The sequence below is a fragment of the Miscanthus floridulus genome, chromosome 8 (genome assembly GCF_019320115.1).
Source record: "Miscanthus floridulus cultivar M001 chromosome 8, ASM1932011v1, whole genome shotgun sequence".
Classification (NCBI taxonomy): Eukaryota; Viridiplantae; Streptophyta; class Magnoliopsida; order Poales; family Poaceae; genus Miscanthus; species Miscanthus floridulus.
The window spans coordinates 51,545,229-51,617,317 of NC_089587.1; the positions used below are offsets into that span (position 1 = coordinate 51,545,229).

At 44.3% G+C, this 72,089-nt stretch overlaps 3 protein-coding genes, 1 long non-coding RNA gene and 2 pseudogenes across 4 annotated transcripts; 2 read left to right on the forward strand and 4 right to left on the reverse strand.

The window, feature by feature from the left end:
• Positions 1–2,503: 2,503 nt before the first annotated feature.
• LOC136476369 (uncharacterized) lies at positions 2,504–6,574 on the reverse strand. Its single transcript, XM_066474186.1, has 4 exons — positions 6,480–6,574; positions 4,678–5,495; positions 4,176–4,522; positions 2,504–3,506 (listed from the first exon to the last, which is right to left on the reverse strand). The coding sequence occupies exons 2-4, from the start codon at positions 5,452–5,454 to the stop codon at positions 2,816–2,818; spliced, it is 1,815 nt and encodes a 604-aa protein (XP_066330283.1). The 5' UTR covers positions 5,455–5,495; positions 6,480–6,574; the 3' UTR covers positions 2,504–2,815.
• Positions 6,575–7,849: 1,275 nt separating this feature from the next.
• LOC136476371 (putative F-box/LRR-repeat protein 22) lies at positions 7,850–10,983 on the reverse strand (annotated as a pseudogene).
• A 13,216-nt stretch (positions 10,984–24,199) lies between these two features.
• Positions 24,200–26,330, reverse strand: LOC136472003 (F-box protein SKIP19-like). The gene is made up of 2 exons (XM_066469749.1): positions 25,874–26,330; positions 24,200–25,788 (listed from the first exon to the last, which is right to left on the reverse strand). Exon 2 carries the CDS (start codon positions 25,766–25,768, stop codon positions 24,971–24,973), a length of 798 nt encoding a protein of 265 aa, XP_066325846.1. The 5' UTR covers positions 25,769–25,788; positions 25,874–26,330; the 3' UTR covers positions 24,200–24,970.
• Positions 26,331–42,910: 16,580 nt separating this feature from the next.
• Positions 42,911–54,133, forward strand: LOC136469056 (cinnamoyl-CoA reductase 1-like; annotated as a pseudogene).
• LOC136472004 (uncharacterized) lies at positions 49,517–51,608 on the forward strand. The gene is made up of 3 exons (XR_010762193.1): positions 49,517–50,123; positions 50,255–50,709; positions 51,507–51,608. It is a non-coding gene; the product is annotated as an uncharacterized lncRNA (long non-coding RNA).
• An 11,790-nt stretch (positions 54,134–65,923) lies between the features above and the next one.
• Positions 65,924–67,522, reverse strand: LOC136472005 (probable purine permease 11). The gene is made up of 2 exons (XM_066469751.1): positions 67,394–67,522; positions 65,924–67,211 (listed from the first exon to the last, which is right to left on the reverse strand). Exons 1-2 carry the CDS (start codon positions 67,437–67,439, stop codon positions 66,037–66,039), a joined length of 1,221 nt encoding a protein of 406 aa, XP_066325848.1. The 5' UTR covers positions 67,440–67,522; the 3' UTR covers positions 65,924–66,036.
• Between the last annotated feature and the right edge of the window lie 4,567 nt (positions 67,523–72,089).

Here is a 72,089-nt window from a genome sequence, read left to right on the forward strand (position 1 = left end):
TGAATTTTTGAAAAATCATAGTAAATCATAGAAAAATTATAAAATGAAAAATCTAATTTTATTGGACTCCACATGAGTAGATCTACACAGTGAATATATAATACGATATGCTTTAGTATAATTTTTTTTGTAGCTTTAGATTAATTGGAAAATCCAATTTTGTCTGTAATTAATTAGAATTTATCTATAACTAAGTTATACATAGTCCAATGAGTACGAAATTTTTACTATAGTTCAAGCATACAATAATTAGCGTACCATAAAATTTTCACCACAATTGGACCATAGAAGTTGCAGCTATGAATTATTCCAATTAATTACAGACAAAATTAGATTTTCCAATTAATCTAAGGCTACAGTAAAAATTTTGTACTAAAGCATACCGTATTATATATTCACTATGTAGATCTACTCATGTGGAGTCCAATAAAATTAGATTTTTTATTTTATGATTTTTCAAAAATTCACCGAAAATAAATTAAAAAAAAGGAATTTAAAACCACCGGCACTGTAGTAAACGCTGTTACTGTAGCAGACCCGCTGTTGCTGTAGCAAACCGCCGCTGAAAACCACCCAGGAGGTAAAATAGACGGTTTTAAAAAGTTCAGGGAATAAAACAGACGGTTTCATAGTTGGGGGGTGAAGTAAACCAAGCATGAAAGGTGGAGGGTTAAGTAGACTTTTTTACTATTTCACAACACCAGATCATAGTAGAACATAATAAGAAAAAAAAACTACGGGCATCACTACTACACAAACTTTACTGGAGGCGGGCATTTTCAGTTTTCCGCGGCGGGCAAAGCCGTCCGCCGCGGCCTAGAGGCCACGGTAAATCGTGGCTTAACCGCGGCGGGCGGCCTTGCCCGCCGCGGTTAATCGATTTACCGCGGCGGGCGGTGTAACGTGCCCGCCGCGGTAAATATACTTTTACCACGGTGGGCACGTTAGGATGCCCGCTGCGGTTAATCATTTAAAAAAAACAAAAAAAACCAGGAGCCCGTCGGCGAGCCCGTTCTCGAGCCCACTGGCGAGCCCACCGGCGACGGATCCGAGCTTCCCACGGCCGCCACCACCTCGCCAGTCGCTCGCAGGGGACCACGCCGACGCCTCCTCGCGGATCCCGCCGCGCCGTGGTGGAGGTCCCAGCGTCGTGGCCGTGGTGGATCCCGGCGTCGTGGCCGTGGTGGAGATCCACCGCCGGATCCGGTCGCTCCACCGCCAGATCCACGGAGGAGGAGGGTGCAGCCGCCAGATCCGTGGGGGAGGAGGTCGCCGCCGCCGGATCCGTGGAGGAAGAGGTTGCCGTCGCCGGATCTGGAGAGAGGAAGAGGGAGGAGTGAGGGAGATGGAGAGGAAGAGGGAGATGAACTCACTGGATTTGAAACCCTAGCCCCGCGCCGTCGTCGTTCATGGAGGATCCATGGGGGAGGAGGAGGGCGCAGCCGTCGTCGTCGTCCCGCGCGCGCCGCTGTAGGGGGCGGCGCTATGGAGGAGAGCTGCGCCGCGCGCCGCTGCCTGCATCGAGGGAGAGTAGAGGGAGAGTAGAGGGAGGCAGAGGGAGAGTGGGGGAGGCGGAGAGCTGAGAGAGAGAGTGGGGGAGGCGGGGAGCTGACAGAGAGAGAGTGGGGGAGGCGGCGACGATGGTGCGAGGGCCTCGGTTTATATTGGAGATGGCTATTGGGCCCGCACATTTTCCGCGGCGGGCATCTTAAGACGTCCGCCACGGTAAATCGATGACAGACTGATCACATATTTTTCCAAAACCATGACAGACAAAAAAAAAGAGAGGCCCTTTCATATACTCCCTTGCTCTTAAAATATAAGGGGTTTTGAGCATTCATAAATTTAACCAAAACTTTATAGAAAAAGAACAATAATATGTATTATAACGTCAAATTAGCATTGTTAGATACATTATGATTTGTAAATAGTTTTATAATTTACCTCTTTAATGCGATATATGTTAATATCTTTCTCTATAAACTTGATCAAACTTAAATGTAAATAGTTTTATAATCTACCTCTTTAATGTGGAAGCCCCCTATGAGGACAGCGACTCCAGGTCATCGATCTCATCGTCGATGGTCGTGGAGAGGAAATCAAGATCTCAAGGTGATGAATCTGTAGCATATGTCGTACCCGGCGATGCAACTGCTGATATTCTTACAGCGATTTAGATGCGTTTTGGACTAATTCCGAAGCGTTGGATCTTACGGCATGTCCAATGTTTTAGGATTAGTCGTTGAATTCAGCACGAGGACTACACTTTGACTCTAGCGTTCGAGGAAAGCCATTGGGGAAGAACGATGAAAGAATCTAGATAGAATATTATGTATTTTTTATTTCAGATTTTTTCATGTGTAATTTAAAAATGCATTGTGCTAAGATTTAATATAAGTCCCCCTTTCCTTCGAAAAAAAACTCGGTCACTACAGAAATTGAAATCATTTTGAGTTTTGATAAATGAAATTATGTTTGGAGGACCCTGTCAATATTCAAAACCATGGACCATGCATCTATTAAGGGATGTATGCCATAGTACACAGCATCAAGGATCTCCATTAACATATTCTGCAGACATATACATATACTGCCTAGTGCCTATAGGGGTATCCATGCGTGCCTGACTATTGCACTGGATGTTACAACTTACAACATAACGCAGGAGCAGGGATGGTCATTCATTCAGCTACACAAAAGAACCTTGCCTTGCCAGTATATTCATACTACAAAATATGGTGCTCATGTCCAAACTACTATGAGCGCGTACTGAGCTACACACCAGCCAGTCAAAAGTCTTGTGAGCCATGTCTGATCAGTAGTCATCCCAGTACATTTCACCATAGGAACCATCGTTGTCCATCTCTGCCTCGACACGCAGAGACTCAACCTCAGCTTCCCACAGGTCGTGCATTGTGAGCCCAGAGTCTTCTCCTTCATGCTCTCCAATGACACGAAGATCCGGGCAGCGAACATAAGTACGTTCATTAGGTAACCAGACATGCTTAAGCCTGGCGCAACGGGCTTTGAGTTCATCATTGACATCAACATGGTAGCATGCGGAGATGTCAAGGCATTCGAGGTTGGGGCACCCCTCAAGGATGGCATAGACCCCTATGTTTGTCAAGCTGTTGCCTGCCATCTGAAGAAGACGTAGCTCGTGCAAGCTTTCTGCAATGGCAAAGGCATCCCTATTTTGCCTTGCCTCCCAAGCCTCGTCAGATTCCTCTGGCTCCTCATATTCGTCCTCATCATCCTCGTCATTTTGACGATTTCCCATTCCTAACTCATGCATCATCTGATCATGATCAAACCACTGCATATGGATTCTTAGACGCTTCAGCTGCGGCCTCACACTACCAAGATATCTGAAAAGTTCTGCTGGCATTTTATGATGTGAGCACTCTATTTCCTCTAAAAGTGGACACATAGCGGCCAACCTTGCCAACGATTCGCTCCAAATAAATGTGCACCCAATGAGTCGAATGCTCTTCAATGAATTGGCCCTGCAGAGGTAAGCCCAAAAATGGATAGGAAATGAAACAAACTGAGCAATATCATGCTGTACCAATAGAGGTTACCCAACATAGAGTATGCTGTAGATTTAAATCACATAAGTACATAACACAAGTTTGCCAAGTAGCAACAGATAACATATCTCCTGATTTCCTCACTCCACACATGATTCATTTCCCTTTTATTTAATGTCTGCTGAGTGAAAGTACTGTCCAGAAATCTCTCAGCAGCACTGCATATTTTTCTTATATATATATATATATATATATATATATATATCCATAAGTTAAAACATAACCAATGCGGTCACTAGTCAAGCCTGTATCCTATTCAATTGGTAGTAGCATACTGAATTATATATCACGTAGCTGCAGGTTAACTTAGCCTAATATAACATGGTTCCTCTGAGAACCTGCAGTAAATTCACAGAAAATGTGTGGTGGGATTACTTGAGTGGTTTATGGGCAGCATATATAACTATGAAATGTACAGGAAAAAAAAGTGCATATATTTCTTTTGTCCTCATGAAGATATTCCAAGTAAGGAAATTGATCAGTGAGGATAATTACTAAATAGTGAAAAAAAATCTCTCACAGCATAGGCAATTTAATCCAAGTTCTTAAATGCAAGGACGAATTTAGCAAGGCAAGAAACAATACCTACTCACAATGTAATCCAAGAGTTCACAAGTAACAAACTTCTGAGCCCAAAATGACTCCATCTGTCCCTCAGAGCGATCTATAGCCACTTTTGCCATGTCACACATCGTATCTACACGCTTTGAGAAAACCAACTTGTGACGCGTCATGTCCACGAAGCGCCAAAGTTCAGGTGCCTTTGCAGCTGCCAACCATGAGTGGCACACAAACCCAGCGACCATTAGGATCTCAATGGTCCCAAGCTTCATGAAAATTGAGGAGAGAGCATCGAATGGAAGCTCAGACGAATCCCTCATGTCTGCCGCTGGTAAGGGGCTTGAGTCAACATCCATTGTGCAAAGTGGCACCTAAGAATGAGGGCATCATAAGTGTAAAATAAACTTTCTGAGTAAAAACTCAAAAAATGGTTGCCACCTGGAATGCACGTGACGAGATGTATTCGAGAAGCGATGATGCAATCTCCTTTTCACCAAAAAAAAACATGGTGATGCATGAAGCTTACCTGATTGTGATCAATCGTTCTAGGACTTGAACCCATGTAGTTCTGCACAGGCTTGAAATTCTCCAGGTGCAGGTTTGGCATCGCCTTGTTCGTTGTCGGTGGTGGTGCTAGCGGCAGAGCAGCAGCATTTGCCTGCAGGACAATAGGCTGCACAGAATTCGTCCTCAGCAACCCCATGCCGTTGCCCTTAACCTCTGGAGGCGGCGGCAGTAAAGGGTCAGCCGGCAACTCTGCGCCTTCTGGCTCCAGCTTGTTCAACGGACTGATATCCACCAGGAAATCAAAGACATCAGTCGTAGCCAATGCCACAGAGATATCCTTCCTTTCCAATGTCCTCCTCTTGTTTTGTTTGGTGTGATGCCATGCCCGCAGTGTTAGTTCCTGGATGAACATCTCACAAGCCTTGGCCAAAAGAACCGGTGCATCACCAGAGATCCTCTGAACATCTGCATCAGCCTTCATGATCTTTTTTATCCCTTTGAGGGGAAGACCGTTGAGATTGAACTTGGTTGTCTGATTGATCTCGGAGAGTTTGTCAGACCAGAAGGCCTGGAGTTGTTGCTGCAGGTTGGCATGCTGGACTCCCCAGACTGCAATTTGGTGCTGATCTGAGGGTTGCGGAAAGATGATTGGAGGAGCTAGCTGGAAGGCTGGAGACAGAACAGCACTCGCTGATGGTACAGATGCCAATGCTGCAGGTTGGCATGTTGGTGCAGCATAGGTTTCACCATCCGTCACACCTTCATCCATGGTACCCTGTGAGGGTTGCTCCTCCATGATGTCCCAAGATGCACTTCAGCGTGCAGCTTGCACACGATCTATAATTTAAAAAAAATAAATAAAATTGACACGCTTAGCTCAATAACATCAGGACTTCAACATTGTACAAGGAATGCTTGAAAGCGGGTAAACCCCATTTTCTCTTAATAATATCCAGAAAAAAAATGCATCAGGAAAACAAAGTTAATCCTTTGCCAAAGACACAGACCTATAGCAGCTTGTCACTAGCATAACTGCACAACCCACAGGCTCAGTGTTACCTCAGATGCATTGATGCACCGATCTAAATGGCTGTACGAGGAATTGGAGCAAGAGTAAATCACAGACGAAGTTTGCCATTTTGCACAAGTACAGAGAGCCACCTATGTAGTTTTATTCTTGACTAACACATGCACTGAATTAATAACCACAAAGACAGAAATCCATTTCCTAATAAGGAATCCCAAAAGAAATACAACAAAAAAAATTGAGCAACAAAGTTCGGCATTTTGTAACAGGTTCAAGGAATTCAACTAGAAAAGCTTTCCACTTTCGCTTCAGTTAAAATTCAGTTATTATATTTAACACATAAAAGACAAAAAAAGGCTTGTTCTTCCTCATCTCATCCCCTCTACCTCCTCCATTTTGGCCGCATCTCCTAATTTGACTTAGATTAAACACCATGATCGAAAGTAAAATAGTACTCCCTCCGTGTGAACTAATAATTAATGACATAAACATTTTTTTCTATATATCTATATAAAAACAGAGGAAGTAGTAGCCTCCAAATAAAAGCAATAAACTAGTAATAAAAACTAAATCCGACAGGACAAAAACCCCATCCGGCAAGCCCGATGTCGGAATCACGCCCGCAACCGGAAGAGAGCAAAGAAAGGGTCACGTAATCAGCGTCCCCATCACCTAATAGACGCTACCACCCAACCGCCGCCAAGAAACCCAAGACCCGGAAAGAAAAAGGTTAGGTTTTGCACGGACGTTCCAGGTAGGTAGAGACGAGGAACAGCAGCTGTCGTTCGCCGTACCTCGGAGGGAGGCCGCGGTGGTGACGGTGCGCGAGCGCGACGAGCAACAACCGCCGAATTGCAGCCCTAAAACTAGAAAGGGGGAGACTTCGTTTGGGCTTCCTTCTCACTTTTTTTTACTTATACATATATTATAAAAAGGTAAAAAGAGACGACTTCTGTCTGAGTTAGTGAGGTCAGACCAGCACGTGGATACTTGATGTTATGAGATAAATCATCTACATATTCTTACCTCCATTCTTATTAAAATTAGTTGCATTAAAAGATTAAAAGTTAGTGGGACGATATAGCTATTAGTGAGAGATGACATAGATACTTAGTGAAAGATGGTGTGGATGACTTGCATGCTGAGATAGAACGTGTAGGCCTCGTTTAGATTGCAAATTTTTGCAATCTGGACACTGTAGCACGTTTCGTTTGTATTTGACAAACTTTGTTCGATCATGGACTAACTAGGCTCAAAAGATTCGTCTCGTGATTTACAACCAAACTGTGCAATTAGTTATTTTTTTACCTACATTTAATGCTCCATGCATACGTCCAAAAATTGATGTGACGGAGAGAGAGTGAAAAAACTTAGAATTTTGAGGCAATCTAAACAAGGCCGTAGTAAGGATTAGCTTTATAAGAGATATAGATTTATTTCCCTCCTCAAAAGTTATATAAGCTAGCTTATTAGTCTAATGGTAGTATGGTAAAACTCCACCTTAGATTTCAAAAATGCTGAAATTAATGGCCGAAGGTATTTGTCATCTATGATCTGGGGTGGTATTTACCATGCTAACCTAGTAACCTTGCACCGTAAAACAGCTTATATAACGGACTGTTCAGTAAGGCTTATGCCCCAGGTTCACAAAGCCGTTTTCAGTTTCTCGTACCAAATAGGTCCTGATCAGACAACTTCTGCCTAAAAGTTGTTTTTAAGCTCATAGGCACAGTTTTCCAGGTGAAGCTGGAATAGTAGCTTCTTCTAGTTCTCTCTCCGCTATCTTTCAAGCTGTTTTACCAAATATTTATGAAAACAGAATTTATGAAAACAGATCCAGCTTTGCCGGTAAAGCTGTTTTTAGAGCCAAAGCCAACAAAAACTGATTCACTCGTGAAGCTGAGTTATACCGAACAAGTCCTAAGTTATACTAGCGGAACAAACTGTAGGGCTGGTTCTATCAAGGTGTTGGACCGGTCGATTTAATGATTCATGCCAACATATAGGATTTTCAATTATATATGCATTGTACTTTTTTAATATACCATTGTTTCTTGAACGGTAGCAAATGTAGACATGATATATCGTTGGACACCAGTTCCTCACCCAGCCACACATGGCAGATCTACAGTAATGCAGATATTGCCAACTGTCAACTGTGGAAGAAACATCTCAGGTGAAGCACTGAAAAAACATCTCAGGTGAAGCACTGAGAAATATCTATAAGTTCACATTATTACTCAATGAACACACAGAAAAGAAACAAATACGAGTCACATCAGTGATAAAGTTGCCAAGCAATGTTACAGCAAAAAGGTTTGAGATCCCAAGCGCCAGCAATACCCATGTCACATTTATTTCAGGAACATGTGAGGTCCAACGAAGAACATCAGATCTTCAAGGAATCCACATAGACCCCATCAAAGGTTGCGGTGGTAAGGACCACAATAACTCAGTAATCATCATCGTCATCATCTCTCATTAGCACGCGCATACCCTTGAGGAACATCCGATCTTCTGGGCCAAGCTCGGACTCATAGACACCGTCAAGGTAGCGCATCGGATCACACTAATCATCATAATCGTCTGAGTCCAGAATATAGTCACAACCATCACTGTCGGTGTCAAAGTCAATACCAAGCTCGGAAGGTGACCAGATTGGTCCCTCAAACTGTAAATTATAGTCATCAGTTGAATCATAGGGAAGCTTCAGAGTCTTGATTGCAGCACATTTTGCCCGTAGGGCATCGTCCATCTGGATGTTGAAGCAGTGACGGATGTCGAGGAACTCCAGGTGGGGGCAATTGTCAAGCATGGCTATCAGTCCTTCATTGGTGAAGTCATTGCCAAAGAGCTGCAGAGAGCGCAGCCCATGCATATTTGCAATCCCCAGGGCATCACCATCCTTGTTGTACTTTAACTCACTACAATCATCCTCAGAGTACTCAATGTCTCCAAAGTTGTGGAAACGGTACTTGTTAAATCTGAAATGCTTCAGCTCCGGGCATGCTTTGCCAACCTCCTCAAACACATGATTCCCACCTATATTTGTAAAGAGTGAAATCTCGAGCTCCTAAAGCAGAGGAAACTTCTTTATCTCCTCAAATTCAACGATGTCTTGACAAGCAATGAAGCGGAGACTCTTTAGGGCCGGTGCCCTGCAAAGGTAGTATTTGTTCATTAGTAACCACTAACCAATAAATACACCTTTGCTGTACAATGTACTCTGTATAACAAGCACCCATTCTTGTTGTGATAAAGTTGCGGTTATTTGCTATGAAATGAAACAGCAGTTGGAGATAACTGTAGTGAAGTACAAGATTAAACAATAACAGAGCCTTCGAAAAGAGAGGCAGAAGTATGATGTGCAAAACAATAACAAGCTACCATCCTTATCCTGATACGAAAGAGCATTAAAAAATGAGCATAAACAGGGGTTAAGTCATTTCAGAGGATAATCACATATAATGACAAGTCATAATTTGGAAGGGTTTTCTGATACCAGACTCATTTATATTTGGCATGAGAAAGAGTAGATGGACACACTAGGCTGGAAATGCAGTTACAAGTTAAATAGCAGCACCACTGCACCAGCCCATTGAGTTTGTTCCACTTGTTTCACATGGTCATCACCGGAAACATTAGAACCCAATTGCAGTTCGCTTCAAATTAAGGAGACTGTTCAATTGTATCAAAAAGTTTATAGTAGGTAAACCTACAAATTTGTTAGACCAAAGATCACCTTCAGGAAACCTCAGACCATTCCACATATAAGATGATAACACCATAAGTTTCTTCATTAATTGTAAGGATAGCACGTAATTTTTGAAAGTTACAGTTGATCTGAGGTTAGTTAAATGTTAGGCTGGGGAACATCCAATGGAGTATATAAAACACTAAACATGAAGATATCCAAAGTTGCCCATTAGATACATTTCATTCACAATCAGCAACGTATCACTAAAATATCAATGCAATGATGTAAGAATACAGTATGATATGGATTGCAGTCCAATGCTCCATGCTTTGCAGAAGACGGCACTTTATATCATCCATACAAGTAAACTAAGACATAACGTTCCTCTTATCCAATACTATATAAAGAAATTATAGTCAGTATTAGACTAAAATTCTGACAGAAAACATTCCATGCTACAACACAGAAATGGGATGCTAAAACTCCCTACAGCAAGAGCATTGCACATCATCTATAGCGTCAACCATATCTTTAGCTGTTGCGACCTAGTAATGAATCTGTAGCTTTACCTAAAAGTACAGTTCATGACGAGAAGCAGATGAATCGTGGGTGCAACTTAATATTGATTATTCGAACCGTTCATGACCAGAAGTGGATGAATTGTGGTTGCAGCTTAATATCGATTACTACAACCGCATACCGAAAGGTACAGCTCTGATATATTCAAACATCACTTGGTAGGCCAAATCAAGAAGAGGGGCATACATTACCACAAGTTTAACCGAACCAATTAGCACGAAACAAAATTTCTAAGATAGAATTTGGAGCGGGGTCGAAATCTCACTCATCGCCGAGAAGATGGAGCACATCGTCATCGGCCGCGTACTCGGCCCAGAATGCCTCGCACTGCCCCTTGGCGCGGTGGATGGCGGCCTGCGCCATCGAGTAGAGATTCACCCGGCGGTCGAGGTCCGGGTGTCCGAGCATGTTAATGCGGCGCCACAGCGCGGGTTCATCGCGCGCGGCGTGCCGCCAGGAGCGGCACACCTTCCCGGGCCCCAAGAGGATCTCGATGTGGTCGAGCTTGCGGAGGATGGCCGATATCGCGTCCAGCGGCAGCGCCGCCCAGTCCCTCGTCTCCTGGGCCTCGTCCTTCTTCCGGCAGCGACCGCGATTGCGGCGGCGGCGCCTAGAGGAGGAGGACGACGACGAGGGCGGCGGCGGCATCGGGGTCGGGGCACGAGCCTGGGGTTCGAGTGGGCTAGGGTTTGGCGGAGCCGGGCGCGGCGCGGGGGCGGGGTCGGGCTTGCGTGCGAAGACAGCGGGCGGAGGGAGCCGCGGCAACGGTCCGAGGCCCCTCGGCGGCTCGACCGCTGCCGCATCCGGGGCGGGGTGGGGCCCGCAGCGATGGCGGCGGGCGGAGGATGCCGCGGCACCCATGAAAGCCCTCTCGCGGGCCCCACCGGCTCCGGATGCGGTGCGGGCGCTGCAGGTTTGTTGCGGCGGCGGCGACGAGAGGTGGAAGGCATCGCGGTGGGGAGTTGGGAATGGGACGAGACGGGAAGAGGGTTTAGGCTAGGCTCCGTGAGTACGGCGGTGGAGACGAAATGGGAGAACGGCGGAGCCTACTCGTCAAATGATTTATGGCCTCTAAATCTAAATCTATTCGGCTAAAGTACCTTCTAAATTTTAGTAAAATCATATTTGGTTAGTTAATTAAACCTGACATGTACATATTTATAAAGATCAAAACACTCCTCATTAATGCTAACTTAGTGTCCCTGGCTTTTGGAGCCAACAGTGCCGCGCTGCTGGCTCCTGCTAGCGCCGCTGCCTCCCGCGTGCGGCCTTGCGCCAATTCCACGTCTAGCTTGCTGCTCTGCTTGGCATGCTCTGCTAGCTGCTTGGCAAACAACTTGGCTGTACGTTAGCGCCATTCCTTGCAGCTCAGCTTGACTGCTATAGAAGCTGTTTGCCGCAATGTATATTCTCATAAATAATGTTCAAATGGTTTACAAAAAAAAACTTCATTATTACAAACCATAGCGATGTTATGACCTTATAAACAAACCATTCGCTATCCAATCACGAAATTGATTCATATTTTCATCTTCGTCTCCAAAACGTGCGGTGCCTCTAGTTGCTTGAGTTGAAGTTTCTTCCTCTGTTGGTATATAGTTTTCATCTTGATCACACAAGTCAAAGAGGTCATCCATCATACCACTCTGTCTAATGAAATTGTACAGTGCCATACATGCCATTATTATTTTGCTTTGCTTTGCCATGGAAAAACTAGGTAAATCCAATAAAATTCTCCACTTCATCTTTAGGACTCCAAAAGAACTTTCTATAATATTTCTAAGTGAAGAATGTGTGTAATTGAAGAGCTTTTTTACCTCTAAGGTGCAGGCCCTTCTCTTCATTCGGGCGCATGGTATTTTGTACCTCTGTACTGTGCAAGAAACCACGTGGCTAAGCATGAAACATGTACACACTTCAATAACAAACAACTAAACAGTAGTAGTTCATACAAACTTGTAGATCAAACAAATACAACCTAACACACACCTGTAGATCAAACAGATTAGACAAATAAAGATCTGGACATCAAACAACTAAAACCTAACACATCAGATCAATGAAAAGTATGAGAATGTAGTAAAAAAACAGACATGCAGAACCATAAATAAGACATGCATAACATAGATAATAAACAGAGCAAAGTACGAATCAGATCAGAGAACAAGCTCACCTCGTGCGGGATGTCGTCGTCATCTTCTGGATCCATTCCTTCAGTTGGAGGAGCCGAGCTGGCCGAAGCAACTGTTCCACGCAGCCTAGTTGCCGGCGCGCGGGCACGGCTACTGCGGGCTCCCACCCTAGAGCGGCGCACAGCAGCGCGAGAAGCCAGGCGTTTCCCAGATCCGGTCGCTCCTGCGGTCGGCCGAGGAGGAACGAACCCTCCAGCACCGGATCTGGCACCAATGCAAAGAGGAAGCAGCCCTCTACCGCCGGGAGCGAGGTCACCTTGGAGGAGCCCTTGGTAAGAGCCCATGTAGGGGAAGCCACGTGGCGTCGCTGTTCAGATCCAACCCCTTCATGCCGCGTCGAGTGGAGGAGCCCGCACCATACGATGAAGCTTGGGAGAAGACGCCGAAGTCGCCGGCGACGGGGGGAACGACGGACCGGAGCCATTCAGATCCGTCGGAGAAGAGGACTGCGAGTAATAGTCCGGATACTTGGACCCGTGGCCGTCCATGGCGGAAGCGGTGAGCGGAGGAGCTGCTACGCCGACGGAGGGGTTGGGAGGAGCGGCGGCGGCGTGGAGCGAAGTGGTGGCGGCGACGGGGAAAGCAAAGGAGAGCGAGCGCGAGAGGGAGAGAGTGGGCGAGCTGAGAGAGTGAGGAGTGAGTGAGGGGGTACGGTGCGCATTGATGAAGGGCAAGCCCTGTCCAGACGTGGTTTTAGGAGCTTCTATTAAGGTTTGAGTGACTAGCTTCTAGTAAGGCTGTTTAGTCTCTTTTAGTAAAGGTGTTTGGCAAAAAAGTTACTAAAGGGACTAAAAGCTACTAAATTTAGGAGGTGCTAGGTGAACCAAACACCCCTAGTTTGTGTCTCATCATTCGAGAAATATAAACGGGTCTTCCATTTATATCCCTGTGTTGTATCAAAATTGTGGGTTTTTTATTTTCACAAAAAATAAAGAAATTGTGGTTTTATCACTGTCTTTTGACCTCTGTGAATTTTTTGAAGCAAACATGCACATTCTATTTATTCATTCAGAAGAGAAGAGGTACAGTCAATTCGCAAACCAAAATATCAGATACTAGGGAGGGGATCAAGCCAAACGTATGGTTGATCCGGGTCCTAATCAAGACTCAGACGCGCGAGTTCGTGAGCAAAACATGGGAGCCGCAGCAAAGCAAAACGAAATTAGCTCCCTAGCTTCTTTATAGAGGACGGATGCAGGGCTAAGATCCCGTTCATTCAACCGCAAAGCCTTCACTGTATCAAGCCAAACATGGGGAAGGATTTTAACTTTATTTGTGAATTTGCTATGGCGTTTTCCAACTGAAGCACCTCGAACAGGTCAACGTACGGTGAGTTGCCCCACGACGGTAACGGGGATGGAAGCTAGCAGCTAAACACCACGAGTCAACAAACGGCCATCCAGCCCAGCAACGGCCCACGGATGCGTGCGCACATACCGGCGGCCTGCAGCCTGGACTAGGCCAACAAAGGTCCTCACCCAGCGCCGATTGGGCTTGCTGCGGCTCCCACGGCCCTATCCGCGGCTGGCTCCGTCGGTCGCGGTCCGTATTCATATCCATTCGTATCCTATTTGACATAGTTGATAGTATCTTTGTTCGAATCCGAATAGAAATATAACAACAAATCAGCGACATCCGTCTATATCTGATCTGTTTATAAGGCTATTTTTATTGGAGTTTTATTTGCATTTAATAAGCTGTCATATAAGTGTTTTTATGATGTGTGCAACATTTTTAAAACGAGAGAGAAGAAGTAAGTTTCATGTGAATGAAATTTTCTTGACACGATTAAAACTCTCTATGAGTTAAAAAATAATTGTTTATAAAATCATAGGATAAAACTTTTCTATTGAGAGTGGTTGTTTCATCCATTCCATTTCATTCTATATGACATGACAGTTTTGAAAATAACGCCATAAAACTCCTCACTGAGACTAGCCTAAGTGACTCCGTCAGTCCTTTTCTGTCTTTCACTTTGGTCACCTGGTCAACTTATTCCCTGTAGCACCATCACTAATAACTCGCTTCTTTTCTCTCTGTGTGTTTTTTTGCGGTGTACTGTATTGCTCTTACAAAGAAACTAAGGTAGCGTTTGATTGGGAGTCAAGGTGGAGTGGGATGGTACTGTCTCTGATTTATGGGACGGGACGGCTCCATTTTCTGTTTGGTTGATGAAGGACGGGATCGACCCATTTTATGTTTGGTTAAGAGACATAAAAAGTGGGATGAGCTACCGACAGTGGGACCCATTTGTAAGTTTTTTTCTTTTTTTTTATCTTTTTCCTTCTCTTCTCCTTATCTCTTTCTCCCGACGCCTCGCTCACTCTTCCTCTTCCTCCCCTTGCTCCGCCGGGCCTACGCGCGCCGCTGCCTCTTCCTCGCCCGCGCGGCATGGCTGGCGGCAGAGATGAACCGCACAGCATGCCCAGCGTTGGAGCTCACCCACATGCTCCACCTCTCGCTGCCCGCGCTCGTCTTCCCCGTCGTGGCTCATCCCAGGGGCGCTGCTTGCCCGTCGGAGTTGGGGGCGCTGCTCGCTCGCCGGCGCCCGCTGGAGTTAGGGGCGGAGCTAGGGGCGCTGCTTGCCCGGGCGCGCCTGCTCTCCGCCCAGCCGCGCTCTTTCGCCCGGCCGCGCGCCGGAGCCGGGGCTAGAGCTCACCCGCCCTGCCGCATGCCGAAGCCGGGGCCGGAGCTCACCCGCCCGGCCGCGTGCCGAAGCCGGTGGCGGAGCTCGCCCACCCGACCTACGCCACTTCTCGCCATCTCGTGCTCGTATTGCATGCGCTCGCTCGCCCGCGAAGGCCGTCCTAGGTGGGACGGACTCTGTCCACCGAAAAATGACGGACGAGAGTCATGGCATCTAGTGAGAATATTCGTTGGTGGGATGGTCCCATCTCTAGTTCACCCCTGAACCAAACAGCAGTAAAAATGGGATCATCCCACCCCCATCCCACCGACCAAACACACCCTAAGGATAGCTAAGGACGACGACCAGATGCGGCCGCCGGTGACTGGTACGGAGATCCCGTACGAGCTTGCATTGCACAGCCAAATTCAACAGATTCGCGGTGACCTCCTTCGATTCGCCTTGTCGCAAGAGCTCATGGTCACACTTCCTCGCTCATGGTGAAGGTGTCGTGAAAGTAGAGCGCCTCCTCGCGCTCGTGCAGGCGCGGAAAGTCCACCACCGATTCACGTGCAGGAGGAACCTGATTCGCCGATTCGCGTGCAGGAGGAGGCCGTTCACGTGCAAGAGGAGCCCGATTCGCGGATTCGCATGCAGGCACGGAAGGAGGCGTGTAGCCGCCGCCGATTCGCTATGAAGGAGCCCACGGCCGCACGATTTCTCCGCCGGCCTTGCCGCACAAGCTCACGGTCGCGCTACGCGAGCCCCCAGCCGCGGGAGGTTGAAGGGAACGTAAGCGGGTCCAGAGACGGACGGGGAATCACGACGAGGTCGAAGGGTTGAGCGGCAGAGAGGAGGTGATGGCAGGAAGCGGAGGGCGTTGCGAGCCCGCGCAGCCGCACCGGCGGCGGCGGGGAGCAGTGCGAGTTGGTGAAGGGCCGAAGGGGAGGTGACACGATTTAGACATGTTGCTTTGCTAGCCTGGCCAGGAAGAACGACCGATCCCTGCGTTTCCACTTTCCAGTAAGACTAGCTAAGGGGCTCTTCCTGCACTAGCTAAGCTTGGCTAAGGGGTCAAACATCAGCTGGGTGCATCCGGCAAGCCTTAGCCCCCAACCAAACAGCCCCTAGATAATTTTGTCTAATTTTCTGATACATAAAGCCCAGGGCCCACGACATGTGGTGGTTGTGGCGATTACGGGCCTGTTTTTTTACGCCTTGCGAACACATGCAAACCCACACCACCACACGCGCACACACTCACAACTCTACGCACATATTAAGATCTACAACTACACGTAGGTTGAAGATCATGTCCTTATTGAGATCGGCAGAGTCACCAAGGGCTTCGTAGACTAAGGACACGTCGTTTTGACCATTGTGCATCACGTGAGGAGGCAACATAATTTATTTTAGGGGCATGCCCCGGTGAGACACCCGACTTAGGTCTTGTTTAGTTCCAAAAAGTTTTTCCAAAAAGTGCTTCAGTATCCATCACATCGAATCTTGCGATACGTGTATGGAGCATTAAATGTAGATGAAAAAAAACTAATTGCACAGTTTGGTTGGAAATCACGAGACGAACGTTTTAAGCCTAATTAGTCAATGATTGAATACTAATTGCCAAATAAAAACAAAAATACTACGGTAGCCAAATTCCTAAATTTCGTCCAACTAAACCAGGCCTTACCATCCCATGGATGGAACTCGGGCGGGCAGCGCTCACACCTGGAGTCGCTAGCGACTGAGCTACGCGCTCGTTCTCAACTATGGGCCTGTTTGTTTCTGCTCAATCGAGTGTACTGTACTACTATTATTACAAAGAAATTGAGGACACAGACTATGTAGAGATACACTAATAAAACGTAAAACTGACATACACTAATAAAACGTAAAACTGACATAGCACGTTGAAGCCTTAAGGAAAGGCGACTTCCTCTTTTTTTTTCCTTGGCAACGATCAAATACTATCTAGTTATAGCACACACAACTATCCATGGATGGTAAAGATTGGAACTTTGTTCCATTATCTAAAAAAAAAAAATCGCAGCACACAATGCAATGCTCTATTAGCAAACAAAGTCTTCTGACCACTAGGTATACAGCTTGTGTGTATCTATATCTATTTCTATATTTATATCTCCTATAACTAAAAAGAACAAAAGTAAGACAATTTTTTTGTGCGACTTTTTTTTGGGTCGCTCCTCCCTTCCGGCCGTGCGATACCCCGCGCGATAGAAAAAGAAACTGCCATCCCTACGATTAAAGATGGCAACGGGGAATTCCCCGTCGGAGGTTGCCTCCCCATCCCCGTCCCCGCGGGGAGAAAAAATCCCCGTCCCCGTCCCCGCCAAAGCTCACGGGGACGATTTCTCCCCCATCCCCGCCCCCGCGAGGGGAAAAATCCCCGTCGGGGATCCCCGTCCCCGCATTTGTTCATCACCATTCAGGTTAATTCATCATCATTCACATGAGTTCATCGACACAATATTAGAGTACACCACGAATCACAATCCAAAAATAGCTAAATAGCAAGAAGCAGGATATTAATCATCACAAAGGTGTAGAACTAGGGTTATTGCTGTTATATATACTCAGAAGACATTGGGCCTTCGTGGGCTGGTTGGGCCATCAGGAAAGAGAGCAAAGCCTGTATATAAACGGGGCGGGGATGCGGGTATCGGGGACGGGGAATGTTCCCCCAGACCCGTCCCCGCCAAACCCGACGGGGGACGTTTTCTCCCCGTTTAGATCCCCGTGGGGGCATATTTGACTCCATCCCCGTCCTCTAATAGGGGAATTCCCCGTGGGGAATCGGGGATCGGGTCCCCGTTGCCATCTTTACCTACGATCCCCGCCTGTTTTGAAGGAAACAAATCGATCACCTAAGGCCACATGCATGGAAGGAAGCAATAATCATGCGTGGAAGGAAACAATAATCATGCATAGAAGGAAACAATAATCATGCATAGAAGGAAACAATCATGCATGAAAGAAATCAATAATCATTTACTCTTTTTTTAAATAGTGGTCTTTATTTCGGAGCCCTTCATGCAGTTTAATAATGGCTGGGGAGTTAGACTTGCGAGAACTTACTCTTAATTGGGTTACGAGCTAGGGTGCAACACTTTAATGGGTGTCTTGGTTGAGTTCTATAATTACCAAAAATTGATGGTGCTGATAAGATTGACAATCCTGTAACTCTGCAGCACCTTTCCTTTTTTTTCAAAAAAAGAGAGGGCAAATGCTACTTATGGTCGAATCCATGTTCTTTTTGTTGTTTTGATTTGATGTCCACAGCCCACAGCCCATATGTTAACTTTCAGATGTGTTTGTAAAGAATCAAAAGGAGTTGGCCTAATACCAATCTTTCTTGTCGCCTTTTTCATTCTTTATATTTATACTACGTAGCGTGCCCGTACGTTGCTACGGGATAACTAACAATTTATACTAAAAACACACGGATCGCACGATAAGATAACAATACTGTAAAAATTAAATACCAACGTTAAAGTGATATTTAATCCAAAAAGTAAAGTTTATGAATTTAACACAGTCACGGAGTGCGTGGCGTCGTAGGCTCACAAACTCTACTTTATAGACCTTTCCGTGATGCGGCTAAGATAATGTTTTATATTGGCAGAAAGAAATCTTTGATATCCATTTTTTCATTGTAATCCATTTTATCTGGACAATGTTTGAGGTGAGGGCACGGTTACAGTTTTTAGTAGCTTTACGATATTGTCCGAAGCTATGAGATAATTGATGTCTTGCAATGATCCTTTCATTAATTTAGTTTTCTATCTATGTTTAATTGTTTATTCAGTCTATTTTATAGGCACGCCGGTAGATAATTGATGACAAAATTTAAGCATCCATAATTTATCTCTTTGACATTGAGCATGAGTTTTGTTTTTATTTTTTAATTGATATATTATCCTTTTGTTTTTACCGTAGCGTTAGCACGGGCATGCATGAAAAACAAAGATGTCTTTACACTACATAGATTATTCTTGTGTTGAATATTATATATATACAACCACCTAAATATTCTAATTAAACTGCAAAATTTTGAATTCAGATACGAGGTAAGACATGCAAATAGATATTTCAAAACTACCTTAAATCCTTCTGGAGGCAATGTAAATTCTCTCTAATCTTTCATTTGGTGTGGTTAGTGTTATCATAGTACCCGTATGTATTCATGGGAAATAAATCGTGGACAAAACGTGGACACTTTTTGGTGCGATATTCCAACATGGGTTCATCGTCCTGCCAATATTCTTGAGGCAGATCACATAAAGAATGAGTCCCTCTATGAGATTGCTCACAAGAGACTCAAACTTATATCTGATCATGGTAATGTTGAATTGCTTTGTATCAAAAGCATCGGCAATGATAAACGGGGACATATGTTTTAGTATGCATAGTGGAGAAAAACTCAACCTTGGCCTTCTCAGCAGCTTTTCTGAGCCTTTGCAGTGCTAACTTGTCTTTACTCAGATAGTCAAGAGGTGCACCATAAAATTATGCACCACTAAGAAAAATGTTACCATTGGTTGCCTTGACCTGAAAAATATGTCGAAATTAAGAATTACAACACCTAATTCAACATCTTAGAATAGACACTCAAGTGGATACCTTATTCTACAATATATGTCTGTGTGCAATAGTCCTAAAGCCACACATATTTATACGGTGAGTATAACATACTTTGTTTTAAAATTTTATGAGAGATTTTTTAAGACACGCAGTATTATTCATGTGACAGGTACTAATATTTACATATATATTCGAACCTGTGTGTACATGATTATATGGAGATGCAGCGGAACTTATTCATGGATTTATTGGCGCATGAAAGAAATGGATATCAGAGAATTCTTTCTGCCGATATAAAATATTATCTTAGTCATATCACGAAAAAGTCTATACAGTAGAGTTTGTGAGCCTGCGACGTCGCGCTCTCTGTGACTGTGTTAATTTCACGAACTTTGCTTTTTGAATTAAATGTCACTTTAACGTCGGTATTTAATTTAACAGTATTGTTATCTTATCGTGCGATCCGTGTGTTTTTAGTATAAAAGATTTAGTTGACCCGTAGCAACGCACGGGCACGCTACCTAGTCTATACCAAATAATAAAGAGGTATAATTTTAGCCTATTTTTTTGGTTCATCCATTTTTTAGTCCGTCTCCTTCTAACTACTGAACAATGGAGAATTTCTTCTGTCCAGACTTATATATATAGCCAGTGCTCAAACGAGTTAGAATAGTTCTTGTCTAGCGTGATACGGAGTTCGATTCCAAAACGTATTGGGTCAAACTGGAAGTCTAGATTCCTATGTTTTTTTAATATTTATATTGCAAAATTGGAAAAGGAAAAAAAGTGACGGATTAAAAACCAATCGGAAGTGACGGAACCAATGGGATACAGAAAAAGAAGACCGTGAAAATTAAAAAACGAAACCCAATCAAATATGTAAAGCAACGAAAGAAAAAAAAAGAAAAAAAAACTCCTCTGCGTTAATAAGAAAATAGAAAAACAGATAGAGCGTGCACAAGAAAAAAAATCCCGGAACCCCAAATCCCACACCAGCCAGAAGTGACGTATTTGTCTAAATAAAAATAAGCCACCGGTCAAGAAAAAAGACTAACAAAAAAAAGTACTCCCCAAAGATATCCTAGGTCACCTAGATAGTTTGGAATCACCTAATCCCAATAGATCTCCCCGATCATGAGTAAGTTGAATACGAATACTAATAAACAAATAGAAAAGGATCAAATAGAAATCAAGAAGACTTTTTTTTGTCCAAATCAGTTCGCCTCTGAATATTAAATCTGAATAAATCATGGAAAGTTTTTTGTCCGACTCTATTGTTTCCATGGCTTTTTCCAACTCTCGTTTCGTTTTTCTTCGGTATCTTTTTTCATCTTTTAGAGTATGACTCTCGCCTCTGCTCCTTTTGTTTACTATATCACAGATGGACTCGCTGTCGTGGGACTCGTGGGTCGACGTGGCCTACAAATAGGAACGAGTTCTGATTTCTCCATGCCTATTTTCCTTGACGAACATGTACCCCATGGCCCGTTATTGTCGTCACATGCTCACATATGCATTGGGATGGTATGGGCATGCATGAAAAAAGATATGTGGCCAATTTTTTGCCCATGCCTTTTTTCCATTTTATTTGTCCTACTATATAAAACAAACAATAAATATACTTATCTTTCATTAATAAGTAAATATTCCTACCGCTAAGTTGTTGATATAGTTTAGAATATGAACAAAACTTATTTTTGTTAGAACCCAGATCAACCATTTATCCATTTAATCAAATAATGAGAAATTTTGAACAAGCTGGCTGTAACTCAATATTGAACTCTACCAACATATAGATATTATCAAATCTAGAATTACGGTGCGCCTTACAATGTGTGAAATGTTTCTATCAAAGTATTATTTTTGGATATAGATTTAATAGGATATTATCATATTATTGCCAATACTAATTGATATTATATATTTCGTGCTCATCAAAACAAATCATAAACTTTATATTTTATGGAAAGAATAAAACATAAATATGTAACATTTCTATGATACCTTTTTTTTTCTCCCGTTGCAACGCACGGACATATTTGTTAGTACTATATAAAGTACACCAGCAATGAATTTGCTTCTCAATGCCCCTTTTTCAAGAGAAGAAGTCCAGAAAGCTTTATTTAGCATCGGGGATCTTAAAGCCTCAGGACCCGATGGTCTTCATGCTATTTTCTTTAAGCGTTTTTGGAACATGTTGGGAGATGATTTGGTACAGGAGGTGTTGGGGGTGGTGAACAGTGCTACTATACCAAGCGGGTGGAATGATACTATTATTGTCATGATTCCAAAGGTCGAAAACCCTGACAAGGTAGCTCAATTTCGCCCTATTTCTTTATGCAATGTGGTTTATAAGGCGATTTCGAAGATGTTGTCAAATAGAATGAAAGGTATTCTTCTGGAGATAATCAGTGACCACCAAAGTGCTTTTGTCCTGGGTAGATTAATAATGGATAACATTTTGCTTGCTTATGAATGTATCCATACTTTAAAAAAGAGGAAGTGGAAGAAGGGCCTTTGTGCGGTGAAGCTAGACATGAATAAAAATAAATGATAGGGTGGAGTGGGTGTTCCTCGAGAAAATCATGGCAAAATTGGGATTTGATGAAAGATGGATTAAACTAATTATGGCCCGTGTAACCTCAGTCCGCTATAATGTTAGATTCAATTCTACGGAGACTGATATATTTACACCTACATGGGGACTGAGACAGGGAGATTCTTTGTCTCCATATCTCTTTCTATTTGTTGCTGAGGGCCTATCTTGTATGATAAGGGGTGCCGAGGAGAGAGGAGATTTGGAGGGAGTGAAGGTGTGCAGGGATGCTCCTACGGTGTCACATCTCTTGTTTGCAGATGATTCACTCATTCTCATGCAGGCAGACAAGAAGAATGCGGACTGCCTAGCAGACATATTGACACGCTATTCTGCTAGCTCGGGGCAGAAGATTAGTGAAGCAAATTCTAGCATATTTTTCTCAAGTAATATGGATGTTGATGCTAAGCTGGAGGTGTGTGAAGCTCTTAATATCATGACAGAAACACTGAATGATAAATACCTGGGATTACCAGCATTAGTGGGGGCGGACAGGAGTGATTGCTTTCGGCATTTGATTGACAGAGTCATATCTAGAATTAATGGGTGGAAGGAGAAATTGCTAAGCATGGGAGGAAAGGAGATATTGATAAAGTCCACTGCTCAAGCTGTACCGGTATATGCGATGATGGCCTTCAAAATTCCGAAAAAAATTTGCAAAGAAATAGCGACGTCCATCTCTCAATATTGGTGGGGTGATGACAGCGAACATAGAAGGATTCATTGGCAGGAGTGGTGGAAATTATGCATGCCAAAATGTAGAGGAGGTATGGGCTTCCGGGATCTTCACTCTTTTAATCTAGCAATGTTGGCAAAGCAGGTGTGGAGATTGCTTAGTGCCCCAGACTCTTTATGTGCAAGAGTACTTAGAGCAAGATATTATCCTGATGGCAGGCTGCTCAATGCACAGGTGAAGAGTGGTAGCTCCTATGCATGGCAGAGTGTGATGGCGGGACTTCGATGCTTTAAGAAAGGTTATATCTGGAGAGTGGGTAATGGTACACAAATAAATATTTGGGATCATCATTGGATTCCTGGGAGTCATAATTTGAAGATTTTAACGCCAAGAGGTAATAATATTATTAGAACTGTTGATGAGCTCATAAATCCAGTCAATGCAACGTGGGTTGTATATTTGGTGAAGTCAATTTTTTGGGCAGTTGATGCAGTTAGGATACTTCAAATTCCTATCACTCATGGAAGGGAAGATTATGTGGCCTGGCATTATAATAGAAACGGATTATTTACAGTCCGCTTAGCATATCACTGCCAATGGGAAGACATATATGGGCGAAGACATCATGTTATGCAAGCTAGCGGTGCAGGAAAAAGTCACTTGTGGAAGAAATTGTGGAAGTTGCAGGTTCCGGAAAGATTAAAATTTTCGGATGGCGAGCCCTCCACGGATGAATTCTAGGCCGGGCAATTCTTGCAAACCGCCATATTGGAAACTCTGGAGGCTGTCCTGTATGTTTGAATGGAGCAGAGGACATTAAGCACATCATCTTTGAGTGCGATAGAGCAAAGGAAGTGTGGAGGTCGCTGGGCATCTGGGAGTCGTTCGTTCGGCTACTAGCGGTGGACCGGTCTGGTGCGATAGTCTTGGAGGTGGTAATCCGAAGGGGGCGACCAAGTTCGAGCTATGGATGTTGGCCTGGCCGAACTCATTCTGACTGGGGGCTGGTACATCTGGTGGGAGCGCAGACAGTATGTTCATGGAGAAAATGTTCAGAGACCATCCAGGTCAGCTCTATCCATTGCTGCCCTAACTAGAAACTATAAAATGTCTATGAGAAAAGAAGCAAAGGTGCGTAAGGGGTGGCAAAAACCTCCATAAGGAATGATCATGGTTAATGTGGATGCATCGTTTGATGATGATGCGGGGTGTGGAAGCACAGGAGTCGTAATTCGAGATCACTCAGGGGGGGTGATTGCAGCCGTGCATAGCTTTGTTCCTGGTGTAATTGATGCACCTATGTAGGGATGAAAACGGACAGAAACGGGCGGAAAAACTCCACTCCCATTTCCGTTTCTATATTTTTAGCGGAAACGAGATCGGGTTCGGAAAAAAAAACGGAATTAAAAACGGATGGGGATATACGAAAATACGGAAACAGACAAATACGGACGGAGAACCGGAAAAATAAGTTAGAATAACATGATCAAATATTCTTGAGTATACATGAACAAAGTCACAAAATAATATACACGTACAAAATTATCGGTCCAATATTCACTAATATACCATGTGTTAATATGTTAACATGCATAATTTGTGATTAGTAGGTTTATGAACATATCAATTTCTAGACATATCTCACATAGATTGAAAACGGGATGAAAAATAGAATAAATACGGGTCAATTCTGGATAAAAACGGGATCTCACGGAAACGGACAGAAAAACCCCTTTCCCATTTCCGTAAATATGGAAACGGGATCCCACAAATACGAAAACAGACGGAAGAAAGTAGAAAACGGAACGGGTCGAAGCGGGATTTTTTCCGTCCATTTTCAACCTTACACCTATGGCTGAAGCATATGCACTGAAGGAAGGTCTTTTGCTGGCACAACACATTGGAGTTGGAGGTAATAGACTTGTCATTTGGGCATACTGTATGGAGGTGGTAGAAACTACGAAGGAGGGAGGATTCTCGGTTAACTCGGCGGCTGCCATCTATGACGAATGCATTATTATATGGAGTGGGTTCCGGTAATTTCTATTGAGCACTGCAGCAGAGATGCTAATCGTGTAGCGCACGAGTTGGCAAGGTGAGCTATGCAAACCAAGACATATTGTATTTGGGACGATGAGCCCCTAGTTTTATTCATGAGTTTATACTAAATGATGAGCTCGCGTATGCTTTGTCAAAAAAAAAAAATATAGACAACCGAACCGCAGGGTAACCTGTGGAATTTCCTGATAACATACAGCCCGGGGCCAAGGCCACGTGGTTGTGGAAATTACTGCTGTCTTGAGCCGGACTCGTCAAGTCAAACACGATCGGGAAGCGTCAGCGTCCTGATGCCGGCACACTTGGCCCGGAGTGAGCCATCAGCGATGACCTTGTAGCAATCCCTCAGGCAGAGCGTCTCCAGGCGCGGGCACCCCTCGACGACGGCCGCCAGCTCGTCGTTGTTGATGTTGCAGCTGACGAGGGTGAGGCTGCGCAGCCCGGGCATCGCCGCCGCGATCCCGAGCGCCTCCGCGGTGCGCCGGGAGTAGTTGAGGGAGAACCGGAAGCACTCCCTGCGCAGGCTGAAGCGCCTCAGCCGCGGGCACGCCCTGCCGGCGGACTCGAACACGTGGCGGCCGCCCACGTTCGGGCACAGCTCCAGCGACAGGTCCTCGAGCCGCGGCGCGTGAGTCACCAGCTCGGTGAAGCCCTTGTTGGTGACCTCGTTGCAGGATACGAGGCTCAGGCCCCTGAGAGATGCTGACGACGACCTGGCCGAGATGTGCTTGAGAAGCTCGTCGGTGACGAAGTACTTCCCCGAGAAGGCCTCCAGCCGGCCCTTGGAGCGGTCCACGGCGACCCTGGCCATTTCGCGCAGGACGCCGGCGGGCATCTCTTCGATGGCCCTGTGGTTGGACATGTCCAGGGATGCCCACAGCGAAGGCTCCTTGGCCGCCTGGAGCCATGAGTGGCACACGAGGCCGGACCCCATGAGGATCTCCACGGGGCCAAGCCTCGCGAACACCAGCACCAGGGCGTCCAGGGGCAGCTCCGACCAGTCCCTGCTGCCGTCGGACGGCGTCGGCTCGGGCTCCGAGGGAGTTCCTGGCTCCATTCTTGTTCCTTTCGCAACACCTGACAACGAAAAGGGGACAAGTAGTTATCACTTATCAGTCACTACGAGGCGCGGCACAGATCGACGGCTAATTTGCCTAGTTACCTTGGGCGGCAGCGGAAACAGTAGCTCCGGCCAACGTCGTCGTCCTCGTCGTGTTCGGAGGCTGGTTGCTCTGTTTGGACTTTGGCGTGCGAGAAGAGGGGACTGACTGTCAACGGTGTGACTGTGAGTAAGTGCGTCGAAGCTGGACAGATAAAAATATCGGATAGGCTGGCTGATGGCCCGGCCGGCCACCCACGGCATGGTATAATTGGTGAGCTCATAATTGGTAACATTGGAACCTTCTCACCGGGACGCGGCACGCTGACTGTTCGGACACAAAATTTTCTTCCAAATCACTTTAGATCTCGTGGCATTTCTAATTCGTCAGCATCCATCTACGGGAGTCTATAATCATCAGAAGAAAGATGCTATCTTGCTACTACATGGTAATTACCTAGCACCATCTCTCGAGCTGTCGAGCACCCGTAGTGTGTACAAAAGGAGGCCAAGTCCAGGTGGCAAAGTTTAGAAGTTGCCCTATACTTGTTTACGCCAGATTTTGGAATTGAAGCACGGGAGCCCGAGATGTCTACGGAATCGGCTAGCCTGGATCGCTGTCAAAATCGGCTAAACGGCCATGATGTCGTCGTCAAACCAGACTTGGATTCTGCCGACAGGAAAGGTGGCGATAATTAAGGCAAGAGACGTGTCCAAGTTATCTTAATTTAGGAAGTTTTCTTTTATTTCAAGTTTGTAAAAGTCTTATTCGATTAGGACTCATTTGGATATAAATAGTATATCGTAGCCCAGCAATTGTAATGGACACCAATCAATCAATCACAAAATCTGGTCAATTACTTTTTGGCTTTTACGCCACCCCTTAGAAGTAGAAGTAAGGTAGATCTTGGCTAGTTCGGTCTTCGATCTCTGGTTTACTTGTGAGTACCGTCACGACTTATATCTTTACTTGTAAGGCTGCATCGTTTCGACCTCGTTACATGCATTGGTATAAGTTAGTTATCTATTTTTATCTTGTTTAGCAAGGCTGCATCGTTTCGATCTCATTGCTAGATTTGGTATTAATCAAAGTTGTCGATCTTGTTAAGTTTAGTATTTACTAAATTTATCAATATCACCAATTTATCATATTAATCTATCGTCTATCTTTATTTCGCGGTTAAATTCTATCTTTGACGTTAGATCTTGCTCTATCGACTAATTTGTCTTAATCTTGATCAAGCGTGCTTAGTGTTCAAAGTCCTTCCTTGCTATAGATAAATTTCATTGGTTAATAAAGTATGTTTTACTAGTCACTATCTACGCCGCATCGTATCGTCCTGATAGATAGCAATCGTAGATTAAATATTATTCAATCGATGGGTTTATTTATTGCAAGAATATGACTTTATTCACTCATCACGTGTGCATTGACTATTTAGCCGATTGCCTGTGCCTATACACGTATAACGTGTTTTCATGATTATGTTGAACTACGAGTAAATCTAGTGGCTTGTTTAGCTTTAATTTGCTATCCTTACCAACGCTGCATCATCTTTGACCTGATTGGTAGTGGTAATAGATTGTATCGGGCTAGTTTAGTAGATTTATTTGTATTAAATAGTTGATTGAAGGCATGATATGCATAAACCATATCGCATCGGCTAAATAGTCGATTGCCTGCACTTCAACGTTTTATTCTGTTTCTTCCGCATCGGCTGGACAGCCGATAGCTCGTGCTTTCACTCCATAGCATGTTTGTGAAAGTCTGTTTTAACATGATCGGATTTATGAATCAAATAGCTTTATTTTATTGTCCTTATCGACGCTGCATCATCGTTGAACTGATTGGTAATGATAATAAGCTAGATCTAAATGATTCATGATTTTGTTTATGTTAAAGTAAGTAATCGCCTTTCATGCTATGTTCTTTTCATTACACATATCGGCTCAGTGCTTTAGATCAACCATGAATCAGTTTAGCCGATTATATTTACTTTATTGCTACATATCGACTCTCTAGTCGATAGTCTCATCTGATCGGCTATCTAGCCACATATTCAGAACTGTCTGGAGCAACACCGACGTGTTCCGCCTTAAATTACTGATTATTTTTCTCTCCTTGTCAATTGTAAGGTCAAATTGACTGGCACGCTTTACGGCTTTGAAACCAACTTGTCCTGCGGTTGAGTTAAGCAGATCTTGTGTGTCCTGTACGGTGACCAAATTTCCGTGTCGACAATACTAGTATATTACTTACAACGCTAGGTCTCCTAGAAATAAGAAACTAAAGTTTGGTCTCAAGTTTAAGATCATGCCTTAATAATAGGCAATGAAATAATCCAAATAGAGAGAACCCGGTGTCAAATTGGAGTCGTAGAGGAAACAAGTGAAACCCCATGTTATAGCACATGATGATCTTATACACAATACCAAACCTTTTAGTAGATGTGGGACCCACCTTAAGGTCCATGAATACCTTATGCACTTTAGGGTCCTGCCTAGGAGAGCTTTCGAGGAAGCTGATTCCGAAGGAACGCAGGCGAGGCTTCGACAATCTGGTCCTGCTGATCGGATGGATATTATGGAAGGAACGGAATGGTAGGACGTTCCGACAGCAAAGATCCACGCACACACAGATGCTCCATACGATCATTGAGGAGGCGCAGGAATGGGTGAGGGCGGGGCACACACAGATTCAGTCGCTTTGGCAGGGCTTATGAAAGTGAAGCCTCCATTGTCGACCGTCGCAAAAAATGTTCATGTAATACAGTCCTAATGGTTGTAGCGCCGGGAGAAGGATTTGCTAATTGTTGATTACCGATCCTTCTTGTAAAACTATTCTCCTTCGTCTTAATGAACACGTGTCATATAGACATGTTTGCGAAAAAAGGAGAGCTTTAAAACTTGCTCTAGAGCACACTCCATCATGTAGTGGCTCAACTCTGGAGCTTGCCTCCCATCATAGAGGTAAGAAACATGTTTGGCTTGCAACTCAGCTCCACATCCAAAAATAGATATTTTGGTTGAAAAAAAACCCTACTACAGAATGTTCCTAACCTCTGCGCCCCCGGTGTTCATCGTCAACCCCCCCCCCCCCCCCACCCCCAGCGGCGTTCTTGCTAAAAAAAACCTACTACAGAGTGTTCCTAACCTCAAATTTTGAAATCAGCTAACAGTTACACCTTATCTTAAAAAAAGTACATTGACAATAATGATATTTTACCTACTACAGAATATTCCTAGAGCTTATCTTGCCTCGCCTCAAACCTTAGGTCTTGGGGACCTTCGCTAAAAGCTCCACAGCCTTATTAATTAAATTAAGAGGTTAATTAAAAGAACTAGTCCATCAACCCGTGCTCTCGCACGGGCTGTTTATTTTCTAACATAGTAGACATAATAGATACTTTGTAGTCTATATCTAGTTATCATAAACTTATTAACTACTATTTTCTAACATAGTAGACATAATAGATACTCTGTAGTTTTTTTTATCCATATCCATGTTTTTTCTTTGCATGGCACCTCTATATATTTTAAATATGCAGTTAGATTGAGATCTTATCATTAATCATTGTGGCTCTTGTTTCATAATGTATCTTATGAAGTCATTAATCTAAATTTTGATTATTTTTTTCAATTTTTTTATCAACTGCTATGGATTTTCTCTCTCTCCTCAAGTTAAGTTGAAACTCTTGTGCTTATTGCATATTTCATTAACTCTCCTTTTTGCACTTTTTTAAAATAAGTATTTTTGGTCATAGAGTATATTCTTAAGTACTACAAAAGCATAAGCCATATCATTTGAAATATGCACCATATCACTTAAGATAAGTCATAGAGCTTGAAGTGAGATTTCGGGTAGGGTACCAGTGCTAACCTCAAGTGAATTTTAATACTTAAGCCTTATAATGATCGATTTTTTACTCCAAAGTACTCTTAAAGGCCCAGAAAAATATAGCCACCAGTGGTTCTCACACTTCTTAAGATGATTGAATACTACCCACCGTACCGATGCGTATCATACATCGTACATGAAACACGCATATGTTACGTATATTGCCTACTAGCTAGCGAGATCGTTGGGAGGTCGAGAGCAAGGCAGATATTCTTGCATGCATGAACAACATAGCAGGCCATCATATGAAGCTCCCACACCAACCATCACCCACCAACCATGCATCTCCAGGGACGAGCGGCCCACTAGTAGAGAACAGACCTTTGATCCTCGGTTAAAATGGGCTCTAGTCCCGGGATTTTTTGCGCCCGGGACTAGAGATACCTTTAGTCCCGGTTGGTGGATCCAACCGGGACTAAAGGTCGCTGCCCAACGGCTACTGCGCCAGACAGAGGTGGCAGGGACCTTTAGTCCCGGTTGGATCCACCAACCGGGACTAAAGGTATACTTTTACTCCCGGTTGGTGGCTCCAACCGGGAGTAAAGGTCTACTCCCGGGCCGTGGCTGCGCCCGGGGTTGGAAAGTTACCTTTAGTCCCGGTTGGATCCATCAACCGGGACTAAATGTTCTCCCTTTATAAATCGGCCGTCTCCTCCTTCCTTCCCGAGCCCGAGCTCAGCACATTTTGAAGCTCACTGCAGTAGTGTTCTTACTTCCTCCCTCCCTCCATTGTTCCTCCATCCATTCTTCGATTCCTCCGCCGATTTCTTCGATTCCTCCGTCGATTCTTCAGTTGTAAAGGTTACCAATCTCATACTCTCATTTTTTACCATTTTCTTATGCCATTTTGTTCACTATATATATTTATGGTTCTTTATTGTGGTTTTTTTCATTTGTAAGCAATTTGAGCTCAAAATCACTTCAAGCTTGCATATTTACATGAAAGAAGGTTAAAGTATATATAAATATAAAGTTAGAAAATAGTTAGAAAATTATAGCAAATCCTTACTAGTTGAACTTGTAGACCGTGTTCAGGTCGGCGAGGATGTTCTCTGCCGAGCGGTAACGGACGTCAAGGAGGAGCTTTGATTCTACGAGGGAGAGCGACAACGGTCGTGGAAGACCGTGTTCCCTTCCTCGTAGAATCGGAGCTCTTCCTTGACCAAGTACGGTGCCGTCCGGTGGAGAAATGCTCGCCGAGCTGATCACGTAAGCAAGGTCAACTAGTACGGATGGTTATTTATTCACGTGTCCCGATATCGTCGCAGTAGTCTGTCAATCACCGTACCTAAACGTAGTATATATAAATAAAAACTTAGAAAATAGTTAGAAAATTATAGAAAATCCGTACTAGTTGAACTTGCGGACCGTGTTCAGCTCGGCAAGCATGTTCTCTGTCGAGAGGTAACGGACATCAAGGAGGAGCTTTGATTCTATGAGGGAGAGCGATAACGGTCGTGGGAGACCGTGTTCCCTTCCTCGTAGAATCGGAGCTCTTCCTTGACCAAGTACGGTGCCGTCCGGTGGAGAAATGCTCGCCGAGATGATCACGTAAGCAAGTTCAACTAGTACGGATGGTTATTTATTCACATGTCCTGATATCGTCGCAGTAGTCTGTCAATCACCGTGCTTTTTATTTTAAACTTTTTATGAAATGAAAAACTTAGAAAATAGTTAGAAAATTATAGAAAATCCGTACTAGTTGAACTAGCGGATCGTGTTTATTTCGGCGAGCATGTTCTCTGCCGAGCGGTAACGGACGTCAAGGAGGAGCTTTGATTCTACGAGGGAGAGCGGCAACGGTCGTGGAAGACCGTGTTCCCTTCCTTGTAGAATTGGAGCTCTTCCGTGGCCAAGTACGATGCCGTCCGGTGGAGAAATGCTCGCCGAGATGATCACGTAAGCAAGGTCAACTAGTACGGATGGTTATTTATTCACACGTCCCGATATCGTCGTAGTAGTCTGTTATGTGTGTACATTCCCATTCTTCTGTTAATTTGCGGAAATATCATATGAATTACTTACCTGCCGCAGTAAAAGACGAGAACACAATGACCATTAAAAATATCATTGTTTAGAGATCTAGATAATTTTATAGTTTGTTAATTTTATTTGTTTATAAAAGGAGAAATTTATAGTGTATTAAAAAATGAGTATAGAGAGTAGATGGCAACTGCTTCCGGGTCCTCGGCCTCTCATGGGTTTCCAAAGCGACTTAGACCGGGCCTTCCTCTCATTCCATGCGGCAAGTGTCGTGATGAGACGAAGATTGTGATAGAATACCGAGTGAAGGAGGGTCCCAACAAGGATCGTATCTTCTACAAGTGTCCGGATCGCAATGTGAGTTATTTTATCGTATTTAATGATTATGGTTAGTTTATACCTATTTTCATGATGGTTGTGATTAAAGTTCTAATTTTTTGTTTTAATTTCAGTGGGATGGCAGTGGACGATGTTCAGGCTTCTACTGGGAGGAAGAGTATGTTGAACTCGTGCAAAAATATCTTGCACAACAGGTAGATACGGCGGCTAATGAGGCAGTGATCCAGCCGAAGAAGCCCAAAGATGTTGCACAATCGGGGGATCTGTCTGTTTTAGTTGAGATTGGTCGTGAAATCCTTGTGCTCCTGAAATGTATTTTAGTTTTAGTTCTTTTAGTGGTAGTTGGGATTGTCTACATTGTAGCGATGCTTTCATAAATTTGTATCTTTTGTGGTGGCACGCATGTTGTATAAATAATTAATTATGATCTAGGTTTTAATATGATATTTATGTCATGTAATGCAGATGAGCCGTCATTGGATGTATAATGCTGATCGCCGCTCTCAAGAGTTCATTGACGGCGTGCATTCTTTGTTACGTGCGGCCGAGGCAAACAAATGCGACGGTTTCATGTGCTGCCCATGTGCCATATGTAAGAATACAGTGGAATATCCTTGCTCAAGGACTCTTCATTCACACTTGTTCAAGTCGGGTTTCATGCCAAACTATATTTGTTGGACAAAGCACGGAGAAACCGGTATTGTAATGGAAGAAGGTGAAGAAGAACAATAGGACGACAATGATATTATTCCTGATGGTGCGTGCTTCAATGATACTGCAATGGGAGAAGCTGAAGAAGAGGTAGCCGCAGAAGATGAGCCGGCTGATGATCTTTGTCAGGTCATTCGTGATGCACAAAGAGAATGTGAAAGTGAAAAGGAGAAGATCAAGTTCGAGCGGATGCTAGAAGATCACAAGAAATTGTTGTACCCAACTTGTGATGCAGGGCAGAAAAAGTTGGGAACCACACTAGAATTGCTGCAATGGAAGGCAAAGAATGGTGTATCTGACAAGGGATTTGAAGAGTTACTAAAAATCCAAAAGAAGATGCTTCCGAAGTACAATAAATTGCCCGCCACTACCTATGAAGCAAAACAAGTTGTCTGTCCTATGGGGCTAGAAATAGAGAAGATACATGCATGTCCTAATGACTGCATCCTATACCATGGCAAAGAGTACGAGAAATTGGATGCATGCCCGGTATGCCATGCGTCGCGGTATAAGATCAGGCGAGATGACCCTGGTGATGTTGAGGGTGAACGTCCGCGTAAAAAAATCCCTGCCAAGGTTATGTGGTATGCTCCTATAATACCACGCTTGAAACGTCTGTTCAGAAACAAAGAACATGCAAAATTGTTGCGATGGCACAAAGAAGACCGTAAGGTAGACAATATGTTGAGACACCCTGCTGATGGGTCCCAGTGGAGAGCAATCGACAGAGAATTCCCGGAGTTTGCAAATGACGCAAGAAACTTAAGGTTTGCTTTAAGTACAGATGGTATCAATCCTTTTGGAGAGCAGAATAGTAGTCATAGCACTTGGCCTGTTACTCTAAGTATCTACAACATTCCTCCTTGGTTATACATGAAGCGGAAGTTCATTATGATGCCTGTGCTCATCCAAGGCCCGAAGCAACCTGGCAATGACATCGATGTGTACCTGAGACCACTTATTGACGAACTTCTCATTTTGTGGAATAAAGAAGGTGTACGTGTGTGGGATGAGTACAAACAGGAACACTTTGATCTGCGAGCATTGTTGTTCGTAACAATCAATGATTGGCCTGCTCTAAGTAATCTTTCAGGACAATCAAACAAGGGATATAATGCATGCACACACTGCTTCGGTGATATTAGAGGTGTATTCTTGAAAAAATGTCGAAAGGTCGTGTACCTTGGCCATCGTCGATTTCTTCCTGCAAATCACCTCGTAAGAAAAAAAGGCAAGCATTTTAAAGGGAAGGCAGACCACCTGACCAAGCCTCGCAACCGAACTGGTGAGGATGTACTCGATATGGTCAATGATGTGAAAGTCGTCTTTGGAAAAGGACATAGAAGCTAACCTATTCCGAAAGACGCTAACGGTCACGCACCCATGTGGAAGAAAAAGTCCATATTTTGGGACCTACCCTATTGGCAAGTCCTGGAGGTCCGTAGCTCGATCGACGTGATGCACCTGACGAAGAATCTTTGTGTGAACCTGCTAGGCTTTATGGGTGTGTATGGAAAGCCTAAGGACACATTTGAAGCACGACAGGACCTGCGTTGTTTGAGAGAAAGAGACAACCTGCATCCAGAGAAGACAGATGATGGACACCATTACTTACGTCCTGCTAGCTACACTCTAAGCAAAGAGGAGAAAGAAATCATGTTTGAATGCTTAAACAACATCAAGGTACCATCTGGATTCTCCTCGAATATAAAGGGTATTATAAATGTGCCAGAGAAGAAATTCTGTAACTTAAAGTCCCATGACTGTCACGTTCTCATGACGCAATTACTTCCAGTTGCATTAAGAGGAATTCTACCTCCAAATGTACGTCTAGCCATCGTGAAGCTATGTGCGTTCCTCAATGCAATTTCTCAGAAGGCAATTGATCCAACTGATCTAGCTAAACTACAGAATGATGTGGTTCAATGTCTCGTCAGCTTTGAGTTAGTGTTCCCTCCTTCCTTCTTTGATATTATGACACACCTCCTAGTTCACCTAGTCAAGGAGATTTTCACTCTCGGTCCTGTGTTCCTACACAACATGTTCCCCTTAGAGAGATTCATGGGAGTCCTGAAGAAATATGTTCACAACCGTGCTCGCCCAGAAGGAAGCATCGCCAAGGGCTATGGAACAGAAGAGGTCATTGAGTTCTGTGTTGACTTTATTCCTGACCTTGACTCGATTGGTGTTCCTGAATCGAGACATGAGGAGAGACTAAGCGGAAAGGGGACACTAGGGAGGAAAACATATATTGGTACGGATGATGATTATTTCAATAAAGCGCACTACACAGTTCTACAGAACTCCTCTTTGGTAGATCCGTATATTGAGACACACAGGGATCTCTTACGATCCGAGTTTCCAGGGAAGACTGAAGCTTGGATTACGCATAAGCACATGGAAACTTTCGACGGTTGGTTGCGAAAAAAATGTCAAGGTGATGAGAGCATCCATGAGCAACTGTATTTATTGGCTATGCAACCATCATGGCATATCGTCATATACAAAGGGTACGAGATAAATGAGAACATATTCTACACAGTAGCCCAAGATAAAAGGAGTACCAACCAAAACAGTGGTGTCCGCATAGATGCCACAGACCCGAATGGGAATAAGCAGACATATTATGGACGCATAGATGAAATATGGGAACTAGAATATGCACCTACTTTGAAGATCCCATTGTTTAAGTGCTAATGGGTCAAGGTGACCGGAGGCGGGGTAACAGTAGACAACGAGTATGAAATGACAACAGTAGACCTTAGTAATATTGGGTACAAAGACGAACCATTCGTCCTTGCCAAGGATGTGAATCAGGTGTTCTATGTCAATGATATGTCTACCAAACCAAAAAGAGGGAAAAACGATAATGACTCAACCAAAGAGCCAAAGCGCCACATAGTTCTTTCAGGGAAAAGAGTCATCGTGGGAATTGAGGACAAGTCGGACATGTCAGAAGAATATGAAAAGGATGACCGAATTCCGCCCTTCAAAGTGAACAAAGACCCTAGCATCTTGGTAAATGATGAGGACACTCCATGGTTACGAAGCGATCATAACCAAGGGACATACGTAAAGAAGAAGTTCACTGCTGTGCCCACTTGATGATATAGTGATTTAATATAGTGTGTGTTTGAGATATTATGTAATAATTGTGAATGCAGATGTTTATTATGTCATGTTTCAAATTAAATCAATGTTTGATTTGATGGGATTTCTCTCTCAAAAAGGTAAATTAGGATACCGAGTGATGAAAAATTAAAATATTAACGTTAAAATGATGTGAAAACAAATTTCCTGTCCAAAACCAATAGTTTTAATAATTTTAATTAAACACTATATTTTTGCATTAACGAAATAATAAATATTAGTTACATTATGTTTTATAATTCTAACAAAAAATAAAAAAAGTTAGGTTATAGATTTTTCCTATGTGCAATAACAAAAAGAAAATTCATATTTTTAACAAAATAATTTATACCTTTTATTTAATTTACTATGTATTTAACAAAAACTATTGCATTTCTATTGTATTTAACAAGACTATTGCTTAAAATAGGCGGGAAACGAAACTGCAGGCCACCTTTACTCCCGGGTGGGAAGCCCACCCGGGATTAAAGGTGGGCTGCAGTTTCGTGGCCCGCCAAAAAAACCCTTTACTCCCGGTGCGTGTTACCTCCCGGTTGGTAACACGGACCGGGAGTAAAGGTACCTTTACTCCCGGTTGGTAATACGCACCGGGAGTAAAGGATTTTTACTCCCGGTTGGTGGCTGGCACCGGGAGTAATTCTCTCTGATATATAACCTCCAGCACCTGGCGCAGATGGATCCGCTCGTCTTCTTCCTCGTCGAACACCGCCGCCCTCTTCTTCCTCGCGCCGTGTCCGTTCGCCTTCCATGACACCGGCGCCGCCCTCTTCTTCCTCGTGCGGCCTCCACCGCGCGCGCCCGTGCCCCTCCTCCGCGCGCGCCCGTGGCCCTCCACCGCGCCCAAGGCCCTCCACCGCGCGTTGCCCCACCACGCCCGAGGCCCTCCACACTGCCGAGCTCGATCGAGGTGATATATTCGTTGATCTCTTTGTACATTCGTCCGAGCCCTCCACTGCCGAGTTATAGATCACGTCGGAAACTACAACTTTGGTGTAAGCCATGTCAACGCTCGAGGTCGATTGAAAATTCCAAATTTTGAATCACAAAATCTAGGAACTAAAAATGAATATTTGGAACTCTAAATGATTTTAAATAAAAAACATATCTTAACGCAAGTTTTGAATATTTGGATATTATATGGATAAATTAGCAAGTTTAATTAGAGTGTCAAAAACTGCATTTTATGGTACAAAAATACATTTTAAGATCACTGGGACCTGAACTCATGACAAGTTTAATTAAGGACCACCAATGAAATTACTTTAGAAATTAATTAGATCGATATAAATAATCCATGGCTTGTATAATAAACACGCTATATACTATTTGGAAACAACGCGTTTTTTAGTTTATCAAAAATAGGAACTCAATTTTGATACCCAGTTTGTAAACTAAGCGTTTTTTAGTTTATCAAAAATATCACATGTGATGATGTTAGCAGTTTTGGTTGGACTTGCATGCATGGCTACAGATAAATGAAGGAAAACTTCAATGTTTCTTCATTTGTGAATTTTGAATATACAGATATAATATATTAATGTTGCTAAAGTAATATGAGCATTACATATTTTTTCCGGGAAGACTATCTTCAAACTTTATATCATAGCATCAGAGATCGCCTGTAGAAGAAGAAAATAAATTCTTATCATTTTGGAAATAGTAATGGTTATATGAGCAATAAGACACATATACTTACATTTCATAATGACTTATACTTACATTATTAACATAGAATTTTCTCATATGATGAATGACTACATGGTTCACATGGTACATAGGATCACAACATCACGCACCGACACCGCCCCGGCCCGCCTCACGTTGTCGTCGTCGTCAGCACGCCGGCCCGCCTCACGTCATCGTCGTCAGCACACCGGCCACCGCGCCGACACGTATATATACGTCATTTGTATTCATATGCATTTCGTCCATGCGTTTCTATGTATACGGCGGAGCACCGCCGCCCTCGTTCACCCATGTGTACAGACATATATACGGCGGAGTGGAGCACTGCCACTCTTGTCACACCGCCCTTTCTCGTGGCCTAGTTGATCAACATTCGTATTATCGTTATCGTTAATGCTAAACAATCACACCAGGGCGAACCGCGCTGTTGATGTCACCGACGTGGTTCGCCCTAGTCACCGACGCAATTTGCCCTCGGCCGTTTATGTATAGCCCTAATTCGCCCTAGTACCGACGTAGTTCATCCTAGTGTGGCGAATTGCGTCCGTGACCGAGGGGCAAGATTTAATAATGCATATTGTTCGTAGATTTTACGCATGTAATAAGCAAAGATTTGACGTACTATATATTGGTTTTGTTTTTTGAAGCTAGATGGCCGACCCGAGAAATATGGATGAGGAGGAGTTGATGATGAATTTGATCAACACTGGCACTCAAGTTGCCGGCGATGATGGTGCTAAAAATAACGTGCAAGAGGATGTAGATGACGGGAGTCAGTACTTAGCTCTTGAACAAAATGAGCAACAACAGATTGGCCAAGTATATATTTTTTTATTATTAGCTATATATATTATCATATGTCTTATGTGTGCTCATGACATTAAAAATAATGTTTATGTTTTGTAGCCCTCTGGATCAACATCAACAACTACAACGAAGAGTAAAAATGTTCGAGGTCCCAAAAAGCTATTGGAGGGCCGCTTCATCATCTCGGAGTTCAATGTGGATACAGGAGAACCGGGGGGCCGAATAAAATGAAATTTGTGCACCACTGTGGTTACCTTGTACAGGACCGACTCCCGATTAGTACCCGTGAATGGAAGAAGAAGACCAATGCTCCTCATATCAGTTTTGTCTCCGATCGTGACAAGACGTTAATTTAGAATGATGTCTTGGTACATTTCACGCTCCAAACAGATGGTTATGATGATATAATAGATGGTGATGAATTGAAGGAGCGAGTTAGGGATTGGGCAATGAAGAAGATGGCCACCCAGTTTCAGACTTGGAAGAAACACCTATACACGACGTATGTCAAGAAGAACATAGCACCAGATTTTACTGTCCTAGGCCCGATCTCAAAGCAGAGGCCCTATTGGGATGAGTTTGTACAGTACAAGACTTTAGAAGAGGGTGTGAGTCGGGTGATAAAGAACCAATGTAATGCCCAACAGAAGACATACCACCATACCTTGGGATCAGGTGGCTACCCGACTGCCATTAAGAAGTGGAACAAAATGGAAGCAGACCTTCTTGCCAAGGGTATCAGACCAGAATCACTCGAGTGGGGAGAATGTGCAAAGAATTGGTTTTTCGGTCATGGAGGAACACTAGACCAGGAGACAGGGAAGTGCGTTTATGGCGCAAGACTGCAAGAAGCAGCAGAAAGATTGTTTTATGCTCAGAGAGCTACTGCTAGTGGTGCGTTCAGGCCCAACAGAGAGAAGGATGAACTGACATACGCCATCGGGACTATTGAACATGGTGGCCGAACTAGAGGCAAAGGAAGTGTCTCGTGGGAGCATGGATTCCCTTAGGACAGACCTTCCTACAGAAGTCGCCAGAGAAAGAAGGAAGAAGAGGCACAGCGGCTCCAGAGGTTGGAGGAAGCGGTGCGTGAAGCACAGGAGCGGGAAAAAAACCTTGAAGCGAGAATGCAGGAGGAAATCAGAAGGCAAGTGCAAATAGCAGTGAGTGCAAGCAAGCAGGCATCAGAGCCAGGAATCAACATTAGCCAATCTGTTCAGTTGAAAAGCAGCTGCGCTTCCACGGAGATACCAAATCAAGGGGACACAGGACTGCGCTTCCCTGTGGATGACGTCACTGAACCTTGTACAACGTGTGAGCTACACATTCCGAAGGAGAATTCCACAATCAAGGTGGCTATCGGTCTTGTTAATCCTATCGACCGAACCAAGACACCAAGGATTCATGGGAATATAATCCAAGAAGGATATGCTACCGTCTCGGTAGATAAAGCTGAAAAAGGTTTTAGTGATTTGCCTCTTGACATTCCTGGAGGTGATGGCGAGAAGACTCTAGGAGAAGCGGAGAAGACATTCATTCTATGGCACAAGCGCTACATCATCATTCCAGGGATGTCGGCTCCACCTCCTCCTGAACTACCTCACCATAGGTACGTGCGGATGAAAACACTACATCATTAATTTGTATTGGCTTAAATAATTAACAATCTGCTCATAATAATATGTCATTCCTTTTTTTGTAGCAGATCCTCCCCCAACCTAAATCCAATTGTTCAATCGCCAGATCATCATAGTGCTCTGTACGATGACATTGTGTTGGAAGACGAGGCTGCATCCACACCATCTCCAAGGAGGTCTCCAACGCCGCAGCCGCCACCTCCAAGGAGGTCTCCAACGCCGCTCCAACACCTCCAAGGAGGTCTCCAACGCCTCCCCCGCCCCCGCCTACCAAGAAGCCGAGCAAGAGGCCAGCCCCTCAAACGAAGAACCAGTCTCCGCCTGCAAAGAAAGCCACTGTGAAACCAAGGGCTATTCCTAAAATAATATCTGAAGAGAAGGAAGAAGGAACTGATGCATATAAAAAAGACATGTCTAGATTCTATGACAAACTTAAAATGAATCAAGAAGCAAGGAGAAACCCGGAGAAACCGTACTTCTTCGTAGCTCCAGATATTCTAAGAAAAAAGGTGGCTTCTTACCAGCAACAACAGCGGGAATCTCGTAAGCCGTCCAAATCAACGTTATCAGACTATGACCGCACTCTCACCAAGTCAATTGACGCGGCACAGAAAAAGAAGCGGGTAGGGAAAGGAGTTGCCCAACTCGGACAACAAGCGCACCAATCAATCCCCCCGCTAGTTGTTGGTAATGAATATGGTTCGAATTTAGGATTAATGCATCAGGCAAACATACCTCCGGATGTCGATTTGGATCACCTTGGTGAATTTCTTGATGAGACTGGTCTCGACCTTTACCAGATGTTTGGTGATGGAAACATTAAGAGTGCGGCGGAGGTTGATATTTGGAAGAAAAAATTTGTACTAGGCCAGAGTCTATACAACCCTCAAGCCTTATCTGATCTGGGGACGCAAATGTACCTGCTAAACAAGTGGTACGTGCAGGCGTCTACCAGTGGAGACTTCTGCGTTGGTGTCAGAATTAGAGACGAACATTGGTTCCGTGGCGATGATGTTATGTATGTTGACTTTGCAGAATTTCATCAACTATGCCACCTGACCTCTCTGGACAAAGTTATCATTAGCTGCTATTGCCTGTAAGTAATAATTCTTTCGATCTATTATTAAACTCATCATATGTGTGTATATGCATATAAATTATCCTAACAAGTACTATATATATATGCAGATTTACAATGACAGAGCTCAGAAAGGAAGGCTGCAATGAAATTGGTTTTGTTGATCCCCATATAGTATTCAAAGACCCAATTACTCCAAAGACTAATTGGAAGTCTGAGTCAGAGAGTAACCTCATGAACTTCTTAGTGAACCAACGCCACAAGAAGGATATACTCTTTCCCTATAACTTCAAGTGAGTATTAATCATGTCGATCATAGCCTTAATGGCTCATATGTTGATTCTAGTTAATTAATGAGTGTTATGCGTTATATCCTATAAACACATGCAACAATCACTGGATATTGATGGACATCGATCTGGTGAAAAGTCACTTGATAATCTATGACTCGATGAGAAAACCACAACAAGACTACCAAGATATGATAGATATTATCCAGAGGTAATTTCGGGATCTCTAGCAACTATATATACACACAAACATGATGATTAACTATATCTGATGACGTGGCAAATTTTTTATTGGGCAGTGTTTGGAAAACCTTTATTGAGAAGCAACACATGGAAAAATGCAAAGCGCCACTGAATGTAATCCCTTTGAAAGTAAGTCCCCTGAATCGCATCATCTTTATTAATTAAACATATAGCTTTCACCGGATCACCAGATTGGATGACAAATCTTTTTCTCGTAAAGTGGTGTCTGAGGCAGGAACAGGGGAACAACTACTGTGGTTACTATGTTTGCAAGTTTATCAAGGTGCTCTCCCAAAGAACTCCTACAGAGAGACTCAAAGTACGTTAAAAATACACTATATATTCATTTAATTATTATTATTGATTGTGTTACTATGTCTTTATATATATATGTACATATATTAATTTATTTTCCTTTAATTCAAACCTGTAGACTCGATGGTTGGAGGAAAAGGTCATACGGCAAGACCAAATCAAAGCAATTCAAGAGTCTATAGCCGGATTTTTTAATGAGCAGGTCATCGATTCTAAGGGCGAGTTCTACTTCGACCCAACACTGCCATTGAAGCCAAGCTAGAGGATGAGAGAAAACTTGTTATGTCACAACAACTATAATGCAATCTTTTGTAATATATGCACATGAAATAATATAATGTAAAATACACATATGCATGCATGCATGTAAATATATATATGATGCATGCATGCATGCATATATATATATATATATATATATATATATATATATATATATATATATATATATATATATATATATATATATATATATTTCTATGCTTGAATTGTGTGATTTAATACGTTCATTGTGCTTGAACCGAAACATACTATATGCGCGTATAAATGTATAATTAGCAGCGTACAATACGACTTCGAAAACCTATTTTGAAAAGAAAACAAAAAAATGAAAAGAAAAGAAAAAAGAAAAAAACCTTTAGTCCCGGTTCGTATTACCAACCGGGACTAAAGGTGCCGGCCATCGTGGCATGTCAGGAGGCACCTTTAGTCCCGGTTGATGTTACCCACCGGGACTAAAGGTCCTCCTTTAGTCCCGGTTCCTGACCCGGGACTAAAGGACCCCCCTTTAGTCCCGGATGCTTGCTCCCGGGTGGGGAACCGGGACTAGAGGGGGTTCCCCACCGGGAGTAAAGCTCGGTTCTCTACCAGTGGCCTAAATATATATATAGCACCCCAAGGGCACCATTTCTTTCATCATTCGATACATACCTACACATTAGTCCTGCAAACTGCAAAACATGGATGGGTTTGCACAGCAGCATCACCAACTGTGGATCCGGCCATGGCCAAACCGTCTGCGTCACCGGCGCCAGTGGGTTCATAGCATCCTGGCTTGTGAAGCTCCTCCTTGAGAAAGGCTACATCGTGCGTGGCACTGTCCGCAACCCAGGTGGTCTCTGCTAAAATTGCATTGATAGAGAGCAACAATATATATACGTACGCCCCATTCATTACTATAGATAGATTTGAGCATTTGTAGCCGTCTCTGCAAATTGGTCCAAACCGAACCGTATCTACTAGAAAATTAGAGGCGACTGGGTCAGACGCCTCTATAGAGCCTAGCTGTAGTAGCTAGCTAGTGATTATATTTGCGCCTTCACCAATTTGTTCTTGTCGCCTTAGCTTCCACAAACAAACAACTGCTACCTGCCATGGCCATATCAGCATGCATGCATGGTTGTTACCAATAATATTCACTAGTCCATTACGCGCGCCCTCGCGCGCGCCGGCAAATCACCCGGTTAAGGCGCAGGTAAAAAATATGTTTAATATTTACATGGAAACAATATTAGGAGTTTAATGTAGATATGTCATGTACAAAAACTGAAAGATTAGAGCCCTTTTTATATTTAATATGGTAAAACTATTCATAATTCTAAACATGAAATGCTTGATGGGGTAGATCACATTTCCTAGCAAAAACATAGAAGCCAATGCAATAAACTATTTCAGGTCTTCACACTGCATGAGAAATATTCTAAAGCTTCTGTTTTCACACCGACCATCAACCATGAGTATTGATGTTTTTTTTCTCTAGAGTCACATAGAGATTAGAAATTAGAAGAAGTAAGGAAATGCCATTTACCTTACCCGTGTATTTATGTCTTCATGGCCTACACCCATGAATTATGCATTTAAGCCACCAGTCATAAATTTAGTGGTAAGTTTACATACAACAGCTCCAGGAAAAACAATTTTGGAATAAAAATAGTCAAATTATGAATTGTGATGAGGCATTTGAACTTGCTTGAATATTCTAAATCCATACAGAAACAACTAATTAACTATTTCTAGATCTTAACATCCTACCTTCTTCATTTATACAGAATGTTTAATCTCTTGTTAAAATAAATATAACTGTTTCATAATCCACAAGATCATGCTACCTTCCTGCTAGAAACTTGAGCTACAAAAGGTACTCTATCTGTAAACAAATATATCAATGAGAAAACTATTCTATAAAGCAACTCAAACATCTAAATAAATGGTAAATGCTGATTTATAGTCTCGGCACAGACGTAAACAGAAAGACAACTTGAGGGGTAGTTTTACCTGTATCTTTGAAGCCAGAACATAGCAACATGTACCATTTGAGTATCAAATCAAATTTGAGGTTCATCGAATTAAGACATGAATGTATCAAATCAAATGTTTAAGACTATGTGTGCTCTTAGGAGGCTTGCAGCCTGCCTGACGGGTGGCACTGTGCCACCCTGAGTTCACGGCAACTGCAGCCGAAGTGTAGAAAGCAATATCCATAAAAACATATGAAGATGCCCCAGAATAAAAAAGAGCATAAAACACAAACAGTGATAATCATGACTGCATATTCTCAAATGGTATAGCTGAGAAGAAGATATTTGGTGTCAAGCAACATTGGCACTGACATGTGCGGGAAGAAATTGCAAAATAGCAATGGCATGTAAATATTTTCAGGTTTGACATATATGAATACCTCACTCGCAATGACAAAGCAAAAAATCATAAAAGAGTGATAATCATGACCGCTTCTTGCAGCCGTCCATGTTAGCAAAAATCACATCGTATATTTCAGATAAAGATATTTGTTTGTAGCATCATCAACATTGACATATGTTCAACCAAAAACAATGCAAAATAGCAAAGGCACAAAAATATGTTCAGGTATATTAAAAGGACCTCACAATCATCATCACATCATCAGCAATGGCATATGCTCAGACTTAAATAACTAAAACAACACCATAGTCACACACTTATAATCCAGAAGAGGCACATAGAGGAGACTGCAATGGGATCAATACAGAGTAGAGGGATGGTCTTGCTTCACCTAGGAGACGCCAAGAAACGAATGCAACAGAGGGGGCACCACGGTCACAACCGTCGGAGCTAGCCGCGGCGGCGCAGCGCACAGATATTGCAGTTCACCAAGTAATAAATTACCTTCCTAGTAAGTCCAACTGCTAATACATCATTGGCAATGAGTTGTGTGCTCAGTAATAGAACAACCGATAAATCGTATGAAGAAAAGACATCATTGACAATGGCTGTATACTAACTAACAAATGGATAAAATGTGCAAGTAATATAACGACATAGTCACGACAAAGGCACCGAAAATAGCAAGATTCATGGAAGAATGAAATAATTATATAATCATTACTGCACAATTCTATTGTCTCAGTCTTTAAAGAATCATCATTGCACAATCCCCAAGCCTCAGTAGATGACATGAATGAAACAATTAATCATCAATGTACAGGTAAGGACATCAGTTTTGCATAGGAGAACAATAGGACACGATGGACACGGGGCGACCTTGCTCGCTGCAGCCAAGAGGGGAGGGGAGGGGGGGGGACGATCCCCGTAGTGAGGAGAGGGAGTTTAGGGGAGGGGAGGGAGAAGGGGAGAGAGCGCACGCTGCAGTTTAGGGTTTGGACCGTACCTAGGGTTTCGTCGACCAAAGGAGCTCACGCTCCCCGACTGGAGGAGGCATTGAGGAGGTCGTGCGGAGGATGGGGGAGAGGAAGGAGGCCACCGGCCCCACCCACGCCGGCGCGCCGCCCGTAGGGGCGCCGTCGCCTCATGCTCACCGCCGCCTCGGGAGGGAAGGGGAGAGAGGGAGAGTAAGGGGAGGGAGGGCGGAGGAGGAGGTGGATGGGCGCCGCTGCACGCGGACCGGTGGCAGCAGCTGGGCGGCGCTGGCTGCAGCGCCACAACAGAGCGGAGGGAAGCGGAGCACCGGGACAAGACGCGCAGGAGGCAGTGGGCAGCGCCGTCGTTGGCCCACGGTCCTCCACCATGGCACCAATGACCATGGCCTCCGGAAGGTTTTTGGCTGCACAGATCGGACGGGAGGACAGACAGATCCGGCCATGGAGGCACCGGATCCACCAGATCCGCCGGTTTGGGCCTTCGCCAGCAAGGAAGACCGAGCCGACAAGCCTACATCGACGTCCGTCCCCGGCGCCGGCGAGGGAAGGGGAGGGGGAGGAAGGGAGAGAGCGAACCTTAACCTACGCAGCGGCCGGGCAGCAGAGGCCAGTGGCCAGTCCTTCCGCGGAAGTGCCGGCAGCGGCGGCGGCCCACGTCGCCCCGGCTGCACGCACTGGCTGCCGTCGCCCTGGCCGCATCGGGAGAGAGAGAGAGAGGTAGCGAGCGGAGAGGAGAGAGAGGGGGGGGGGGGAGGGCACGCCTGGGGGGGGGGGGGGGACGAGGAGGGCGGCCACAGCTGCGCCGCCCCGCCCGTGCGCTCCGTGCACCGTCGCCATGGTGGCATGGATCGAGAGAGGGGGGAGAGAGAGAGAGCGGAGAGGAGGAGGGCGTCGGGGTCAGGGAGGGACGGCGAGGGTTTCGTAGCGGGGGCGATGCACTGAAGCGGGCGGTGGAGCCAATATGGACCGTCGATCGCAGAATCGGACGGCCAGGGGAATTCGGGGCGATGTGGCCACCCTGAGAGGCGGCCAAACCAAACTGCTTTAATATATACTAATACTAATACTAATACAGGCAATCCCAGATGATGACGCAAAGAACGCGCACCTCAGGGCGCTGGACGGAGCGGCGGAGCGGCTGACCCTAGTGCGCACAGACCTGCTGGACAAGAAGAGTCTCGCCGCGGCGTTCCAAGGCTGTCAGGGCGTCTTCCATGCCGCCTCCCCGGTCACTGACGACCTGGTAATATTTCACTAGTAGTAAGTCTCTTTTTGATGATCGAGGAAACTAAATGCATGCACGCAGTAGAAAATGATGGAGCCGGCGGTAAACGGGGCCAAGAACGTGACCAATGCCGCTGCGGACGTCGGTAGCGTCTGGCGCGTGGTGTTCACGTCGTCGATCGGCACGGTGTACATGGACCCTCGCCACGGCCCCGGCGCCGAGGTAGACGAGACGTGCTGGAGCGACCTCGACTACTGCAAGAACACCAAGAACTGGTACTGCTACGCCAAGACAGTGGCGGAGCAGGCGGCGTGGGAGCTCGCCAGGCAGCGCCAGGTGGACCTGGTCGTGGTGAACCCGTCGCTGGTCCTCAGCCCGCTGCTGCAGCCGTCGGTGAACGCCAGCACGCGGCACATCCTCAAGTACCTCGACGGCTCCGTGCGGACGTACGCGGACGCCGTGCAGGCGTATGTCCACGTGCGCGGCGTCGCCGACGCGCACGCGCGCGTGTACGAGGACCCCGGCGCCCACGGGCGGTACCTCTGCGCAGGCCGCACGCTGCACCGCGTCGAGGTGTGCCGCGTCCTTGCCAAGCGGTTCCCGGAGTACCCGGTGCCCACCGAGTGCAAGGGCGGCGCGGGCGAGACGAAGGTAGGGTGCCGGTTCAGCAGCCGGCGGCTGGCCGAGCTCGGCGTCGGCGTCACAGAGGCCGGCCTCTGCCTGTACGATACGGTCACCAGCATCAGGTCAAGGGCCTGCTTTCTCCTACTAACTCAAATCCAACAGACGAGGTTCTTTGATCATACCACAACGCTTCATCACTCATCCCATCCCGACTCAGAACCCCCACGCGTGACTCCTCTCCCCCATGCCCACCCCTTCTCTGCCCATCACACAGCGCACTCCGCTCCTGCCCTGTGCGCCTCCCCAAACCTCCCTCGCCGCCACCCACGCCACCCCGCCGTTGCCCCATCACGCTAATCAAGTCCCCCGCCCCTTCCGACGCCATTCAAGCCCATCCTCAAGTCCCTGGCGGCCGTGAGCGATTGCTCGATGCTCGGAACGAGAGCAGAGATTCCTCGTCTTGTGGAATGCACGCCGGCGGGAGGCCACGATGCGCGAACGCCCCAGCGGTATCCCATGGTCACGCTGTCACCACGCCGGGACCCCCGGCGGCTCTAGCCTAGCCCTCGCACGGACGTCTGGCGTCGCCAGGCTAGCACGGTCGGTTGGATGCGTAGCGGCAGGCCTTGACGTGCCACACCCTAGAGGTCGTGGGCAGGCTAGCACCCGCACGGAAGCGCGGCGGCGGCAGCTGCGGGAGGCCGCATGCAGATGACCGCCGGTAGGCTAGCACGCGCGAAGCCCGAGACAACTGAGCGCAGTGAATGTGGCCTCAAGGTATACTCCGATGACGCTGGAGCACGCGGGTTGTTTGCCGGGGACAAATGGAGCCTCTAACATATCATATTGCTAATTCATGGCCAGTTCATTGATACTCTGATGACGCTGGAGCACGCGGCTTGTTTGCGGGAAACTAGCAAATCATGACTACTGGCCTAGATGCAAAAAAAGAGAGTATAATATAAGTAAGTAAAGGAATGATAATAACATATTTGTTTTGTATCAACTGTGTATTTTCAATCGGGCGTCATTTCTTATATTTATATAGGACGGTCAGTCTTCCCAGAGTATAATTATAGAATAAAACAACCGAATAGAAGAGTCTAGTCTAGTTTTTTTTAGACGAGTCCTAGTCTAGTTTAGGTGTACGAGAATCAACCTATTCGATTTAACAAACCGATGTCCTGTTCGTTTGGTTGATAAGCCATGATCGAAAGTATTGTTGGCTGATTTATTATGAAAGAAAAATATTGTTCGTTGGCTAAAAAAGTACGACTTTTAAGCCAAGCGAACAGGGCGTAAACCGATCGACTTTAGACATAGACACGTGTAGTACTTGAACTTGTATTGTTTGATATAAAGATATCTCTATAAAGAAATTCTGCTTTCAAAAGACGGGTAGCGGATCGGGCCACGTCGCCCATTAGCCCATTAGCCGTCCGATCAAGCAGACAAGCAACGTGGTCCGTCCGATGGTGGAGCGGTTTGGGTATCTACCTGCTTCTCTGCCCATCCGACGGCTCGCGAATCTTCACGGCCCGTTGGCCCGTCTTGCTCCTCGGACGGATGAGCGGCGTGCAGAAAGGGTGGCGCGGCGATCGGCGAGGAGATGCGAACGCGTCCAGCCACACGGACGCTACCGCCAGTTCAGTTGCGGATCGATCGAGTCCCTCATCCATCAAGCCAAGACTTAGACCTGAAATCTCTCGAGCCTCATGGAGTCAGGGCATGTTTGGATAAAGACCTGGACTGAAATGCCTGGACTGGACACCTGCCTGTAATCTTCCTGTGATTCATTTGGTTGGCATCCTGAGAAATCTGCCTGCTACGAGTTGCCTGTGAGCAGGCATAGGAAATCGACTGCCTGGGCTACAATCCAACTTGCCTGGACCTAATCACCCTACAGGAAGCCACGTGAGACACGTCAACCAAACGCTGCCCCGTCCCTCTGTCTACTTCCAGGACGTCAACCAAACAAGATATGAAAAACAGACTTGCCTGATCAGGCAATTTTGCTTTTGGGTTATAGGCAAGTCACAGGCAGCTCAAAAGCCCAGGCAACACATCCAGGGTCCTATCCAAACATGCCCTGCGCGTCGACCTATTCACTCGGGTAGAGGGCGGCAGCACGGGTGCTGCGGTGGTGGCAACCGGCAGGCCACCGGCGCAGGCGTTCACCACTGCGAATGCCACTACGGCCAAGCGACGAGGCGGCCAGGGAGCTCCATTCCTCCCTTCCCCGGGCAGCACTAGTAGTAGCATCGCTCCATCAAGCGCAGCAGCAGCAGCACGAACACGCGATCTCCACCGTCGCATCCAGGCTCACTGGACGATCGGGGTAGGAACCAACGGATGCGCAGCCACCTCCTTCCGCTGGTAAGCATCACACCTGCTGACCCGCCCTTTCACCCCCCGTAGGCCGTAGCCCTCTCCGTGGGGTCCCTCGCCACTGCTCCTGGATGTGCGCTATCTGCTCGATGAAATGCCGCTTCGCCTCGACCATGCTTGCTTGCTGCTTCTCCCTTGATTTCTCTATCTTCCGTCGTATCGGCCGAAACCACGGTGGTCACCATCGCAGCTGCTCCCTCCCCCCTCCCTCGCTTGGATCGTGTCGCTCCGAGCCCCAGAACAGCAGGGTACCACAGCCAGCGTCTCACAAGGACGGATTAAATATATCTTAAATGTTATAAAGGTAATTTGCTAGCCTGTACATTCTCTAATCGTCTCCTGTTGATGAATCAAACATTCAGTGCCACTCACATAATCACAATATACATCTTAATATATTTTGATTAATCTTTCTAATCCCATTCATTTTTATAGGAGCTGGAATGTGAATCGTACCACAACAGAATTCAATATCTCTCACTGGTGGAGTTAATTAAAGGTGCATGGGCTTAGACTACCGATGTCGGCTAAAGATCTGGTGAACCACCTGGATATCTTCGTCTCATAGAAGATCACCTCAGACAATCCAGCATTAGCCAACAATTAGGTGCTGACCAAGGAAACACTTGAGGAGATTGCTCAGCACCATTTTGGTGACATATAAGGTCCACCGGTTTCTGTTTCAGACGAGAAATTACTGATTAATAATGATCAGGGTGGACCCCTCTGCTGCTTGATTCAGAAAGACACAGCGCTGCTTGCCATGCCAAATCCCTCATTGCTTGTTATACAAAAATAATTTCAACTCATGTTTGGCCATTCTCCTTTGATCTGTACCTTGCATCATAGTAAGAAGATAGACCCAGCAAGGACATGCTGCTAGCATAAAGGTATATGTCTCCTATTCTTCTCTCTGAATGCTACCTTACTCAATAGAGCAAATCTCATTTCACCTTTTGTATACAGTGGGACGAATTAGTTGGAAGCTTCGATGATTAATGAAACGTCCGTTGATAACTTTTTAAAATATGGAACATGTTATTCTGTTAAGCAGGTTCAATTAATTATAAAAGGCTCTAGAGTTCCAGGTTGCAGAGATCAAATGCTTTTTTAAATGTATGGAATCTTGAGTGCTAATAAATTATTTTGACTATTGATGAATTTGCAAAACAAGAACTCTATGGTTCTGGAGCAGTTATCATTTTTCATGGTCATTTTTTTGTATTTTTCATTGGACATTGGTACCGATGCAGCTTTCTGTTTTAGTAGGGGGTTATTACTCCCCTCGTGTGTCCTACTGAAAAATTTCAACACACGCACACACACACTCTCTTATGAAATTCAAAGGACCAGTTGAACTTGGTAATACTCTGTATACCTAATGTGTCTTAAAATTAAAAGGAACAGTTAAATGTGGTTATACTCTGTATACATAATGTATCTTTTGCTCTTGAAATAGAGAAATATCCAACCAGATTCCAAAATAATAAGATAATTAACATAGCAAAAAATACAGCAAGGGAAGAGAATAAGAAAAGAACAGAATAAGTGTTGCTCTTTCAGAAAATTATTGTACTCTCTTCTTCTCGAGGCATGGTAACATTTACACCTAAACACTTTATTTTCCTTGCACTAAAGATATATGTAAGTGTTGTTCTTTCTGAACATGTTCGCTTGTTGGTTTCAGCCAGGGCTTATCAGCCAGCCAACGGTGTTTTTCTCTCACAACAAACCAGCACCAGTCGGGCTTATCAGCCCAGAAACCAACCAGCGAACAGGGCGATTAAATAAAGTTAGGGGCTGCACTCTTGAAATCTGCCCTTAAGCATCAGTGAAGCTTATATAGCAACCACCTGAATACCATTAAGTTTCAAAACTCCGACGAAGGTAATAAAAAGACATTAGAGTATAGCTTTTTATTAGTTACTCAATCTTTTATGTTCTTCCCATAGAAATTTTGCTACTTCTATGTTTGATAACTAAAGATAGTGATAAAAAATGTCACACTCTGATAGGGATCGTTGGCGCTATCTTCATACGCTCGCAGCTGGCTTTATCCATAACTATAAATTTAGCTACAGAAAATATTCAGTTTTTAGCTATAATTACATGAAGCCTGTTTTATCATCATTTGCTTTATACTATCTTGAAGACAGACAAATTTAACTGTATAATAAGTGATCTAAGTGAACACCCTTTCACCAAGATTATTTCTGAAACAACGTTCACAGATCAAACAATGCCAGTGCAACCTCCAATTAAATTTGATCGTTTATGCCTTTTCTCAGCTTGTTAGTAGTCATTCTTGCAATTGCTAAAAATATATCACATTGCTACATCAGCATGCACGATATTTACTTTGTTGCTCCTATATGTCAAAAACTTTATAGCTCATGTCCTCATATCTCGATCTCCAAGTCACTTAAAACCTTATAAAGGAGGTGAATTTCAACCATTTCGTTGTTCTCACAGGCTGGTTGCTCCAACAAGGACGCGGCAAAGCCTCGCCTGGTTTTCTAGTATATACTCATATACATCGTTATCATGTCCCGACCAGCACTCAACCAAATAAGCAAATCGGTCACCTTCCTGTTTCCCTGATCGTACTGCTCTGCCCATTGGACTAATGCGCTTCGTAGTTTGACGCATGCACTGCTTCCTAGCTTCTTGGCCTCCATAGAATTGAATCTTCACATCCATGCTGCTGCTACATGCATCATACACCTGCACGCTCTCCCAACCTTGTTTGCTTACAGTACTTTCACCACATTGGAGGCGACTAGCAGTTAATTAATCCCTGTTTTCTTCATGCGCGCACTGAAGCTCGTAGCAGTGATACTTTAGGCATGTACATGTCGCAAGGCTGCATGGTGGAAATCCCTGGCGTGCGTGTAAGTCTCTTATTTTCAAAACGCAAGTTATATTGAACCGGCCTGTTAAAATGGCTTGGTGAAATAATAAGTAAAAAATAGGAAAATGCACAGAATAATAATACTGTGCGGCCCAAAAGAATTTTATTTGCAAGCAAATTCAGCCGAAAAGCTTTGGAAGAAGAGGAAAAATCGGGACCCAATTAAATGCGCGAGCCTTCTTGGCCCGTTTGATCGGATCCGACGCCTGGACCTTCTTCTCGTCCCAATAAGGGCTCATTTGTTTTGACCCGGAATGGCCCGGATCGTGGCCTGATCCGCCCGGATCGAATAGGCCCGGTTCGAAGCCAGGCCGGATCAAGAATGGCCGTTCGGTTAGATACGGCCCGGAATGCAAACCGGTCAATCCGGGCCTCCCCCCTCTGGCCCGGAATGGAGACGGACCCTCCTACGTCCGGAACCTATCCTGGCGACGGTGCGGCACGCGACTCGCGACTTGCGACGGAGCGGCATGAGGCGACGGCGTGGGGCATCGCGAGGGGACACGATGGCGCGGCACGAGGCGACGGCGACCGCTTCCCATCGAACGTTCGCGTTCTCCGCCGCCTTCTCGCCGGTAACGCATCACCCTCGTCTCCCTTGCCCCATTCTCTTCCTGGCGCTAGGGTTCTTGCTTGCCTACGCTCCATCCGTCGCTAGGTCTGGGCTGGCGATGATGAGGTCCGTGGACCAGTCGAGGAAGCGGTGGCAGTTCTGAGGAATGCCAGGAGGTGGGCCAGGAGCGGGTGTGCGGTGAGGCCGTGGGTGGTGGGCTTCTTCTTGGTCGTCAGGTGGTAGGAGATGTAAAGGAGGGGAGCAGGACGAGCAGGGAGAAAGCGCTTGCTTGCAGCTCGGATGAGGAGGAGGAACCCATTGCCGTTGACTTTGTAGCTTTTGGCAACAGCTCAAGCTCTACCTTCCTCCACCCCTGTTTTGCACTTACTTTTCTCTACTCTCCTCTCTGTGTTGGCCTCACAGTCACAGACTGGAGGAATTGGAATCTACAATATTTTTCCATGACTTCTTATACGTACAGTATTTACTATGCTTGATTCAGTGGTAACTCTGTAGCAACTGGCGACAACTTATTTCTTTATGTGCTCTATATGCTTGTGGTCATGTGAGAGATTAATTTTATTGCAAATTTTAACTTTAAACAGAAGCCTCATCTCTTGCTGCTACTACGTCATTTGCTCTAAAGCAACCCTGGGCTGCAGTTTCTTGGATGGGTGATGACTGTTAATCATGTTTATAAACATGAGTACTAGTAGTGAAATACCTAGTTAGTGATGATCGGGATGTATTTCTGGACTTCTGGTGTCTGTTTTTGTGCTCTTGTCAATTGTAGCATTTACGCATTCTCTATGATTGTTGCTTCTGGACTGATGTTTCTGGACTGCTGTAGGGAGGTGCTAGCTTGCTCCTAATGTTGGACTGCTACCTTGCTGTAGCATTAGCTATCTGTTAGAAAAAAAGAGCATGCTGCACTCTTATGGAAAACTATTGGAAAACCTTGGAAAAGTAGGGTAGTCAGCCAATGCAAGTAGATTGGAGCTACACCTCTGCTCCTTTTGAGTGAATTCACATTGCAAGCTTATTTTGATTTTCTTTTTTTTGCGAACATGAGCCAGGGAGAGGAATGTCCCTTTGTTTCAGTCTGTAGTGAAGACTGAAGTTGACATACCTAGCCTATTAGCTCACTTTGTTACTTGTATTATTATCTAGATGATGTCTTGATTTGCCAAATGATTTCTTGTTATCTCTCCAGCACCATTTAGAGTTGGGGAAGGTGAACCTCCGCCTTCTTGGGATCCGGTACCAACTCCAAAAGGTACTCCAAAAGCTTCTATATGACTATAAGTTTATATATGCTTCTATAAGACGGCTGTAATCTTTATTACAGCTTGTATATGACATGGTCATTAATATAACTTCTATATGACATGGTTAATAATATTTAGCTTCTATATGACTATAAAATTGTATGCTTCAGTCCTGCAATGCGTCTCTCACTACGAGATCGTATTAGAAAGAGGAGGGAGGAAGAAGACGATGACATGATGCTATTTATTTTCCCCGCCTTATATCTTATGAGTTCTGCTAGAGGAGGGGAAAAGAAGAAACGTCATACTTTGGAAGAAACAGGCGAGGTTAAAGTTCATAGACTCCTCGAGGGACATGTCAAGAACTGTCAAGTTGCATTTAGGATGGAACCACACATCTTTAGAGAATTAGCAAATTATCTTAGAAGCAAAAGGCTTGTTGTTGATACTAGGATAACTGTGGAGGAGAAGTTGAGTTTCTTCCTATACATGTTAAGTCACAACACCTCGTATGAGGATCTCCAAGTGTTCTTTGGGCACAACAATGACACCTTCCATCATCACATCAACCACTTCTTCAAGGTGGTCATCCCCACACTCTTTCGCCGTTACATTCAAGCTCCTGATCCTAATCAAGTGCATAAAAAATCCAAGACAATCCTAGATTCTATCCATTTTTTCAAGAATTGTCTAGGTGCCATTGATGGAACTCATATTCCTATTTCCATAGCCTCTGAGAAAGCTTCTCCTTTTAGAAATAGGAAGGGCACACTAAGCATTAATGTGATGGTGGCATGTGATTTCGATCTCAACTTCACTTTCATTTCTAGTGGATGGGAGGGATCGGCTATAGATTCCAGAGTGCTACGATCAGCTATGAGCAAGGGCTTCCAAGTACCTCTAGGCAAATTCTATCTGGTTGATGGAGGGTATGCAAATACTCCATCTTTTCTTGCTCCATATCGAGGAGTTCGATACCATTTGAAAGAATTTGGGGTTGGACATCGAAGGCCGTAGAACCCAAAGGAGCTCTTTAACCACCGCCACGCACTACTGAGGAACCATGTGGAAAGGGCTTTGGGGTTGCTTAAGATGCGCTTCCCCATTCTAAAAGTTGCCACATTCCTCATGTTGGAAAATCAAGTAAAGATACCTATAGCTGCTTCCATCTTCCATAATCTAATCCGATTACTTCATGGAGATGAGGAATGGTTAGATCATCAGCCGGATAATATCCCTCCAAGAAACTTTGTTGCTGTACCAAGTGGTGATCAAATGAATGACTAAATGTGGGTTTAGTACAAGGCAACGCTTTAAGAGACACCATTGCCCAAGAAATATGGGTTCAGTACCAGCAACATTTAAATTAGTCTTTGAATAGGCTGTAATAAGTTAATAAGCTTGTAATAAGCATGGATTGTAATTAAGTAGAGACTTCTTTTTAGTCTTTAAATTAGTCTTTGAATAGGTTGTAATAAGCTTTTGTCATGAATAAGCTTGTAATAAACTTGGCTTGTAATAATTGAATAAGCTTGTAATAAGTGAATAGGCTTGTGTCATATTTGACAGCGATGGTTGGAAAAGGCTCCCCGAAGCTCAATATGATTGCAAGGGCGTCACCAAAGTTGCACCGGTTCTTGGGTACAACAAGTGGTATTAAAAAGAAGGCTTCTCCTAAATGCAGTAAGGCAAAGAAGACTGGAGGTTCTTCGAGAGGTATGGTGTTTAATTCTCTGGTATTATTGCTGTTATTTCTCTGCTATTATTGCTGTTATTTCTTTGCAGCTGTTTGCTACTAAAAAGAACTTTCTTGAAGTAATTCTCTTCTATACAGTTTATTCCACCATGTGCTATTATAGTAGTTTTAGTAAACCTGTAACATGTAAACTGGTATTTCTTTACTGTTATTTCTATTTGCTGATTTTTGGTAACCTGATGTCTGACCATGGTTTACGTAGTAGTAAAGCAAAGAGCGGACTAGAATCTAGCCCTTGGGAAGTCCCTGGTAGACATTCTCCATGAGTATAAAGATAGTGGCTACAGAGGTGACAACGGATGGACCCCTGAAGGGTGGAATAAAATAGTGAAGGAGTTCCATCTAAGGAACAAGTATGTCAGCTAAAGAAAGACTATAGGATGCTCAAAGAGGCAAGGAGGTAGAGTGGGGCCACCTGGAATGAAGATAGGCATATGGTTGAAGGATCACCATCTATGTGGGATAACCTTGAAATTGTAAGTTGATTTCTTGAAGTAATTCTATGGATATCCTCATAGTGATAACCTCATATTTGATCAATGGTTCTCTTTGAATGTGCAGACATTCCCTAAAATTAGGAAGTTCCGCAATAGTAAGGCAAGATTTCTACTATTTAATGCTTTGGGAGAGCTTTATGATGGTAGGTTCACTTTCTATAGTTGCAAACAGTGCCAATCAATATATTCTTTCTGCTTCTCACTTTAGTATTTGTTTGTTTCTATCTTGCTGGTCTATATTATCCTGTGATTCACTTGACTTGTCTAGTAGTCTTTGATCAAGTATTTTTATAGTGCTGATGACTAAGCAACAATATGCTAGTTACAATAATGCTTTTCTACTAGTACTAACGACTAAGCAACAATATGCTAGTTTTATAGAGTTAGGTTATATGCTTCTACTTGTCACAATTTATAGATGTCAGAACAGCAACTCTACATCCATGTTCTTCTCATCTGTACTGTGATGAGTTTTCTTCGGTTCTGCACTACTAGTTGCTTTGCACCATATTTTCCCCCAATTAACTCCTAGTTGTCATAACTATATTGGTTCTCTTTATACTTGAATTTCATGAGGAAAGACCACTTTCTATAGCTATTTCCTTGTTATCGTGTAGGTCATTTGGCTGAAGGTACTTACAATCTAACTTCTCTTGAGCCACCACAAGAGGAAGCACCACTTCAACAAATTCATGATGTAGATGACTTGGACAACATTGAGGTTCATGAGGTACTAGATGAAGATGATTCAATCACTGAGATACAAGAGGAAGCAAGTGAGGTTGTAGCTGTTGAAAGAAATGGACAGCGATGTTCTCTGTCACGAGATGAAGAAAATGAGGTCGTAGCTGTTGAAAGAAGCAGGCAGCGAAGAACTACTACTACTACATCAAGCAAAAAACATGAAAAGGAAGAAAACAGACCTAAGAAGGGTGAAAGGATTGAAGAAATGATGGAGAGATACCTAGACATGAGGACTAAACAAGTACAAGATGAGTCTGCAGATCTAGCCAAAGAAAAGAAGGTTGCTCAAGGTAATGACTTCTCTATCAAAAGGTGTATATCCATTTTGAGCACAATGAGAGTGACAAAGGAAGAAAAGGAAAAGGCATTTGCAGTGTTCATCAAGAGCAAAGAAAATAGAGAGGCATTCCTAAGTGGTTGTGAACTAGATCGAGAAGCAACTTTGGTTTGGCTCAAAAATGCGATGGTCTAACAGGTCAGTCTACTTAATTGTTAAAAACTTAATTTTTTCCTTCTATTAGTTTAGGGGCTCAACTTTTTATTGTGTTACTGAACCGCACACTCAATGACAATCAAGTAGGGGCTCAATTTTCACTGCACTATTTGTTTAGGAGCTGCTTGCTTACTTATCAATCTTGCTATCTACTTTGTTGCTTGATTTCTGGCTATCATGGTTCCTATCTTACTTTTCTGAAATGAATCTGTTTCAGTCTTGTACCTGCAGTTGTACATTTTCCTTTTGAAGATAGTGAGTTAGTGATTATGCCAATGTTTTCCTAAACGGTAAACGTCCTTTACACGGTCGTCCTTCGTTTAGCATTTAGGCTGTTTTCCTAAATGGTTCCTATCTGTGTGTTCGTAGCGAGACGTAGATTCGTTTTCCAAACTTTTCATCCTGATTTTATGTTTGGTGTACTGTTCTAATTTAGATCTATTGTTGCTTCGTGTATGATTGTACGGATGTTTGTGTGGTGCTTTATGATTACATCCAGTCGGTGAGATATACGTGGTGATCAAGAAGAAGAAGAGCGTTGAAGATTAAAGCTTACCGAAGGATCGGTGTTATAAGGCAAGTATAGCATGGGATCTTCCTTATTGTCCTATACACCTTTAATCATTTAATTCATATTGCATGTGTCTACCTTGACTACCATTAAGGAATTCCTAGTACTTTATACCTTGTACCTTGATACCTTTGGGGTGTTGCATTGGGTAGTATGATGCTAGTGCTCAATTAAAGACCGTGATCTTGTAACTTGACTAATGGTATATGCAACAAACATTTAAAAGATGCTTTTTAGCAACATGGAACCAGGGGGCTAGAGCATTGGGCTATTTTTTTGGTTCTCTAGATTCCTCTTCCTATGGACTTATCTGTAAGTGGTCATCCGGGACTTACAGTACAGCTGTGTGGGCTATATGGCTCTACCTTTAGCTCAGTATGAGAACCTTTTCTAGCTTGTTAGTGGTTACCTTTATTGGCGTAAGAATGGCTTATCGAATCGGGTATAAGACAACCTCTACTCTTATGTGTATAGCCGTGATGGAATTGTGCCATTCAACAGGGGGGTTTCTATATCTGTTTGCCGAGTGAATCTAATAGCCCTAACTTGTTAGACGAACCTTTGAAAGGCTTCATAGTGAACCCTGCCGACCTTCCTTGGTAGTGGGCCAAGAGGCTGATTACTTCGGGCGAAAGGATAAATCACGACTCACAGTGAAAGTGTACAACCTCTGCAGAGTGTAAAACTGGTATATCAGTCGTGCTCACGATCACGAGCGGCCTTGAAACCCTTACGGAATAGATGATGAACATTGATGATACTGATGATAAAGATGCTCACTCTGTTTATGCTATTCATTATTCATGTTTACCTGATCATGTGTTTATGTGCTCGTGAATAAATTTGTTGCTACTCAATTGCTTAAAATCATGACTCATTAAAAGCTAATCGCAGTTAACCAGTGTCAGCATTTTGAGCCTCATGAACCCCATGTTATATTTGTTGAGTACAACATGTACTTATGCTTGCTTTACTTTTCAAATATTTGGATGAAAATCCCGGATGGGTACCAGATTGCTAGAGTTTGGAGGAATTAGGCTTGTGATCAAACAGTCAGTTGTCCCTGTGGAACTGGAGTCTTCGCTTGAAGATCGGAGTTGTCTTTCCGCTATCTATACTCTGAGGTTATATTCTTATACTAATATGTTATGTACTTAAGCATTGTCTATTGATATTACCCTTATTTATAGCTATATGTGAGATTTGACTTCCTGGGCTCACATATGGTGTGTATCTGGTTTTGTTCTTAAAACCGGGTGCGACAACAGCTGTTTAGTCCATTTAATACCATTTATCTCCGTTCCGTTTAGGCCGTTTAGACCGTTTCCCCGTTTTTTTACCGTTTAAACGGTCAACCGTTTAATTTCCGTTTACTCCCTAAACAAAACAGTTTACCACCGTTTACCGTTTAGCGGCCGTTTAAATGGCCGTTTAGATGAACACTGGATTATGCAGACCATTCAGTAGATTGATAATAGTGCTTGTATAATTTTCTTTTTCTCTTTTTTTTTGCCAAAGGATTTTTTATTAGTTGCCGAAGGATACCTGCAAGTTTAAAAGGATGTCAAACTTTTAATAGCATCCTAGTTCTTGTATTTGGTGAAATCCTTCTCTTGACATCTAGCTGCAGTCTTTCTAGTAGGCAGAAATACCAGAACAGCAGATACCATCAAAGTGAAGGACGTACTGTACCTTCAAAGCATGTTTCATTAATTGCTTCTGTTAATGTTTTTGTAATTGCAGCAGCACTGACAGAGGCCCACTCAACATGTGTTTTTTTGCAAGAGATAGGATAGAGCCTGTGAAGGCACTGACTAGTTTCATAACTAATCAAAGCTTTTAAACTGACATATTGATTCAATTATGCTTTGGTTGACTACATCGTGAATCGTTTTCGTTCAATTATTTGTAAAAGAAAGCTTGCTGTCATTTTCAGGGAGGAGACAATGATCAAGAAACATTGGATTGGACAAAATGCCTGGACACTTGAGTAGGCTTAGATGAGTTATCTACTGGTTTAAATTATGAAGATTATAATTCCATGAGTGGATCATGGCAGCCTTTTGGTGCACCTTTTTGTCACTTTTGGCAGTAGCTAGCATGTCCTTTATATGTGGCTGCACATTATCTGTGGTACTCTGCTATTGTTGCTGCCCATTGTCTCTACATTTATGAGAGTATGATGAGAGACTTGCAGATAAAAGAACTCCAAAACATGGGAGATTTTATCTATTTTATTTTGCTGCAATGTATGAGAGCCTGTTTTTGTTGCAATGTATTTCATGAGATGTATTTGTAGTACTCCAACACTTGTTCAGTACCACAAGCAAACGAACGTGGCCTAGAGAGATCAAGAGATCAGTCATGTTCCTGTTCCTGTTCCTGTTCCTGGACTGTCAGCGACGGCACTGCCTAACCAAACAGCAGGCAGGGAACGGTTACAGGCAGGGAAATGAGTGACAGGCAGGAATCCACTCATTCCTGGGGTGGAACAAATCAGCTCCAGGATTGGATCCTGAGCAAACGAACGAGGCCTAAATCTGCTGAGTGAGTGGCGGCGGGAAGCAACGGCACCACTCGTGTACGAGTCGGAAGTCAATGTGGTGCGCGCAGGCGCAGGTGATCACCGACCCGGCCTGCATCATCCACTATCGTACGCTTGCTCGAGATCCTTCATCTCCAACATGGCAAGTTGCCCACAACGTCTCATGCACACGGACGTATAGAAATGGAAGCTTTCGGTACATGCATGTATCCGTTAGGTTTGAAAAAATGAGCTCTGATGATTTTTGTTCCCAATAATTGATTTGCTTCCATTCTAGTGATTCAGATCTAAAGTGTCCATGGTATGAGATCTCTATCTAACTGATCTGTTTCGTCCTCTGTGGTTTGATCTTGATATAATATATTTGATTTCTTTCTAGTTTCGATCTGGATCCAGATCTTGGGCAGCGTCGGATTGGATATCTCGATTCGGATTCGGAGCCAGGTTCGTCAGGGCAACTTGGAGACAAGACCGGAACAGCATGAACGGATGGAAGATCTGATCACCCGTGTATACTATACATTTCAAATTGTTGATTTTTGACTTTCTGAAGAATCTTATTTCCATTTCAAATTTGAAATTAGAATGTGCCCACATGTGCAATAATTTGTACAGCTTGTACGGTCACATGGACGATTTACGGATAGAAGATTTATTGAATGGTCGTCATGTGTTCTAATATGTTTCGAAATGGAGCTCCTTATTACCATCCCATCGCTTGACCCGTCTTGAAATCGGTTCCTTTTAAATTTTGAAATAGAATGTGCCCATGCGTTGCAATAGTTTGTACGGTCATCTAGATGATTTACGACTCAGATTTATTGAACGATCATCATTTGTTCTAATTAATATCTTTCAAATCAAGCTCCTTACTACCGTCCTTTGACCCATCTTAAAATCGGACTTCGTACTGTTATATGGACACGTGCTGTTCTAACTCGTCTCGTCACATGCTGCGTGTCTGGGTCACATACGAGACAGGCAACAGTAGAGCGTGCCTAATAATCAGGGGTAGCAAAATTATTCATCAATAATATGATAGAACGAGCATTATCGCTAGATTAAATGTAGTTTTTGTGGTCAACTAGTACTACTTGATGGCCATTAGATACACAATTTTGTAGGAAATCATGCTTAGCCTAGCAAGCTCTCTAGATGGACTCTTTATTAGTCTTTCTCAGCTAAGAGGGGCAGGGGTCCAGTTTGGTCTCCACTGAGCTTCACCAGTGGAGATAGGGAGAGGCGGGAAGGGATTATAATGAGTAAAAAGACGGATGAAATAATCCAAGCTAATATATCACCCCTTCTAGAGATGGACCACATTCCCAACTATATGTAACAGGTCGTTCCTTCTAGAGATGGGCCACAATCCCATAAGTATGTAGAAAACAATTTTCAGGTACGTACGGTTAGTAACATGGCCATGCATTTCCGACCACAGATGCTTGGCAAGATCATTTCTATGTATCTCATGTGGTTGCCTGTCTTTAATCTTCTTATGCACTATGAGGAACTTTGACAACATAAGTGGATCATGGCACTGGTACTCATCACCTCACCACCATCTTGATCATAATTGTAACTCTCACCAGTTGCAATAGCGATCATGTTGTGCTTGGTCAGAACTTATGTATCAAAGGGCTTCGTTGTTCCAAATTCTAGCAGGACCGCACGCAATAGGAAAATTGAGATTGAAACACCAAATGGTTTCTCCATACTTTTTTGTAGCTTCTTGAGATTCTTTTCAAATGAAATTTCTTGTTCTTTTGTGGATTTTGGTAGCCCCTCACAACTGTTGCCCAAAGAGGGTAATCCTATCTGCCAAACACTATCTCATGGTGTACCTTTCTCCATTCACCTTGATGAAGTTAGCTACTAGAAAAGCGGGCATCTGTGAAGAACGTTTATATCATTCAGCGAGCCTAGTAATCCAAAGAAAGAATACATGCCCAATCCATAGATTCTTGTATGCAACAACTTCTAGTATGATGGTTGGCCCATCCACATGCGCCGCCGACTCCTTGTTGTTGGGCAATTCTCCCACCTCCAAATTATACTACCCCATGGTGTACTTTTTCTATTCACCATGTACTACATAGGAGATGAATCACTTGAAGTTAGCCACTTTTGAGAGCAGCCTGTAACTGCCTGTATCTTGCTTGGCTTATCAGTCAGCCAACAGTGTTTTCCTCTCACACCAAACCAGCCAGCAGTACTTTCAGCCCATGGCTTATAAGCCAATCCAGCCGAAACGAACAGGCTCTAGAAAAGTGGGCATCTGTGAAGACATTGATATCATTCAATGAGCCTCATAATGATCTATACAACTAATAATGTGAACTACTTTCGTCTCTCTCTCTACAACTGAGGGACTCTATGTCACAGCTTATCGTGGCTTCAGTTTCTCCACTATTTGCCACTGTAGAAATGACTTCCATAAGCCGATGAAGCCTCTTGGGAGTGCCATGACCAGCTTCTAGTCCAATGAAAGAATGACAAATCTATAGATTCTCATATGCAACAACTTCTAGTATGATAGTCAGCCCATCCACATGCCCCGAGTATTATAGATTCCATGTTGTTGGGCAATTCTCTCACCTCCAATGCATACAATCAATGTAACCAAGTGTTCTATAGCTAGGCTAACCTCTCTTGGTGCCCATAGATCACAAGCTCGATGTGTCTTGAACAATATTTGGCCATGGTGGAGCTTGAATTTACTCTTGATACTCCAAAGTGACAATCAATTTGACATTCAATTGAAAGATTCAACGATTTACATCTTGAAAACATCCATGTACAAATATATTGAACTAGTTTGCACAAAAATTGATACAAATTGACCTATCTTGGAGCCAGGTGGTGGCCAGGGTGCTGCCACTGCTAGGGTAGAGGCTAAGTGCTATTGATGTCAAGTAGAAGGCTGAGTGGCCGAGGTGGATTTTGAGGTTGAGGGTAAGCGGACATGCATTTATTGTCGAGCGAGTGCGTGGGAGTTGGACCACGGGGGTGTGTGGCTAGAACTCAGAAATGGCTAGAGCTCTAGGTTGGGTAGTATGAGCTTGGGGGTCAATTTGTGCTATGGTCCAAGTTCTAGTACAAGAGCTTGTGGATGACGTTGGAGCGAAGGTTATGATCAACAGCCTGTTCGTTTCGGTTGAAACGATCGTGGATTATTACTGTTAGCTGGTTTGGTGTGAGAGAAAAATACTGTTCTGGCTTATCATCCACGATCATTTACGACCAAGCGAACAGGCTGCAAGGCCCAATACAGCATGGAAAAATCATAGGGGTGTGTAGAAGGGTGGGTGTTTGTTTTTCGGTTGGACCTAGCCATGGTTCGCCAGAAGGGGTGACACCAGGAACTCTGGCATCAATGTCGAATCCATATTGGCATAGGGACCAGAAGAGACCGTGAACGGTAGAAACAAAAAGTAGGAAACCTTGGAATGGTCCCTAATTATGATGGCTTGAATATATTTGAGAGGTTTAATAAGAGTCTTGTCGGGACAATGTTTAAAAAAACTTGGAAAAGTATGTGATATCTTACTACTTTGGAGAGTTTTATTTAGTAAGAGTATTGTTGGGACAATGTTTTGAGAACCATATAAAAGTATGTGCATCATAGTACTACTTTTGAGAGCTTTATTTAGTAAGAATCTTGTCGGGACAATATTGTTTTGAGAACCTAAGAAAAGTATGTGCATCTTACTACTTTTGAGAGCATGAGTAAGAATCTTGTTGAGATAATGTTTTTTTTTTCGTGTTAGCCTTCAAAAGTAGTATGAGGGCTTAAGCAAGGGTCTCGCTGACTTGTTGATGATGGTTTTGTCCAAGAAGCCTATAAAATGCACAATTGTCCAGATTTCATCATTGTTGCATTCTTCACAGTTATGTAATAACTTTGATACTTCCTTGTTCTTGTACCATTTTTACCATGTTAGAGCAAGTTTAATAAGCTTATCTTATAGGCGAGCAATGTCATCAAGAGCCTAACCTTGTAAACTAGTCATCATATAATAACTTACCTCTTCACATAGATTCACTTTTTATTACCTAGGCCCACCACATCAGCATATGCAGGAGCAGTAACAGAAACGACTGCATGGGCTGTGAGGAGGCGATAGTGATGGACCCCACAGACTGCATGCAAGATGTGACGAGAGATGGTGGTGGTAGGCCCACAGGCTGCATATGGAGTTTGGATGCAACTAGTGCTGCACCACCTCAAGATATACACCATCCAAACACAGTGAGCTGCAGTGTAGCACAGTGTGCAACACAAATCCGAAGAAGAGATCTCAACGGTGGAGATATAGCACATGCTGAACATGTACATGCTGCAATACATTTTTTTTATCATGTGGTGCCTATTTCCTTCTTTCTTCTTTATTCTCTCTTCCACATAGGACTTTACTGAGTTGGTTTGGCTAGATGTATAATTGTATTTGCTCTTATGAGATAATTGACAATATTTTTTAATGAACATCCAGCCAAGAGAAGGAAATGGGTATTTTACCATTTTCTTGAGCGAGCGAGGGAAGCAATCCTATGCTTTGGGATGGATTAATTGAGGTGGGAATTAAGATGAAGACCAAGGGACAGATGATGTGGGGTTTTTTTTTTTTTTTTTTGCGATTAGATGATGTGGGGGTTATGCACACTGAGAGACCAGAAAAGATCAAAGAATTTCAGTGTGGAGGGAGGTGAATTATTGGTGTTAGCACGGGTCGATATCAGTATGAATAGTCACCAGTCAAGCCAAGTTCCAAACTACTACTACTAGTATATTGGAGTCAAGCTTCCACTCCGACTAATCTCCATGACAGCGAGGCAAAGCTAATCAAGAATCTGATAAACAGACGACCACAGCAGTGTCTCAAGCGTGCGAAGCCTCGTCTACCGTCCGCTCAGCACAGACGCAGCACTTGAACTGAGCCCCGGCGCCGGCGGCCTTCCCCGCAGCAGCGCGCCGGCCGTCGAGGTAGTGCTGGTAGACGTATGAGAGGAACCCCCACACGGCCATGAGCATGGCGACGGCCTTGATGCCCGTCATCTTGTCGCCGAACAGCAGCACCGCGAACACGGGCACGAGCGGGAGCTGCACGGTGCCCGTCGCATTGGCGAAGAGCGACGACACCCGGGCGATGAGCCGCACCTGCCCCGCCAGCGCCGCCTGCCACGCCGCCGCCGTCCCGACCAGCGTCAGAACGTACCTGGCCCTCCCGTCCTTGAACGCCGCCATCTCCGCGGGGATCGTGCGCCACTCCCCGGACGCAAACAGCCCGAGCACCGACACCGCCGACGCCACGAGGTTGGTGTGCATCTGCACCGTGAGCACCCACCGCAGCGTGCGCGCCCTGACCACCTTGACGAAGGCGAGCTCGAGCAGCGACAGGATGAGCGCGAACGTGGCGGAGGCGGCCAGCGTGAGGACGAACCCGGCCGCGTACTTTCCCCGCGGCAAGTCGGACGACGACGACGTCCCGTCGGAGGAGGAGCCGACGCCGAGCAGCGCGGCGGCGAAGGTGAGCACGACCACGGAGTTGGCGATGAGCGCCGTGAAGCGCTGTGAGTTGATGAGCCACGACGTGACGGCGTTGAAGGCCAGCTGCGTCGCTGCCACCAGCGAGAAGGTGGACACCGGCAGGTACTGCAGCGCGTACGCGTACATGAGGTTGTCGAAGCCGATCAGGATCCCGATGCCCAGGTACACGGCCACCAGCCTGGACGCCGCTGGTGCCGGCTGGCGGCGCTCCTCCTCGCCTTCACCTGAGCCTGGGCCAGAGGTCGGCGGCGGCGCCAGGAGCAGCGGGATGAGCAGAAGTGGTGCCCCGCCGGACTGCGTGAGCGTGCTCATCCATTTGCTGTTGCCGCCGGAGTTGTAGTACAGGCGGATGAGTAGGGTGGCCACGGTCCCGCCGCAGAGCACCATGAGCATGTCTGCCGCCACCAAGATCCACCAACGGACGCTGCCTTTCGCCGTCCGCCGTGTGGGGGCTTTCTGGCCATCCTTGCTGTCCTTCCCGTCGCCGGATTCCAGTTCCGGGACTCCTTAATTATTGGTGCAAACAAAACAGATTGGCCGGTAGTCAGAATTTTCCAGTGAAGTTTATGATCAGAAACCAATCAAATAGACGAAAACAGATAGAGTGCTTGGTGAAGACCCACTTAACACATCATTCGCATATACAGTAACTAGGATGAGAAAGAGGATATCTTCTTAAGTACAGTACCTATTATGGTTTGGAGCTGAATTTCTTGAGCATGTGACGACGACATATTCGCCGGTTGTTGTCGACACCCGTTTGATGAGCTATGATGCGCTCCAGACTCCTTGGCATGTTTGCAACCTATATACTGAGTCCAGCGTCTAATAATGGCCAGGTGACATCTATTTTCAAGTTTGATTAATTGGAAGATTTTATATATACATAATAAGACAAATCTGATTCCTTGACTTATTTCATCAGGCCATGACCAAATCATGTGTATTAGGTTTAGACATGTATGAAAAGTCACGGCCTCACTTTGTCTATGCTGTATGACTGTGATGCACTCATGCTCGGACTTGCGTGCTCAGAGAGTCTGCTCTCTATTAAATTAGGTCCTTAAATTTGTCTGAGGGTTCCACTTAGGTCCACAAAATCTAAAAAAACACATTTCTGACACTCTAATATTGTTTAAGTGTGCCACTTAGGTCCATAACGGATCGGAAGCTGGGTTTTAGCCTACATGGCGTCACCCGCGTGGCGCTGACTGTGTATGGGTGTGAGATTAGCCACCAGGGGAAGGTTCATTATGACAAAAGCCCTTCGTTGTCCTGTTCTCAAACATGTGCCCACATGTAACTTTCCCTTTCTCTCTCTCGGTCTCTCTCCCCCGGAAGTCATTGTCGCTGCCACCGCCCTCTCCATCTACTCCATATTAGGGAAGATTATTCATACAAAGCAAGCCATGATTAACACTATTAGGACAAATAACAAATGAATCCCAAACCCTAGACGCCAAAATAAAAAAGGCAAAGATTTGGCATTCCGATTCACAACATCTAACTACATTCAACGCACAACCAAGATTACCACAACATGGGCTAAAGGGGATTCATTCACCATACACAGGCCTGGGTTGCCCTTTCGTCCACAATGCCACCACCGTCGTGTAGATTCACCGTGATCGCTACGGGGATCCGTACCCCACTGGACTTCGGCGTCCCTCTTCCGCTGTGTTTGCCTCCAAGCTCATCGGCGATTGGCTCCACTAGCCCCGCCCATCGTGCTCCCCTGGCTTCGTGTCTCCGTGATGACGGACTCGAAGAGGTAGAGTACTCGGTACTGGAAATGAAGGGAAGATGAGGGTCGCTCTTCTTATTTCCACGGCCCAAGCCAACCTCATGTGCGCAGCGACATAGTAGACCAAAACCCAGCTTCCGAACCGTTATGGACCAAAGTGGCACACTTGCACACTTAAACAATATTAGGGTGTCAGAAATGCGTTTTGAGAATTTGTGAACCTAAGTGGCACCCTAACAAGTTAAAGAGTCTGCCATGCATTTAACTTTTTTTAATTCATACCGGTACTGAAGGGTTTGGTCAAACCTCGATCTTTGCAATAGTAATAAAGTCTTTGTCATGGGCATCGAATTTCTGATAGGATCGAATTGACAAATGAGCGTGTCTCTCTCTCACTAGCTGAAGTGCCGTCTACTGTCTTATCTTACTGATTACTTCATTTAGGGTCTTCGAAACAAAACAGTGTTCAACCATGGGTTTACGTCCGCAATAATATTCATATCAGATTTAATTAATTTGATTTGATATAGATGAACTGTTCGATGCAGCGTGTAGACTCGACACGTTATTATAGTAGCTGAAGCTTTCGTCTAGCTGGCCGGTAAATTGCCCCGTTTTTCCATATGCCCTGTATCTACTGTCGATTTGAAGAGGAAGATCTCAATCGGGGATGATGGGTGTGTTTGGTTTAAGGAATGGGATGGTTCATTATCTTCTCACTCCTTATTTTTTGTATTTGGTTTGTGGAATGGAATGAGTTGATCCATCACCATCTCATTCCTCACAGGCTAATAATTAGTATATGCATGAGGAATAACTTAGTTCCACCAAAATTCATGGAATGAACTCATGATGCATCACCTCATGATATATGAGGTGACTCTACAAACCAAACATATGGTGTCGGAATTCTGGCTAACGTAATATAATGTAAAGATTTTACTCACTGGCTATGACTAATGCTATTTTTGCGACTCCGCTTTAGTATACAAGACATTCTAGAAAAAAAGATAAATTACAAAAAAGGAAAAATCAGAAATGTACAGACATTAAGTATATTTGCTGGATGTGATTATCACTTAAAATAGTCATTTGATCGATTGTTTTTAAAGAAGAACTACTCACCTCAAACATTAAAATTGCACGGGGCGGCGAATCCTCAGTTCCTCACCGGAGACTGAGGAAGATGATGAAGGTGAACAGACTCAATACGCAGCAGCGACGACGACCGGGTGCGCAGCTGGCCGGTAAGTACGGGCTGAGGGGAGCGGACGCGGAGGCTGGTAGGGGCCACGGCGAGTGGGAACAAAATGGCGAGGAGCCGCGAAGGGTCGCGGTCGTGTCGAGCAGCGGGGCTTGGGAGAACTAAAATTTCATTGATAAAATTCTAGCCCACATGGGCCCAAATATGTATTGAAGGAACCTCTATCACAGACGGCTACTTCATACCACCGTCGCTCGTACAGTTATTATTAGTTATTACTATCGAATATATCCGTGCGGTGCAACGGAGAGAAAAAACTATCACTATTCATGAAAAATGAGGGCCAAGATAATACTTATCTATTTATGTTTTTATCTTTCTACATATTTTTAAATCTATACTTTATTTTTAAGAAGACCATAACGTCCATAATATATAAGCTAATGTTGGCAATAGTATGACAATGTCTTAATAAGTATGTATCAAATTTAAAATACTATCTTGATAGATTTTTTTCTCCTATTGCAAAGCACAAACATATTTAATTGTAAATATATCATAATTTTAATTTCATACTATCCATTCATTGTATAGTTCAATATCGAGTTCCAATGACTTTCTTTATTGTTGACGGATGCTCCGATAAGAATTGGGGTTGTTCGGGTACTCTGAAAGCTTGGGTTTATAAATCATCGGACTCTCCGTGAGATGTCACGGACGCTCCGGTAGTTGATGGGGTTTTCGGGTTGGTCAAGGTTAACTCTATAATTCAATGGACGCTCCGTTAAAGCAGCAGACGATCCAGTTGTTCACTCCCGGGTTCAGTTTTACAGGTTTTGACTAAGAATCAGGGTTAGCGAACACTCCATCGATTTTGACGGACACTCCGTCAAAAGTCGACAGAAACTATGTTCTTGGTTTTCTAGGTTTTTCCTAGGTTTCGGTCCTAGATGCGCAGAGCTAGGGTTCATGCATGTGCAATATATTCCTAGGGTAGCTTAGGTGACTTGCTAGGAATGTTTGTGGCTAGTTTTGAGCTAGTTTTACTAAGTGTGGCTAGGGTTTAGGAAATCAAGCCAAAAATATGAGATAAAGATGATAAGGCTTGAGATTGAGGTTCAAACACTTAGCTCAGAGATTGAGTGATTCCATAGCTAAAAGCCTTGAAGATCTAACTCCTTCTATAAGCTTCATCCATCTCCAACATGCCATTCACATATTCACCACCTTTTTCTTGCAAATATCCAAAAGAGAGGAATCAAAGGAAATCCAAAGGATAAGAGGGTGATTGAGGTAGGTGTTGATTCCTTTAACTTACTCTTTAAATGATGGATCCACCATCAGCAAGAGATTCAAGAACTAGCATCCAAAACCATGAATTAGGTTTTTGGAGAAAATTCGAAGAAATAATAGAAATTCTCTTGATCTCACCATGGTTGAAATGGAAGGTGTTGAGGAGATCCATAAGAGGGTGCTGATGCTTCTCTTCCTCTTCTTCCTTTCCTTCCCCAAATCCCTCTCCAATCCTTTCTCTCTCTAGTTCTAGGGTTCATCCTTGTTCTTGAGTGTAGAGAGAGAGGGAGAGTGTTGCAAATGAGTGAGTGGGTGAGATGGAGTGATTTCTGCTGGTGAAGTACTCCATGTCGTGCTAACATGTGGGTCCATACACTTAGATGAAAAAACAACTCATTTCCAATTATCCTCACTATCCAGTTGTTCTAACGGACGGTCCGGTGAATCCGATGGATGATCCGGTAGTTCTCTGTCTTTGCTGACTTGGTCTATCAGGTGGCATCCTTCGTGATGTAGTCTTAAAATACTCTTTCCTATAGCTTCTCGTCATAATATGGTGTTGATGACGTTAATGGTAGTTCCTTGATGAGGTTACCAGTAGTTGTTGTCATGATTTGTAACTTTGATCGTGTGTAATGGAAGGTGCTTGCTCGGGGCTACATGGCAATATCGTGGGGTTCATGCACGTCCAAGGTGGATGGGTTCTCTTAGGTGAACAAACATTATAGTCAAGAGCTGAGGTAGAGGTCTTCATGTGGCAGAACCGCCCGAAATAACACGCTTACGGAGGTGCTCGTCTTCCACCAGACACTAAGCACCCCGAAAGTGAGCTACAGCGAGCGGTATCCGTCGAGCACACCCCAAGGGAGAACCCAAAAGATCCACATTTTTCCAAGGATCCAATAATGAGAACGAGTTACAATACTTGTCCATTTCATACACCAGAAGTTCTTAAAATTTTACATTATTACATTACCAAATGTCAGAGTGCGGAATAATAAACAGTGGAATTTAAAAATAAACATCTAGCGATAAGGAACGAGGATCCGTCTGAGCCCACCAGAAGAATCCTCCACACAATGGTACTTCTCATGCATTACCTGCAACAGGGGTGAATAAACCTTGAGTAGCCAATGTACTCGC

What these genes read in the sequence shown, in the direction of transcription:
- LOC136476369 (XM_066474186.1), bottom strand. Translation starts at nt 5,454, where the DNA reads ATGGAGGAGCAACCCTCACAGGGTACCATGGATGAAGGTGTGACGGAT. An exon ending in GAACGATTGATCACAATCAG is followed by an intron (nt 4,523 to 4,677) that starts GTAAGCTTCATG and finishes CCTCATTCTTAG; the next exon opens with GTGCCACTTTGCACAATGGA. An exon ending in TTGGATTACATTGTGAGTAG is followed by an intron (nt 3,507 to 4,175) that starts GTATTGTTTCTT and finishes TTACCTCTGCAG; the next exon opens with GGCCAATTCATTGAAGAGCA.
- LOC136472003 (XM_066469749.1), bottom strand. Translation starts at nt 25,768, where the DNA reads ATGGAGCCAGGAACTCCCTCGGAGCCCGAGCCGACGCCGTCCGACGGC.
- LOC136472005 (XM_066469751.1), bottom strand. Translation starts at nt 67,439, where the DNA reads ATGTCGTCGTCACATGCTCAAGAAATTCAGCTCCAAACCATAATAG. An exon ending in TCAGCTCCAAACCATAATAG is followed by an intron (nt 67,212 to 67,393) that starts GTACTGTACTTA and finishes CCAATAATTAAG; the next exon opens with GAGTCCCGGAACTGGAATCC.